The sequence below is a fragment of the Gastrolobium bilobum genome, unplaced genomic scaffold (genome assembly GCF_033153095.1).
Source record: "Gastrolobium bilobum isolate Gb01-03AN ecotype WA unplaced genomic scaffold, APGP_CSIRO_Gbil_v1 utg3161, whole genome shotgun sequence".
NCBI classification, from domain to species: Eukaryota; Viridiplantae; Streptophyta; class Magnoliopsida; order Fabales; family Fabaceae; genus Gastrolobium; species Gastrolobium bilobum.
Genome location: NW_026899561.1, coordinates 248,808 through 320,047, shown reverse-complemented (window position 1 = coordinate 320,047; position 71,240 = coordinate 248,808). Strand labels below are relative to the sequence as shown.

Sequence of the window (71,240 nt, the reverse complement as noted above, 5' to 3'; positions counted from 1 at the left end):
TACTTTCCCTTGTAAAAAATGGAATTGATGTTGTTGATTTGCTCATGGTCGTTGTCCGAGAGCCTTGGTTTTATACAGATGTGCTAATGACTTTCCCCTGCCCATGTTTTCATGCAATATATGTTCTTTTGGGATGTATGGTCATGGTCGTTTGTGGTTTTTGACTTGCTTAAAAAGAGGACAAAACAGTTTTTACTGAAGCAGCTCCAACATTTCGATTTTAAAATGGTGGTTAACAACATACACCCTACACTTTAGTGCTGCATGCTTTCATAGCCAATTTTTTTTTATATTGTGTTCTTAATTTCACTTTTTTTTTATTGTTTGTCTTAAATTTGTTTTGCCATTGACGCATTCAGCCATTTTTTTGCAGTACGTTATATATATTTGGGTTACTCAGATTTAAACCATTTCTTGGTTTGAGCCTCATCTTGTCTAAAAGAGCTAAATCAGTGGTTTGGTAAGCAACTGGTTTGAGTATGTAGGCAATTTAATATTTTATATAATTTCATCTTACTCTGTTCTTCCTTATTTCTGCATTTCATCAAAGGCATGCAGAAATTTGGTTTGATATATGTTGTTATTTTTGTTTAAGCTGAATTGTTCTGTCCTTCTTTGTGTTAGATCGTTGCAATGAACAATGGAATGGAGGTTAGTGTCATTGTCATACTCATCACTCATTTGCAGTGTATGAATCAAATGACAATGTTGTTAATGAGTATGTGTGCTTTGTTATTACGCGATATTCTAAAAAAGAGAAGTAAAAGGAGGACAGTAACATGGCAGTTTTGTAACAGGGTTAGTGTAAGGGAAGTAAATTTCCATAGAATAATTTACTTAAGTGACACTGCTTGTATAGAGAATACAAGGATGGACAGAAGGTGCTTCTTTAAATTGTGTGAGTTAGTAAAAACTGTTGGGGGGCTTGAACCAACGAAGCATATGGGTGTAGAAGAGATGCTTGCAATATTTCTTCACATTTTGGCACACGATGTGAAGAACAGGATAATTAAAAGACAATTCATGCGGTCCGGTGAAACAATTAGCCGACAGTTCACGAATGTGTTGTTGGCCGTCGTTCGTTGTCATACAGTTTTACTGAAGAAACCTGTACCAGTACTTGAGAACTCCACTGATGAAAAGTGGAGGTGGTTCAAGGTAAATTTAAACCATTTTGGACTGTTACAATATGTACTTGTCGAATTTATGTTCTATGCAACGCTAACATGGTATGAAAAATATTTTGTCTGAATTTTTAGAATTGTTTGGGAGCTCTTGATGGGACACACATCAAGGTAAATCCTTTACAAGCTGATAAGGCTAGATATCGCACTCGGAAGGGAGACATAGCAACCAACGTGCTAGGGGTTTGTTCGCAAGATGCTCAGTTTATTTACGTATTGCCTGGATGGGAAGGATCAGCTGCAGATTCGAGGGTCCTCAGAGATGCCATAGCTCGTAATAATGGTTTAAAGGTTCCAAAAGGTTCGGCAAACTTGACAGCTTTAACTTCCATATTTCGTAAACTGTTCACTTGCTTAATATATGCAATTTTAGTCTAATTTTTGGCATCAATATTTTTTCAGGTTACTATTATTTGTGTGATGCTGGTTACATGAATGGTGAAGGTTTCCTTACACCTTATAGAGGGCAAAGATATCATCTCAGTGAGTGGAGACACGGGGCACAACCAACAACAGCGAAGGAGTTTTTTAACATGAAACATTCTTCTGCAAGGAATGTCATAGAACGCTGTTTTGGGATGTTGAAGGGGCGTTGGGCGATTGTTAGGTCGAAGTCATTCTATCCGGTTAAGACACAAATCAGGATTATAACTGCATGTTGCTTGCTGCATAACCATATCAGAAGAGAAATGGCCTTTGACCCATTAGAGGAGCATGAGGTGGACCTTCAACCGGTTCAAGACGAGATGGGAGGAAATGATATGATCACTCACGTGGAGTCATCCAATGCATGGTCACAACTGAGGGACGATATGGCGCAACAAATGTTTAACAACTGGAGGAGACGTGTTTGATTTGGACTATGTAACAATTCATAGTCCAAAAGTTATGTTTGTTTACATGATGCCTTAGATTTGACTACGAAACTCGATCAGTAAACTAATGTCTTGTAATAATGTTCAATGGTGGCTTATGAATCTTTATAATATTTGTCATAATAGTTTCCTGTTCATGTGTATTACAGCTATCATGGTTTAGGTTTATTCATGTTCGATTTGCTTATGTTGGGTTGATATAACATTGTTTTCACATATTATTTGGTTGTTACAATTTTTCTCATATTACACTTTTTTTAGCTCATCGTTGAACATCATGACTGAAGACAACCAACATTCAACCAAACGAAGTAATCATACGTGGACTGCCGAGGAGGATAAAGTCCTGGTGGAATGTCTCATTGACATAGGGTCTATTTGGAAAGGGGAAAATGGTTTTAAATCTGGATTTTCGGGTGCTATAGAGAAGCTCATGCATCAAAGGATACCTTTTTGTACCCTCAGAGGTATCCCTCATATCACATCCCGGGTTAAGTTGTTAAAAAAACAATACAATGCTCTCGCTGAAATGATCGGCCCTAACGGTGGGAGTGGGTTTGGATGGAGTGATACAAAAAAAATGATAGAGGTGGAAAGAGAGATATTCGATGACTGGGTGAAGGTAAGTTAGTTTTCTAATTTCCATGTACTTGTATAATTTATATTTGCTCCAGTTACAATAAATCTTAATTGCATTATCATTAACCTTTTGTCAATTATGTTGCTGCAGAGCCACCCTAGTGCTAAGGGTTTGTACAATAAATCATTCCCACACTATGACAGCTTAGGAGCAGTCTTCGGAAAAGATGTAGCTCGTGGTCTTAATGCAGAGGAGCCAACAGATACGGTTAACCAAATGCAGCAACAGGCTGCTATGAATGCAGACAATGGGATTGGGTTTGATGAGTACATTGACATGACTGGAGACTACATCCCCACACCTATCAATGTTGATACTACAATGCCCGATCTCCCACAAGAGGAGGTCATGCCACCATCTCCTGTATCGACTGCTGCTACAACGAGGGGTAAGAAACGTCAGCGAAGTGAAGATCCATTGCTTGTGGAAGTTGTAGATGTTATGAAGGATCTCAGTCAAAATTACAGGAAGTCAAAAGATAGTATTGATAAGTTGGTAGGGTGCTTTCAATACAATGCTGAAGGTAGCCATAGGCGAATGTCAATAATGACAGAACTAGAGAAGTTTGAAGAATTGACAGAGGAACAACAGGTTCATGTTGCTGTGCAATTGGGTAGGGATAGCAATCTCACAGATGTCTTCATGCAATGCAGTCACAGTAAGCGAGCTGTTTTGGTGGCTGGATTGTTGGCCCTTCATCAGTGACTATCACACGTCACTCTTTTTTGGTTGTGCTATGGATAGATAGCCATATTTTTTGTATCTCATTTTACGTGTCATGGATGGTTACCTTTTTGCCTGAACCTGTTACCACAAATGCTAGTAGTATTACAATGCTTAGTTGGCTGCCAATGGAAAAGTTTATATAATGCTTCAAAAGTTGGCTCATTGCCTTTTTGTGGTCACCAGTATATTGAGTATTCACAGTAGAATATTTCCTGAATGTGAGGGTAAGTTGTGCTTTCACAGATGTAAGTTAGGTTTCGTGGTTTAATGGTAAAGTTGATTTCTCTGATGTTTAAATCATTACCTATTTCCGCAGGATGATTGTCCACAGTCATTGTCCAAGAGTTACAAATATAAGTGCAATGTTCGCATACATCAACAATTCTTGGAGTGTGTACCTGTTTTGTTTATGACTGTCTTCATGGGTTTTTGGTCATTGAGTTGTTGTCTGTGATATACATTCCAAAAGGATACTAAGTCACATCTTAATTTTCTTCCCGTATATAAAGAATAGCTGATAAATGGTACTTTCATGTGTTAGTTCATATCATTTCTGTTGACTATTTCTCACTGTATTTCACTGCAGGTTATCCTAAAGAATTAATGGCATGAATTCTGACCGATGCCCTTGATGTTGAGACTCATTTCTGCTTATAGGACAGCCTCTTGTTGGTTTATCATCAATCTTTTGGAAGCAACTACAACATTCTGCATGTGTTTATATTCCAATGGACTATATTCAAGGAGCCTGCCAAGCTAGATGGAGAGAAAGTCAAATTTGTAAACCATGACACAAAGTCAATTTGTAACCCAATCTGAGCTGTGCTCATATACTTCATGTATGATACATCTGTTATGGAATGATTTCTGTCATACTGTACTTTAAGTGTTATAAAGTTTGCTGTATGTGTAAAGTTGTTGCTATTTAATGAATACAAGTATTGTCTACCATTGAGGTGATTCAATAATTTATTTGGATATGAAAGTCATCATTGCAATTCCAGCACAAATTTAAATACAATGAAGGTATTGCATAACTCTCATGTCATTGAAACTGTTACATATTGTCATTGGCATGCCTTTGAAGGGCTGTCAAAAAATTTGTAATTACAAACAACATCAAATTGAGAACATGAAACTCCTATTTACAAACTGATAGTCTATGTTCGATTTATACAATATATACAAGTTACAAGTACTTGTCCACTCCCATCATGAAACAACCCAACTAGAAGATAACTGAGCTATTTTTTACACCATTCCTTGGGCCCTTGACAAACCATTCGAACATGTACACAGATTTGTCAGTCATTCCAATTGCATCAAAGGACTTCATGCTGTTTATATCCTTCCAGAAGAACCCCATCATTGATCATAGCAGCTCCTTTGTATGCCATGAAAATCATGAAAGACTTGTTACCTGCAAACCTGAACCTTTGCCAGGTAACCCTTAGCTGCATTACCCTTTAGTGCAGAGAAGCCAAAATCAATGTTGAGAAGCTTGTAGGGGGCTGTTACAATGCTGGAAGCAATGGCTATTACAAGAGGGCTCTGTTACAATCTATTCCCTTTTCCTTTCAGTCTTTTTAACTGTTACATCAATTCAAATTTTTTTGGAAAAATACAATTTATCCTGGACTATGAGTGTATGAAAGATTTGACAATGAAAAATAAAAATTAAAATAACCCTCTTGGTCAACTACGACAACAGCTGCTTTCAATAAACTTGAAATCAGGTGCATAACTATATTCTTCATCGCAACAAATGATCTGTTAGAAGTGAAACAAGTTTCCCAAATAAACAAGGTACCACGACTAGCAGGAAGAACTGGCTGCCCGAGATACTCCTTCCAGCCAAACTTGATGGCTTCCAGTAGAAAGCTTGTTGGCTAAACAAGTGAAAACAATCTGCAAATTGAGAATGGGGAATGAAAACGAAAACATCTTCCAACTTATAGAAAAAATGGAACAAGAAGAAAGGCAGGAAATTATTGTAACAGGAAGACACCCCATTATTAAGCCAGAAGCGAATTTCAAACGGGTTACAAGATGAAATGTAGAAAGAAGGACTCCAAACATCAACGCCCCAACTAACTACAAATGAGCAACTCGTAAGTTTCCTAAACATGGCTTATGGGATTCAACCATTTCATACATATTTAACATATAAAATAAACCAATTAACTGAGACCTCACACCATGGAAAATATAATAAACACAAATAGAAATTGACGAACCCCTCTTCACAATGAAAAAAGGTTCACTCTTTTCATGAAAGCATAACAAAAATTACTCACTGTTGATGGCAGCTTGGAAGTAGTGTTTGATGTTCTACCTTGTAAGTTGGTGTAGATTGCAAGTTCAGACCTTGACCTAACCGTGACGAAGTGATGGAGGTTGTCTTCCAAAACGACTTGAACGATTAATGGACTGATAGAGGTTTTCTTCCAAACCACCGACACACAGAAACACATAAATGAACAACACAAGTCTCCAACGTCTCTTTGCCACCGTGTCTATAATAATTATATTCAGGGGTATTTTTGACATTTTGTCATATTTCCCCATCAATCTTTTACTTTCAACCAAACATTGTCACAGTAAATTTTATACAATTTCCCTGGTAATATTTTGGTCTACCAAACAACATTTTTAAAATTTCCCCACTTATTTTCATTTTCAACAATTTCCCCACTAATCATATTTACCTGGTTAAAAAATTTTTCTCCTCTACCAAACGCCCCCCAAAGGAATTCCGTGGAATTCGACTTAATGAAAACACGACAGATGTCACGATGGTTGGATGGTACCAGGCTAAACAACTAAGTTCAGACTTCGGAAAGAAGGAAAAAAGCCGTTCAAAGTAATCAACTGAAAATACAATTTTTTTTATAAAGTACATGTGAATCGAATTGCAACACACACACTAAACACTGCACAAGTGGGTCAGTGAAAATACAATTGTGTATGTAATAACTTACGTAAAAATATTTATCCTAATTTTAGTTTTTAACGATTGATTTTTATCTATCAACAGTTATAATTTATTAAATCAAAATTATTAAATAATTAATAATAAGTTTGGCCCATTAAATTTGTCCCCTTAGAAGAAAAAAACTATAATTTTAAAGGATATATTCATATGTCATTTTAGTTCTTAACTGTTGATTTTCGTCCATCAACGATTACAATTTATTAGATCAAAATTATTAATTAATTCATAATAAGTTTGGATCAAATTTAATGGGCCAAACTTATTATTAATTAATTAATAATTTTGATCCAATAAATTATAAACGTTGATAGACGAAAATCAACGTTTAAGAACTAAAATGACATATGGTTATATCTTTTATAAGGATAGATGTTTTTCTCAATCAACAGTTATCATTTATTCGGAATCAAATATATTAATTAATAGGGTTTAAGGTTTGATTATTGTTTAATTTCCAATAAATGATAATCATTGATTGGCGGAAATCAAAGGTTAGGATTTGGTGTCATATTTCAAAGTTTGACACGGTATCAAAAAATCCTATATATATAAAATTATATATATAAAATTTTATATATATATATATATATATATATATATATATATATATATCGATAAGATCCTTTGAAAGTCAAAGAAAAAGTTTGACATCTCATCTAAGAGTCGTTATTCTTGCCTTAATCTAACGGCCCTAATATGAAGTGTCAAACTTTTGTTTGACACCAGTTTATATATATATATATAAACCGACAAGATCCTTTGAGTGTCAAAGAAAAAGTTTGACATCTCAACTAAGAGTTGTTCATATTGCCTTAATCTAACGACTCTGATTTGTAAGCTATTAATTTGCCATGATCTAACCAGTGTTTTAAAATCCCTCCCCACCCCGGGGTCGACCCCTCTGGTTCACTGATCCCCTCTTTGAGGGCTCGAGTTAGTATTTAGACCATATTTGCGCGTTGACCCTCTAACCCCCGAAATCCCCTGGTTGAACCCTTGACTCCCGGGTCAGAGAGGTCAAAGGGGTCATTGCATTTTTTTTAAAAAAAATTATACACAAAATGACGTCATTTGATGTGTAAAATAAAAATAAAAATCGTTGTTGCCTAGATTTAAAACTATATCTAAAATCTAAATCGTTCTTCTGATTTTCTCTCCCTGACTCAAACTCAGTCTTCCTGTTCCGATAATCTCCTCCACCGTGCTGGTTCTTTTTCCCCCCACCGTTAGTTTGTCGTGTCGCCGCCTTTTCTCCACTATTATCTATTAGGTAAGGGATCTCCTTTTACATACTATTGTAGGTGCATTAAAAGAATGAGAAGGGTCTGAGTTTGATGATATAACTTTTTATTAACTCCATTGGAATATGTGTTTTATACTTTGACAGTTTAATTAACTTGTGAATATTGATTTGTAGATGTAATTGGTTGAATTATGTTAAGTATATTTTGAATCTTTAATTATTGTTGCTTTGATTTTATTGAATTTTTCATATACCGAGTCAGCGAAGTGACCCCATGACCTCCGATTGAACCCGGGACCCCGTGAACCCTGTCCTCGACCGAGTCAATGGCCGGGCTGGGTTTTTAATACTGGATTTAACGACCCTCGTATGAAGTGCCAAACTTTTGTTTGACACCAGTTTTAAAGAATCATACCTTATATATATATATATATATATATATATATATATATATATATATATATATATATAGGGTTTCTCATTTCTCAAGTTGTTTGAGATAATTTTATCTCCGGCTACTAAATTATAACTTGTTCATACCAAGAGAGAAAACAACAAATGTGCTCATTGGTTAGCTAAAGCTGGGCAGACTAATAATCTCCATTTCAAGATTTTTAAAGATCCTCCTCCTCAGTTGATGGAACTTATAGTTGCTGATGCTAGAAATATGTCTAGCTTGTTAGTTTCTGATTTGTAATTTCTTTCTGTTTCTGGGGCTTAGCCCCTCTTTATTTACAAAAAAAAAAAAAAAGATAAATCAATGATGATAAAGGAAGAGAGAGAAAAAGAAAATAATAATCATTCAAAGGTGAATCAATTAATATAAGGAAATAAATAAACAAAATGATGTAATTTTTGAGTGGAAGGAGATCAATATATCTCAAGCTGCTTGAGAAATATTTTTCTTATATATATACATAGGGGGACAAAAATTTCATTTTAAATGACATAATGTTATGTCATTTTAAGAGAGAGATAAATACAAAATATTATTTTTTATTAAAAATTTAAATTAAAAAACCACACATTTTCTCCCTCATGATTTCCATTCCTTATGTCTATTACTCTCTTAAAATGACATAACTTATGTCATTTAAAATGACAAACATTAAACCCATAGATATATATTTATATAGGAGAGAGATCTTTTGACTCCGATGTAAGACTTAAAAGTCTTACTCGCCATCTCAGCCATTGTTTTTCGTTCAAACGATTATCATTTACTTAAAATTAATATTATTTTACCAAAAAAATTATTTACAATTAATTAATGGGTTTTCATTCTATCATTTAACATGACCACACAAACTTTCCTACACACACAACATTTTGTGGAACTCGCATGTTAAAAAAAAAAACTACTGGCATGCAAAACGAATCTCTATGACATAACACAATCATTTCTCCTACAACATAACTCTTACAAAATCCTTAATTAATTGGTATAACTGAATAAACTATAACTATCAAATGGACGAAAATGATTGGTTTGTTAAGATAGGGAGTAACACTTCTACGTCTTACACCAGAGTCAAAAGATCTCTCCTCATATATATATATATATATATATATATATATATATATATATATATATATATATGAGATTAATGTTTCTCATGCTGTAGGAGATATCTCCTACAAATACATAAAAGATATTTCCCTATATATACATATATATAGGATTAATATTTCTCATGTTGTTGGAGATAAAATTATCTTATATACATACATAAAAGATCTCTCCCCATACCCACACAAAAAGTGTATGGGTCCATGAGACCATATAAAAGAAGAGAGAGAAAAAAGAAAATATGAGCCCACACATTTTTATGTTGCAAGAGATAATTTTTATCTTTTATACACACATAAAATAATTTTAGGTCCATATTTTCTCTTTCTCTATTTTCTCCTTATAATCTATATGGGTTCAACATACTTTTATTTATGTATAGGAGTTAAATTTATCTTCTACAACATAAAAATTATTAAACCATATATATATATATATATATATATTATAGGAAAAAACATATCTACATTCACTTTAGATAAGGTTATCTACAGCTACCCCAAAAACAACGTCGTTTTTATTAATGAATGGTGTTTCTATAATTTTAGGTAAATTAATTAAGGGTGTTTCAGTAAAATGTATATAATAAAAAATAAACAAAATTACGAAAAACACCCTTTATTAATTCACCTAAAATTATATATATATATATATATGTGTGTGTGTGTGTGTGTGTGTGTGTGTGTGTGATTTGCATTTATCATTTAACATGACACAACAAACTTTGCTACACACACAACATTTTATGGGGTCTACACTTTTTTAATAAAAAAGAAAAAAAAATTATGGCACGCAAAACGAAACCCTATAACATTACACAATCATTTTTCCTACAACATAACTCTTATAAAACCCTATATTTATATATTTATTATATATATATATATATATATATATATATATATATATTTTTTTTTTTTTTTTTATATTGTAACCGTATCTTGAATGTTTACTTTTAGGGGAGGGGGTGTTTGGTATGGAGAATCTGCTGAAAATTCCTTGGAAAGTGATATAGGTAAAATATGCTTGCCATGTTTGGTAAGTGTTGATGATCCAAAAAATCGGTATAATATTAAGACCGTGAAAATTGTTTTGTACTAGAGGATGGCAAAAATAAATGCCATTTGAACCGCGGTATTAATTTAATTCACGAATGGAGATACCCCTATTGCTATTTTTAAGACCAAAATGCCTTGAAAAATGCAACTTTGAAGTACAACTTGTCTGAAAAGGTGAAAGACGACAACATGAAATTGACGCATTGAATAACAACATGCTTACCCCATTTGCTATTTGTCAATGAATATTTTAACATAATGGGTAATTTCGTAATTTCATTATGCATTCCCATCAATATTTCATTATCAACCAAATATCGCATTAGTAAAAAAAAACCAACTTTCCAGAAAAAATTAGTGCCTACCAAACATCTTTTTGTAACTTACTCGGGTCAAAAAAATTTCCACTATATTCTGACCAATTTTTTGTTACCGTTGATAAAAAATTGCTCTCATACCAAACGCCCCCTTAGAAGATGTATATGTTAAACTCGATTTTCACCTTCTTGTGTGTGTAGCTTTATAGGTTCTAAAACTTCTAAAACTATTCTTCATCTGGAGAGAAACATCATTAGTGCAACGAAAAACTATTAACAAGCAAGTGAAATTGTAGTCCACAATACTCACGAACTTCTTACAAATCCACTGCAATTAAACCTGCAAGCTGCTTGTCAGAAGTAGAAGTATTTTTTGTTTAACAGTTGAGTTTTATATCAACATGCAAGGGATGAAAAATCCGAATGCAGGGGCAACTGTAACAGATAAGACATGTATACGCTGTCGCGCTCATATTTAAGGAAAGGTGGGTCGATATTGGCGAAGGATCTGGTAAGTGCTTTGGGGGAACTACCATCGACCATAAATATCTTCGTTTCTATGAAGTATGCAGGAGCCATACCACTAGAAGATAAAAAAAAAAAATGATTGTGCGATAGGCATACACGATGGCTAAAGAACCACGTAGCTTCGGTTTAGCACTGACGCTAATTGATGCTGCTAACTGCAAGACTCAGCAGTCAGCACAATCAGAACCTGCTTCTGGAAGGAAACCGCAATGTTTCTTTTGCTCCATAATTTAAAAAACTGACTAATATGCAGAGGGGTTAAGAAATGGTCACTTCCACTCCCTCACAATCGTCCTTTTGTCAGTCAGTTTTGAAGCTACTTGGTTCATAAAGAACCTAGCTTGTGCCTTGGCTAGATGAAATAGACTACTGATCAGAAAACCAAGATAACCCATAAGATTATTAAGTGAATCCATAAAAAACCAGAAAATCCTAACAATGCTGCTTATACTTATTTTTCCTGCAGACTGCATGAAAATTGATATAATGGGATTGTTATGAGCAATAGGAGAAGCGGGGAACCCTTAACAGAATTTTAGTTTTACAAGATTGCTCATAACCCTCAAAATGCTGCCCTAGGGATACCATCTCCAATAGACAGTTTTAAGTAAATCATCGAAACTCATATCTCGAATTTGATGTCGCATTTCATTGATTTCAAGGCCACTAACTGTCACTCTCTTATCTCTTTCAGAAACTGGAATTACTTCACAGGCAACCCCAGCAGGAAGACTACCATTCATTAAATTGAAATTAAGATGCATTTTCACACTCTATATCACTAATCTCCATCTTCAGCTAACAAAACAACTCTGCATCAAAGCCTGCCATTCCCCCACGCTAGTTAATGATAAAAACTAAAGTTAAAAATTCAATAAGCCATCAAATGAGCATAAGCATATCAGCCACCAAACAGAAAACATCAAGTATTAACAGACTACAAAACACCAGTCTTGCAGAACTAAACACATAGCTATTCAACAATTGGAATGCTTTTTGATATAGACCTAATTTTGTTATCAGCCTAAACTTTTCCTCTCATTCAAACCTTGCCGAAGTAACTCCATGATGCAAAATGAGTTTTATTGAAATTCTGCAAACTGAATTTACATATAAGCAAATATAGTGGCTTGTTGGGAAAAAGATGCCAGTAATCATGCAAAACAAACATAAATTTAGCCTGATCGACCTTCATGGAGACTTTCTAAAGGGGGGAAATGATGCATAATTCTCTAGAATAATTTTCACTGTTTTTGCAGATTAATGTGTTTTTCTTCGTTCTTGTAGATGATGTCCAATTCATGCCATATATTGTCCATATAGAATCGAATATAACATCAAATAAACAGAAAGGCCATGTGGATTAATTTGGTCATCACAACATAGCTCCATGTTGCATTGGAAAAAAATATTACCATTCTTCATTTCTCAAACCTTGTAATTTGTGACTATCATCACCAACACAAATTGCGTGAACTAATTCAATGATTCCATGAGTAATGTACAGATGAAGTATCCTCATTCGGAATATACACAAGAAGTATATTGGCCTTCTGGTGAAGTACATTCAACACATTGTTGGTGACAAAACTATATAATGGCGGTGATGGACATAGACTTGTGAAACACTGCTGCTACTTGTGCGTAATCACAACAAACTGTCACCTAATCACCACCAAGTATCATCTATGACCTTCAACCAAGCCCTGCAATTCTCTCTGCCCAAACCTCCTACCCTGTAGATTGGCATCCCTACACCTGGCAGCAAAGTAAAATATAAGCCAAGCAACCATGAAGTAAACCTCCATCGTGGACTGAAACATCTTGGCCAAAGATCTCCCACAAACTCGTCCCAAACCCCATCTCACAAACGACCCGCAAAGTACAGCTTCCAAGCATTTTATCTGTATAGCTTGGTTCAACATGGTAGATATCAAATAACAACCTTCCTTCACAATCTCCCTGCCACTCCTCCTGGAGTCCACAATGGCAACCCAGGCATCAACAGAAAATATAAAAGCCACAAAGGTATCCACCAGAAACCAAGTGAACAAGAACCCAGAAATCTCCTTCTCAAACCCTCGAACCCAGGGCGACGTAACCGAGAAAGGCATCAATTTCAACCTAACAAAGAGCTTGAAGAACGAGTACTGATCCTCAATTTCACCAAAATACCACAGTCCCAGAAGCTGAGTCAATGCATCCCTCACAGCCCATCTCATAAGAATAAACCCTGAAAGCCTCTTAAGACCTAATCTGGAACCATCCCAAACCACACCAGTAACCGAACTAAACCTTCCTACAAGATCATTAACAACAGCAACGAAAACAACACCTAGCACCCACGAATACGTAACCAGAAAAACCAGGATCACCCATCCATAAGCCGCGGACAAGAAACTCACCAGAAAGAACAACGCCGCCGCATCACGACGACCGACCTCCAATCCCTTCACGAAGAATTGCAAATCAACGCCTTTCTCCATCTCTTGTCCGTTTCCCAAATCGGTCTTCTCGTTTTTCCCGTTCTCCTCGTCGTTCTCCTCGTCTTTATCTTCGTCGTCGAACGATAACCCTTCAGCCTTGAAATTGACCCCGGAGCGAACCACCTCCGAAACCCTAACTCCGTTATCGGCGACGAGATCCGAGAAGCCTGAGTCAAGACCGAACGGCCCGAACGCAACGAAGCTTCCGTTAACGGGGGCTTTGGAATTGGAGCCGAACAAGGTGCGGCCATCGTCATCATCTCCGGAGAAAAAGTCGTCATCTAGGGTTCCGACGCGGGTGAGGTGGAGAAAAGGACGGCGACGGTGGAGGCGGCGAAGGGCGGCGGGGGAAGGATCCTGATTGGACCGGAGACGGTGATGGTTGGCGTTTCCGGCGAGGTCGAGGCGTAAGAGGAGGGCCTTAAGGGAAGGATCGCGGTCGATGAAGGATGTGACATGGGCGGTTCCGTTTTCAACGACGGTTCGAAAGGAGAGGATGAGGAGAGAGAGGAAGAGGAATGTGAGAAGGTTGGAGGAGAAAGTAGAAGTTGTTTCTCTGAGAAGTTTTCCAGTGGAACGCAGGTTCTGCAACCTTGGAAGGTCGCTCATGGCGGTTCCGAGATTTCGGGTTTTCTGTTTTGCTGCGATTCCCTTTTCTGAGTGGGCTTCGTCGGTTGGGTGCGAACGACAAAGCGAGGAGGAGGAGGAGGAGGTGGAGGTGGCTATGCTCTCTGCCTCTCAACAAACTGTTTCACGCGCTCAAGTTTTGCCGTGAATTCAACGCTCTTGGTAAGAAAATGAGATTGGCGTGATGTGAGTCATCGACATTAGATTTGGACTTGGAGTGGAGGAGCCTTTACCAAGATAAGTTAAATTTGTCATTTTCTAAATAAATCTTTAAAATCAATTTAATAGGAGTAAAATAGTAACTCAAGCTCTCAACTGTCTGTTGTTTCTTACATAGCTAAGAAACTTTCATAGTTTAACTCATATAGTTTTATTTCGAGTATTTATGGTTATTAATTGAACGACCCTTTTTACTTGAAAATGTGACGACGACAAAGGCATTGCTGGCAAAGGAAAAGTAACACAAATATATAATTAATTAATTTATTATCCGTGCGATGTAAAAAAAAAATCAATTTATTTGTCTCGTAAAAATTAATTAAAATTTAAATAAATTTTTTTATTTGAATTTTATAGTGCATAATTATTAAAGAAATAATTAAAAAATAAAATAAGTAAGAGATTTGTAACTTAATATTTTAATTAATCAGTCCTAATCTTCCACAATGGTTTCAAAATTTGATGACATATTTTTAAACCCCACTGTTTCTTTTAATTAAATATTTATTAAAACTAGAGTTAAATGTTTATTTAAAAATTTGCAAATATAGCTACTAATTTTTCTAGTTAACACTTTTTTTTTTTCTTTTTTGATTGATTATTTTGATAGATATAATTGTGAGAATAATCCCTCACGTTGGAAGTAATAATTAAGTAAAAATTTCTTAGACTGACGAGTCCATATTTTAAACCATTTACATTGCAAATAAAATTCGTCTTAAATCGCAGTACACTTTCAAAATAACAGGCCTACATTACATTCACTGAAAATACAGTTCAATGACTGATTAAATAGTTTCTATGTTAAATGCTCAACTTAACCGGCGAAAATAGGAAGATTAGCATCAAAATAATGGCATTTTCCAACTAAAGGGAAATTCCCTTATCAATTTCAGATTTCAAGTACGTAAGCAATGCCTTTTACAGCCAATCAATTGGTAATCTTGAATAGGCAGAGGCATAATATCTTGTTACTCTTTAATCAAATACTTTGGGAGTTTTTGTCTTATAATTGCCCAATAGATGAGGTCTAATACTAAAGCACGAGATCAACTAAATAGACAAAATATAATTTAAAAATAAATATTATTGACTCTTTCTTTATTTACACTCTTCATTAATTACTTTGAATTATAAATTATAAATTATAAATTATTTTCAACTAAATATAACTAATAGAAACTATATCATTAAAACTATATCATTAAATAAAATATAAATTGAATGAAAATTAATTAAATATAACAGTCGAAAAACATGCCAGAATGCTTGAGAGAATGTGAATGGTTGAGAAAAAACCAACAAAATATTCTGGAATACATTTTGGGGAGGAACAATGAACATTAACTATAATTAAGTCCTAATTAGGGATTAATTCTATAACTAACTCAGTTAAAACTTTTGAGGATTACAAGTGGCCGACTCGCCTCATAAAAAGATAGGGTGGGTTAAGCAAAAATATAATAACAATGTATGACTAAATCAAACACGAAGTGACTAGAGTTAGACAAAAGTAAGCACATTCTTGAACATATCCAATATAAAAGACTTCATACCAAACAACAAAAATAAGAAACGATGCCCAAATAGGAATACAACACAACTTATTTTATTTTATTTTTTCGTTTCACACCAATTGAAACAGTTTTGTCGTTTTCCCTAGCCGGGGGATTGAAAAATCCCAAACCAAGCAGAGTTCAACTATCAAAATACAACAAAAGGCTTCATGATAATAAAAATTTCATAACGGCACAGAACCGAGAGAAATCACTCAATGAAAATCAGGCTTCTCTGGGTACGTGCAGCTAGACCTTTGGATGATAACGTTTGCTGCATAACAGCCAGCTCTCACACATTCTTCAATGGGCTTCTCCTGAACCAATTGTGAAAGAAATCCTCCAACAAATGCATCTCCTACAAACCCAAAAAAAAAGTGATATAACCATGTTCACACAAACATTCTGGATGGATAAAATTGGCATCTTGCTTGCCACTCCCAACATCTATTCCTGAAATACTGGCAGTGCCTCAGTAATCATAGATAACATCATGGCTTTTCCATGTTGATTGCAATATTGTAGGACTATGATAAAGTTTACAATGCAGTTAATAGGGGTCAAAGCGGAATTAAGTGTTTGTGTGTATATGCATGAGTGACAGAGTAAGTTATAACTTGCATGAATTTTTTAGCATATATCACCATTGAAGACCAAGAACAACAACCAAACCCTTTTCCCATTATGTGGAGTCAGCTACATGGACGAAACGACCCCACTGCGTACTGTCAAAAACTAAATCCTCAGAAAGTACATTTAGATCTTAGTCCTTTTTAAAGGTTTCACCTAGAGTTTTTCTTGGTCTCCCTCTACCTCTAACTATATGGTTGTCCACTCTAGCATAGCAAGTTTCCCTCCTTCACCATTGAAGACATGAAGGGAAAATTTTATACTCATGAACATAATTGCATATGCAACTAAGCTCCACATTTGAACTTCTAAAAGCAAAAGCACAGTACCTGCTCCGTTTGTATCAATTAGTTTCTCTTTAGGAAACAGTATCACAGGGAACTTTTTCACCTTCCCATCCTCAGCAACACAAACAGGATCCGCACCCTGTGTGATAACAGTTATCCTTTTGTGTGTTCCCGATGCCTTTTGCCACTGCGAAATCTTTAGAGCTATCTTCTCAACATTATCAGTCTAGAGAATGGGGGGGAAAGGTCAAATGAAGTAAAAGGTTAAATTCAATACCAAAACTGCAAGCCAACAGATCTGCTAAGTAATTCTTACCTCCCAGCCATGAACTTTAGAAAATGTTCTTGCTTCTGTCTCATTTCCAAAAACAAAGTCCATATACCTGAATCCCAGAATTGGCATCCTTAAGAACAAATATGCAAAATTTCATTCATTTGAATTTATCAGGGAAGGATTCTTACGACATAGCTTTCTCCTGTACATCCCTGAAGAACTCACAGATAAATGGGGCAGAAAGGTTCATCATAAAGATCTACGTACAGGAATAAAACAAAAAAGAGTATCAGAAACTGCTATTGAACAGGGAACACCAATTTTTCAATCATATCTTACTTTGTTGTTTGCAGCAGCATGTTCAGCAACTAATTGGATGGACTCAGGTGATACAGTGAGGAAAAAGCCAGCAATATAGAAATACTTGGCCTTTTCCACTGTGTAAGGAAAAAATGCATAATAACGAATGTCAGTCATCTATAATTACTTGAAAATGAAGAGTGAAAGAAATAAATGAAAGCCTACATAGACCAACAACAGGGTACCTAATGCCCAATTTTCTGGTCTCTTCAAATGCTCAGACTTGTAGCAATTTGCCGCTGATAAATTGGCAACAAGAGACCTATATTTAGATGCAATCAAATGCAAGGCTTCAAAAAATTTGCTTTGCAATCAAGTAAATATCAAGTGAAAGATGTAAACTTTCTTTAAAAATAGCATAAATAATAATTTTAGTTATTAAAAAAAATGGAAAGCTTGATCATCTGACCTTTCACCACCAACTACACAAACAGCACAAGTTCCGGTAGGTGTAGTTTCATCTTCATAATAATGAACCTGATGGATGAATGAATTAGTTAATTTCAAAAACAGTCAGTATACAGAGAAGCAGATGGCAAGGAAAGGAGAAGGTATCACAAAATTAAACCTACATTTACACCAGCAAGTTTTGAGTTCTTGTTCATCTCTTCCCCAAACTTATCCTTTCCTATAGAACCGATGTAACTCGTTGCACCAGGCACTTGAAGCATCCACTATAAGAGGCAAAGGTAAATGGTAAATTACTTTTCAGTAAAGCTACACCAGATTCAGAATACTACCAACAAGGTCAGTACATACCTGTGCAACCCTGATTGAATTCTGAGTAGCACCTGCCCCAATACAAAAGTTGTAGAAACTGTCATTATAAATTGTGCACTTCCATTCCCACTTGTTTTTTGTTTTTTGTTTTTTTGTTTATTTTGCTTATGATATTAAATAGTAAAGCAATTATCTGAAATCCAATATTTCCGATCTAGTGCATTCATTACCTCCAGCAATGTACTCCACATTATATTTTGCAGCCATTTCTTCATACCTGAGACGATTGTGCTGATCATATCGAATGAACTCAAAAAATATATTTTCTAACCATAAATGACCCAATAATTAATACAATAAAAGGAAATTTGGTGGGGGAGAGATATGTAAAATCTTATCCAAAGAGGAGGTTGAAAATCCTATTCACTATTGCATCAAGTCTTTACTTTACAATAATGCAAAAATATAGACACTGGGTATTCAGTGACAGACATACCCAAAACTTGGGAGTTCCCTTAATAGTTAGGATTGGTGCAGAGCATAATAGTGATAAGTGGGTAAAATAATAATTAATAACTCCAAGAAACCCAATAAGCATATCAAACCAGCACGTTTATGACATTAAATACACTTCGCAAAGAACATGGGAGAGAACCAGAACCAGATTACGGAGCGTTCCAAGGTGTAAAATAATCAAAACATTTGAAACTCCAGTGGTTGAAGTGAAATGATACCTGATCAAAATCTAAACCGCCAAAGAAAATCAACAAATATTCATAATTGATATGAATGAAACTCAACTATACATGAAGGATAGCCATGCATGACTCGGATAAGACAACTAGCCATATGAACAACACAAAAAAGTAAACCACTGTCGTGTAGGGGTTACGAGAGATATCTTACATGGATTTGTGCTTGTCCTCCGCGAGAATTGCATTGTTCAAGGTGATGTCATATCTGTCACACAAAAAATAAAAAAATAAAAATCATGCAGAACCAGAACTATGAGATCTGATCGGTGCCATAACGAAATAAGATTTCATTTAAACATCGAATAAAATCTTTCGAAAGGTGTTCTCTAATATCACAGCCACGCCATCAGACAAATTTAGAAAACATAATCCAATAGGTTACTCAGAATCTAAAAACGAGAGGAGGAGATTATATACTTACTTTTGCAAGAAGTCATCGTCGACGACGGCGGAGATGTCAAGGAGTGGGTTACCCATGCCGAGGAGAATGCCTTCAGACGCCATTGTCGATCAGATTTCAGTCCAATGCCACTCACTGCCACTCGTCAAATGAAACAAAACAAGTGTGAGCTAGGTCGCTGATATACAGAGCCAACCCATGCTATTACACGTGGCTCGGTTTTATGCGTTCTTAATATTTTTATTTATTTTTTTGGAAGTGTATCTCTGTTGCTCACCAACCCAGTTGGGCCCCACCTTCAAAGTATATGGCACAACCTCCGCACTTTTTGGTCGCATTTTCTCGCCTTTGTTTTTTTCTTACTTTTTTTTTAAAAAAAAAATTTTAAATGCGGTGAAACATCTGTATCCCACCAAGATCACGGAATACCCCAAACCTAGAATTTTGGAAAAGAATTACATATTACCTATCAATTAAATTTTCATATTGGCTAGCAAGATTTGAACTCACCCCATGTGGGGTGTGGATCAAAAACAAAAATATATTTTATTCATAATGGGTTCTTACATAATTAAAATTATGTTTTTTTTATTCTCTAATAATATTATATTTTATTATTCAAGAGCATGAAAATATTCAAATCGCTTTATTATTGAAAAGAGTTTAAATTTAAGATATTGGAAAAAAATTAACAATAGTATCTATTTGTTTTTAAGAAAAAAATGAAATTATCCTAGTAAATATGTCCTAATTTAATACACTCATAAATTTAATTACATTCAATATGCATTTAATTACGAGGTTAACATTTAACATATATGGATTGAAGAAGACAAAAAGAACATTGTACGCAACTTTTAATTTTTAATTTTTTATAATACATCAAGATCCGATGACTTGGCAGAACTGTAGAAGGAAAAAAAATTATAATACATTTTTTTTTATATTTTTATTATTGAATATAGTTTTTGTTATGGCCAACCCAATTGGTTGATCCATTAAACAAGTCCCAATATTGTTGTCCCTTATCTATAATACATCAGAAGATATTCCAAAGTAAGACATGTTACGTCTTACTCGAGATCTCCCCCTCATTTTCCTCCTGCACAATGAGAGTGAATTCTCTTATGTGGAGTTTTCACATGACCTAGTCATGTTAAATTATCACAAGCCATTTATTTTTTTAACAATAAATCTACGGTCATTATTTTTTTACCACTTCTCTCTCCTCAACCACTATCTTAATTTTCTCTCTTCCACTTTTGCTTTTTGGTACACGGCTAAGACACCATGACCCATTTCTCTGAGTTCACTAGACCCATTTCTCTCCGGCGAAGTTGCATCTTGTCCGGTGGAAGTTTGAAGACCACCACCCTTCTACATTTTTTCATCACTATTCCTTGAGAGCACCATCGTTCAAATAGCACAAGGTAAAAATGCCTTATCCTCTGCAGATCTCTAATCTTTGACCATGATTGTATCTCCTTGAAAAAATCATCTCGTGTTCTTTGGAAAAAACATTTCGTTCTTGGATGAAAAATGTGTGCTTCTTCTGTTTTTTTTTTCCAGAAATTTCCATTGAAGAAAAAAATGCATAACAAAATTTTTGTGGCACTTGAATGAATCTCATAATGAATTATATGTAAAAGTAGGACTGATGCACACATACTGCTTGATTATTAGTAATTTTTTTTTTGGTAAACGATTATTAGTCTTTACTTTGTAATTTTCCTCTTTATTACTAAGTAATACCAAGTCTATTTCATCAAAGTTGCTAATAGAAATTACAAATGAAACTAACATAAGGCACCATCCTAATGTTAAAGGAAAATGAAATAAGGGAAATATTAGAACACTATACGATTTGGGACTTATGTTATGCCTGGTTATTTGGGCTAAGTGATTGTTACAATTCCACAAAAACACAAATACAGCTCCTATGTTATGTCTTTCTCTCCGGTTATTTGGTTTAGGAATAAGGTTGTATGCTATTGAATAAGAGACAACATTTCCTCTACTATCTAATCCAAATCACGGCGTATTTTCTGATATTTTATAGTCATTGCTCAAGAAGTTTAGTATTCTAATATTTCTTTACTTAGTTTTATTTTCCTTTGATGTGGTATGTTTTTTGTTATTTATCATCTGAGTTTTTTATTTTTTAATTTCGTCATATGTCCATACAGATTATGTTGTTACTTTGGCTTGTTCCCACTACATGCTGGCTTCCTGCAATTACAACTGTGAATTCTAAGAAGAATCCCTAGAAACATATGTGAACCTGCAATGCATGGTGGTTTGCTTGCATCTCTTCCCTGACTATTTGTCAAGAATATTCAAGTGAGATTCCAAAGGTGCCGGAAGGTTGACAGATTGCACAGCTCCTATTTTTAGGCCATTTAGTGTTGCTTCTTTCCTGAGTTGACTACAAATGACTGTGTGATATAAAATATAGGCTCCTCTATTGTACATAAATGTTAAATGTGGCAACGACAATCTTGTGTATTCATGTTTTCATATAACATTAATGTGTGAAGTAGTCCAGTCCCTACTATGTTACTTGATGAGAATCATTGTTGTACACACCATTTGGTTTAAATTTTTGATTAACAATATTATGAGTTGCAATGGTTTAAAATTTTTGATTGACAATATTATGAGTTGCAAATGTATTTTTAATTCCCGTTTGTTTCTCAATTATTTTTACTTGGTTCCAATTGCTGTCTAAATATGAAACAGTACACTTGCACTTTTATTGCCTATGTATCATGTTATCAAGCATCTATAAATGAAATCTATTAACTAGGATGTGAAAAGTAAAAATTACATATCTCGCTTTAAGATCTCCCAGTACAATACAAATTCAGAAATAATTCCAAAACTAATTGCATGATAGCACAACTTTCATGCAGTACAATATTAATTCCATACAACATAACAAATCTCAAATAAGTGTGTTGAAACTGTCTGCATCACATTGCATGATAGCACAACTTTCATGCAGTACAATATCAACATACAACACAACAAATCTCAAATAAGTGTGTTAAATTTGTCTGCATCACTTGACATGCAAAAAACAACAAAACCAACACTTTGTGTTGAAACTGTCTCCATCACTTCACATGCAAAAAATTCTGGTTGCTCATTAAGCTTGATACATCACTCAAAGAAACCGATACATGGTTGAACTTGGTGTTTGATGATTGTAATCATGAAGTGGCTCCTGCTAAATAACACAATACAAATTTATTATAAATACAATATAGAGAATATTTAAATAAATTAAAAAAATTGGTTTTGCTTCAAAAATTATATTTAAAGGTGTCAAAGCTCTTACCATTAAAAGTCTATTAAAACCATGGTCACTTTCATGAGAACTTGTAATGTCAGGTATGCCACAAAAAATAGTGTTTTCCTATGCAAAAGCAACAAAGCAAAGAATATGGAAGAAGATATCAAATTTGGCAAAGCTAAAAAGTTAAATAAAACAATACTAAATAAAGTACTAAATCAAATAGAAATATCTTCAATTGTTTATTTGTGTAGAATTGATTCTTTGAACCTTTTTTGTCTTTTTGGGTTGGTTCTCAACCCAACTCTTTGGACGCTTTCTACAATTTTTTATACCATCTTTCTTTTTCAAACCTTTACTTGAAGGGAATGAGGGTTTTCATTTGGGAAAGAGATGAAAGAATTGACATCATTATTTTCTAGTCCCAAATTTTTCTTGCAAATATCATCAACTTGCTTTCTGAACTCTTCTATAGCCTTTTCCATAAAGATGTATGCTTCTTTACAGTCAGATGCTTGTGTGGCTATTCTCACCAATTTAGGACAAATTTGCCTATATTGTTGTGTGCTATCAAGATTAACATCTTCTTGAACATTTCTGTCATGTGTATCATTCACAAGTCCATTCTTTGCTTCCCTTGTCCAAGTGTTTAAAAAACTGTATTACATCCAAGTCTGGTTTCATGCAAGTTTTCAAATCTGCATTCAAGCTCTCACTAAGCTGTGTACTTTGCATGCCAATAGTGAAAACATTTTTCATGTAACATTTTGCTCATTTCTCCTTTACTTTGTACACACCTGTTAACCATCTATTATCTTGAAGATTATAATCACACAACAATTTATCCCAAGCTGTTTGAAAATCAACTTCCTCTAAGCATTGGTACATGCAAAATTTAAAATCTTTCAAAAAATGAGACCCATTCTTCATCAAATTACCAAGGTGTTTTATGCCATTTTGCATCAAATGCCAAGAATATAGACCATGATATGTTTCAGGCATTACCTCAAGTAAAGCTTTAGCCATTGCATGGTCTTGATCAGTGAAAAGAGTTTGAGGCTTCTTGCTTTTGTGCGCCTTTAAGAATTCTCTAAAAAGCCACTCAAATGATTCTGTAGTTTCATCATAAAGAAGTGCAGCTCCAAAAACTACCACCCCTCTAAAGTGGTTAAATCTTGCAAACACAGCTAGAGGTCTATATACATTATTGGTACTATATGTAGTGTCAAGACCACATCACCAAAAAATTCGTAATCCATTAACACTCTTGCATCAGCCCAAAAAATATTTGTGATTTGTTCTTCAACATCTAATTAGACTGAATGATAGAATGATGGGTTTTCAATTGATTCTTGTTGAAAATATCGTAATAAGTTGTCTGCCTCCCCATAAGTCATATTTCTCAATCTTTTACTACGAAGATAATTTTTTTAATCCAAACATGTGTAACCAAGGTTCTCTCTTCCACCAACTTGCCTGCTCATTAATTCAAATGAAGTTCTTGGCTTAATTCCTGAATCATTAGCTAAATCAATCTCATGAGCTTGAACTTGAGACAATTTCCCTTGACATATTAGCATGTGAGTTGTCTTTGGAAGATGCAAAGGATGGTTGTGCTCATCAATAAAATCATAAATTTTATACTTCTCAATTTCATGCATGTACTTCAATCCTAATCTTACAGGATAATTAGTTCTTGTTTCCGGTCGAGGATTAACAGTTAAATAATCTCTTTTGTCTGCTTTACGAACACCTTCTTTGCTACATACATATCTAATATTTAAAATCTTTACATCTTTGTTTTTATTAAAATACTGCTTTCGGACATTAAATCCAATCTTCCCACCGTAGTCAATCCAAAATTTCCATGCCTCTTTTAAAGTATTGAATGTCTTGTCTATTCTAGATATCCAATCTAGTTCTGTATCTATACATGGTGCATTTGGTGGCAGAATTGAATCATTTGACATCCTAAAATAGGAAAATAATAATTAAAAAATATTAAAAAATCTAATTAAAAAAATCAACTTCATCATCAATTAACTTCCAAAATACCTACGATATAAGAAATGTACTCAAATTTACCTAATAGCATTTGATTCCTGTTTCAACCATGGACGATGAACGTCATTCTATGCAACCTGTATTTTAATTATATATCAATATATAATATTTCAATTTCCACATTGAATAAAGAAAAATAATCAAATAGGAAAAATGTGAAACATTACAATTAAAAAAAAAAACAATGCATTCACAGGAAATAAATACAAAATATTTTGTGCAAGTTACATGTGAAAACTTGTAGATAAATATTTTTGTCAAATGCCATTTCGTGCGCCGATGAGACTCAACATGCAGTCATGCATCTATATTGACAACAACAATGTCATTCCCTTAACAACAATGAGAATCGACATGCAGTCATGCAAGTTAGTCTTCCAAAAAAAAAAAAGACAGAGCAGTGTTTGATGTTACTTTTCTTAGAGAGGATAAGGCATTTTTACCTTGTGCTATTTGAACGATGGTGCTCTCTAGGAATAGTGATGAGAAAATGTAGAAGGGTGGTGGTCTTCAAACTTCCACCAGACAAGATGCAACTTCGCCGGAGAGAAATGGGTTTAGGTGAACTCAGAGAAATGGGTCATGATGTCTTAGCTGTGTACCAAAAAGCAAAAGTGGGAGAGAGAAAATTAAGATAATGGTTGAGGAGAGAGAGAAGTGGTAAAAAAATAATGGCCATAAATTTATTGTTAAAAAAAATAAATGATTGTGATAGTTTAACATGACATAAAAACTCCACATGAGAGGATCCACTGCCTGCACAATAGTTATTATATACTGGCTGCAAAATACTTTGTTACAACAAGGTCATACTACAGTGGCATATTTGTCCCTATTGATTTGGCTCTTTCTCCCACACTTACGAGTTACGAAGCTCAACCTTACATATAAATATCTCATTTCACTGTTAAAGAAAGGATATTATTCACTCACTATTATGAGCTATTATCGTGCTAGTATAAAGAGCCCGTGTAATAGTTAAACACTCTCTCCTTCTCTTATAACATCTAGGAAACAAGTCTTAATTCATACTAAAAGTACCCAAGTGACATACTTTACCCGTTGAAAGATACATATATAGTCTCAATACTCTAAACAATTCAGTTTTATATTAATTCTTCTAATAAAAAATAAGGTGAGCTTGATTAGCATGATATATTCTATATAAAAAAAAATTGCTAACCTTGCTCGAAAGAGTCCAAAGTGAGTTGTTATTATTATTCAATACAAAGTTTTTTTTGTATTGACCATTAGGGAATAGAGAAAGGTTGAGGTGAAGAATAATTTTGTTGGTTTCGGATAATAATTAACTCAATAATACGAATCAATCAAAATCAGATAATTAGAGAGAAAAAATAAAAAATTCTTTTTTATCCAAATATTACTCCCTAAATAGAAGAATCAAATGAGGTCTGGAGTACAAAAAAAAAATTCAGTTGAGGTGTGTAGATGATGGGACTCAAACTTGATTCCTATGCACAAAAGCACCGTGATGTACCAAAGCTGTCAAGAGGCGTGATGGTGCAAAGTGAGCATTCGAAGTCCATGTCCAATGTATTATGTGAACACCCATTCTTAGTAAATAAAATGATGGAAATAATTATTTCATATATCTTATACAACAGAGACAAGATAGTGGGGTCTATTATTATTATTTTAAAAAAAAAATAATAGATCCCACTATCTACTATGTTGTCTCTGTTACATGATATAAATAGATCCCTAAAATGATTCCATTACATTTCTCATTTATTATTAGGATACTTTCAATTAACTTATTTTATATTTAAAATATTTTATATTTATTAACCGAAATTTAAAAATTAAACAAGATTTAAAAAAACTAACTAACTCAAACATACTATTAATAGTAAAGCATTAAATTTATTTCAATTTTGAACGAATGGATTAGAGTTTTTAAATTTCTTTTCATAACACACATTCAATTTTATATTAACAATTACTTTTATTAAAGTTGTACCCAGATAAATAATTTCTCGTAAACAAAGCATTATATCTTTTTAATTTTAGCAACAAAATTTGTTATAATTAACTTATAAAAATTTATGGGTCCAGAAAAATTATAAAAAAATAAGCTTGAACATTATTCCCAATAATGTAGGATCATAGTACATGCAAAACACAGCCGAGGAAAACCTTTATGGCAGCAGTTTGCAGGGAAGAAAGATCGCAAGAGTTATACATTGTTGCAAAATAAAAAAATATTTTCACGAATCAATTTATAAGGGATTATTGTAGCTTAATTAATAATTTTGAGTTCAAATCACTATTTAAATCTAACAAAGCGAGTAATCGATTAATCGATAAAAAAAAATTAATAAAAAATCATTAAAAGTGAAACAAAACGCCTTTTGAACAATTTGAACTTTGAAGTAAACAGTATTGATGGGATGGTTCAACTAATTGTCTTAGGCCCAGTTTTTTATGGTATTATAAAGTTTTTTAAAAAAATAAGAAAAACAATAGCCAGCACAAGTCCCTCGAGCAAGAGTGATGAACACATACACGGTGCTAATATGTAGCTGGATTATTGACAAACACTGTCTTGCCTATGTTAGCCAACCAAAATCGCCGACCAAAACACACAAAGATTGGTACTGTTCAAGAAACTCAAATTTTCAAGAGAAATGTTAAATTTATTGCATAGCTAGAGGATTACTAGAAAGATAAAAATGCTAAACAAATGACTGGATCCCTGTATACCTGGCTTAATCAATACACGTATAAGATTTTGGCACATCTTCAACTCTTGTAATTTGATTTTTTTCCAAACGTCTTATCAGCCCCAACATTTTAGAAGAAGAAAAAATTCCTAAATATTTTTGTGACATGCAACATTTTATATAAGTTTGAAGATATTGTGTATATCCATAATATCTATTAACTAAAACTGCCTTGATATTAAACCTTAGATATGCAAAGGAAAAATTACCCATTTCAAGCAGCTACAGTAAACTCTCTCTCTCTCTTTCTTTGATAAAAGAAGCTGTAATAGAAATAGAAAGAGATAACAGTACAAAAAAGATGGAGGATAAAGAATCCTCAGCCTATATAAGCAGCCACAGTAATTGTGTAAAAGTGCTTCAACTCTCTCAATTAATCCTGTAGCTCCATTCCTGATCAAGACACTGTCAAATGCTTGCGCTATTAGCCATATTGAATGCCTTGCAAAAAGCTTTAGAGGGCACAAGAATGAAACAAGCACTCGGATCAATTCATATTCCATGATAACAAAAGGTAAAACAGTTGAGGAGAGATTATAAAAGGTTGAAAAATAGTTTCCACAGCTCATCTTTCTGAACCTTGTTGCAGCTTCAAAAGATATAAAATGTTGTTAGATGATATGGTTTTGACATTGTACATTTGTTTGACTAAAATAAAATAAAAATGCATAGGTGTCAACTCCAATCCCCCAATCAAGCCGGCACAAAGGTCACCGATAATATTGCAACAGAGGTTAGGCATCACTAATACATCAAATTTGAAGGATTCTTCAGAAGCTACAAACAAATAAAAATTAATTGGAAATAAAAGGTTAATATTAGGATTCATAATAAAATTCGAGACCAAATATTTATACACATTTGCAAATGCTGATAATCCTTGAGGAAAAGACCGTCAGTTTTTTTGCATAATGTTAGCTTTGTGAATAGCAAACACCCTCTCTCTTCCATGTGCCTTGGCATAGTGAAAAGCATACTCAGCCACCCCTGCTTGACCCTTTTAAATTTCTTGATCTCTGTAATGGTGTTGAGACTTTCTACCACACCCCTCAAAACCTGTCGCCCGAATTTTTCAAAATTATATGAACCAGAAGTTCAATGATAGCTTTAGTATGTAACATAAATTGCTAAGTTACCTGATGTTCAAGTCAACTGTACTCCCCTTCTGTATTTTCACGGATAGGATTAGATTAACATTATCATACCGAGTTTTGTAGCTAGGAAGGATGTAGCAAGGTGGAACATTGGCATACAAGTTAAGTTGTTTTCTGAGAGTAAGATTGCCTATGCACCAAGGTATTGAACCTTCTAATTTGTTCCGGGAAAGGTCCAAAATTTTCAGTTACATGAGTTGGCATAGTTGTGAAGGAATGCCACTATATGTTTTGCCGCATTCTATGAATTTATAGTGAAGAAAAGGTGTTAGTAGTCCATGATAGTATGCTTCCATAAAGATCCAAAATCAATAATTGTTTCAAATTTCTCAAAGATACAAATCTCCCCTTGAAGGCGGTTATAGATTAAATGCAACCACAACAACGACGAAAGATTCCCGAAATCACCCGATAGTTTATTGTGACAAACTAGGATTTGGGAAGCAGAATATTCAATTTTCCCATCACAAGTACTCGGAGTTAGGAAAGGATTTTCAAGAAGAAAAAAATTACAAATAAAGCATGTATTATATAATGGCAATGGCAAACAACGGAAATTCTATTACAATATGAAGTTACAAGCTCACCATATTAATTTGCTAAAGGTTTGGCAAACCAAATGATTATCGTTGCACTTGCATAAATACAAAGAAAACATTTTCAAGAGAGAGTGGTAAAATTAACAAATTGGAAGAGGAGTACCGTTCCACTCCCCAAGGCATTCCAGAAGTGGATCAATAATTTTACCCTGGCATATTGCTGTGAACAGTTTGTCACACTCCTCACCTGGTGAAATTACCTTTTCTCCAGTTAGCAACGCAGCCCCCAACTCCTCTCTCACAAACTTGTATAGTGGGTATGATCTGCATTCATTGATCTTGTTTGGAATTGCTGGATTCCCACTCTCATATGCAGCCCTTGCACTTTCAACCTCCTTTGGCAACAGATTCTTCAACTCTTCCTCAAAAGTTGTAATCTTTTGAAAGATTGACGTGTTCAAGTTACTCTCGTTTTCAGCATTTACTAATGCATGATCCACAAGCACTTGCCTGAGCTTTTGCAACAGTGGGTATGTAGCACTGCAGGGGTCATCAATATATGTAAATACATCCTCCCTATCAACCACCTTCAGCAAATCCTTTTCACAAAATCTTGAAGGATGAAGTTCTCCATTGACACCGGTGGTAAGAGTCCTCTTGGAAACTTGGCTCACAGTGTTCTTGACCGAGTTTTTCAAATTCTCCTCCAAATGCCTCAAGTCAATTGCTTGGCAAAGTGCAATCAAGAACGTGGAAGACATGAGCTTGAGGATGTCAATAGCTTCGTTTGTTTTTCTAGACGAAATCAAACCCAAAGAGTTCACGTCTTGGTTGTGCTGCTCAGCACTTTGGACATGGCTTGTTACTGGATTTGCAAGATACTGGAGTTCAGAGCAATAAGAAGCCATGGCAATTTCAGCTCCCTTGAAACCATAATCCAAGCTGGGATTTCTACCAGCAGAGAGATTTGAAGGCAACCCATTGTTGTAAAAATCATTGACAAGCTCAGAGAATTGAGCAAACATGAGTTTGCCAATTGATGCAAGAGCCAAACGAGTGTTGTCCATGGAGACTCCAATAGGGGTTCCTTGGAAGTTACCACCATGCAAGGCCTTATTCCTGGAAACATCAATCAAAGGGTTGTCATTCACAGAGTTAATCTCTCTCTCAATTGACTTGGTTGAGAAACGAATCACTTCAATAAGAGGACCAAGCCATTGTGGAGAAGTTCTAAGGGCATATCGATCATGTTTTGGCTTTTGCAAAGGATCCATCTCATGCAACTTCTTAGCAGCTTTCATGTAGGAACTTCCATCCAAAATATGCTCCATAATAGCAGCAGCTTCAATTTGACCAGGGTGGTGCTTTAGCTTATGAGTCAAGTTGTCAGTGAATTCAGGTTTACCATTCATCACTTCGGCAAAAATAGCGGAAAGAACTTCAGACAAGACAGCGAGAATGTTTGCCTCAAAGAGAACCACAGAAGCTAAGCCAGAACCAACGGCGGTGCCATTAACAAGAGCAAGACCTTCCTTGGGCTGTAATTCAAAGAAGTCAGAATTGATGCCAGCCAATTGGAAAGCTTCCTTGGCATTAAGTACCTCTCCAGAGGGTCCAACAGCTTTGGAGTTAGGTCGGCCAGTTAGCAAACCAGCTATGTAAGAAAGAGGAACTAAATCTCCAGAAGCTGTGATTGTACCACGAAGTGGTAAACATGGGGTAACGTTGTTGTTGAGGAACTTGGTGATGGCTTCTAAAATTTCAAATCTAATGCCTGAGTACCCTTGGAGAAGTGTGTTTATTCTCACTAGCATGGCTGCTCTTGTTGCAGAGTGTGGCAGTGTGTGGCATGACTCTGTTCCATTGCCAAATATTCCAGCGTTCAAAAACCTGTAAGAATATAAACAAGAATTAGAAAAAATTTGTTTTAAATGTTAATCATAAACTAAATTTATCTTGGAGAAAGCATGCTGGATATGCTTAAAAAGTTTTAATAATTTTTGAAAAACACGAAAATACAAATGAATCCTGATTGATAGGAAAAGTAAATGGGGAATTCATAAATAAATAAAGATAATAGTTTGTAAGTTTATTATTCTTAAATCATTTTTGTGGTATATAAAAAGGATTTAATTTTGAGATGTCGAGGACAAAATCTTTTTTTTTTTTAAATTATAACTCAATTATATATTATTATTATTATGTGAAAAAAAATTCACTTAAATAGTTTTACTTTTAAAAAGAAGAAAAAAATAAAACTTGTTTAATAATCGCTTTTTTCTTTATGATTTTAGTTAGGTAAGGAGTTTTGTAATAGCCGTCAGACTTGAAATAAAGTAAAAAAAACCACGGGACAAAACAGAAAACTAAATTTAATATGATTAAAAAAAAATGGCAAGGTAAATGGTTCTGACTTCTGAGGGAAATAAATAAAAAAGGAGCTTTCGAAATTTGGCCTAAAATATTAGATATTTTAGGTTGTAATTAAATTCAAGAAATGCAAAACACAATATTGTACGTAGGCATGCATGTGTTGAGTTGAGTTACCTGATGAGCTCGTTCTGCAAAGCACCACCTTGTTTAGTTCGGCGGTGTGAGGTGGCACCGAACCCTGTGGTGACGCCATTGCTGTCAGTGCTGTTTTTCATGCTATCAATCACCCACTCACTGCTGGCCTTAACTCCAGCTCTGGCCAACTCCGACAGCTCCACCCGTACGCGTTGGTCGTCGGCGGCGATTGCAGCCACCTGTGAGATCGTGAGTGTCTGGCCTCCCAGCCGGATCACCGGCTTCCGGTACTCGGCCACCATGCGCTTCACCTCGTCGAGGTGGCTCCCCTTGAGTGACTCAGCGGTCACATCCCAATTGAGTGGGTCGGTGGCTTCAGTCAAGCAGAGGTGTTGGCCACTGGTGGTGAGGGTGGTTGGTTCCATGTTAATGAAATATATAGTGTTGTGAGTTGAAATGTGAGAATGTTTGGGGAGTTGTGGATTTTTCCTGAGAGATGAATGAAGAGTGATTGAGCATTATATATAGAATGTTTGTGTTTGTGGATTTATAATATAGGGTTATGTTTATCTTATTTTACATGAGATAAACATCTCTCCTACACACAAAAAGAGTTTGGGTCCCACCACTTTTTTTTTCTCTCTCCTCTTACATGTGGGTCCCACTTATACTTTTATTTCTACAACATGAGGTAATTCTTTTCCTACAACATAAGAAAAATATATCCCTATAATATATTATTCTTATTTTGCGTTTGGGTTGAGTCGTGCTTTCGTATTAATTTGGTAGGTGAAAATGGAACGAATGCCACTCATGATCACGGTTACTATGTAACAGAATCGAACCAGGTTTGGGTAGGTACGTGAGATGCAGACCTACCACAATTGTACACGTGGCTCCTTTAAGTGTATATGTTCCTTGAATGTGTTCTCTTAATTACGTGTCAGGTGAAAAAACTAAGCCATTTTTTCATAAACCAACGTTAGCAATTAAAATAATTTTTTCATAATCAGTTGACTCAGTGCACTATACCGTTTCAACCCAATAACCCAGCGACGGAAAACCTACTCTGTACTCATATTACTTTTTCAATTTGATTTTTTATCTATCATTAATGTAAAAAATAGGGAGGAGTTCAAACCAGCTACGATGTTTCTCTTAGAATAATTTATTCGTGTGATTTTTTTCCTTTCTAATCACTTACTTTTCCCAATTGAGTGGGTCGCTGGCTTTAGTCAAGCACAGGTGGTTGGTTCCATGTTAATTAAATTATGACAAGATCAGTAATATATAGCAATGTTATTAAAATCGATCCGATCATCTGATTAAGATATGGGGTCACTAAATTATTGGTTCAATCAATGGATCACTGGTTGAATCGCATGACTCGGTGATTATATATAAATCTATAATTTATATTAAAAAAATTATAAGCATACTTAAATTACTGAAAAAAATAATATAAATTCTAAATATTTTAATATAAAAAATAATAAATTAAACATTATTGTCTAATAAAGAATCAAACAAACATATAATGTTTGTGATATTAGCGTTTCAGGTTCAGTAAATGACATTTCTAATTATAAATCAAATCAAAATTTCTTGCATAGTGCACAACTAAGATAATATTAGTATTATAAGTACATAATTTATGTAAGTCAATAAATAACAGATTACTCGAATATATCAGTTATGATTTTTTTTGGAAATTTAAAAAAAAAAAAAAAAACACATGTCACTCACTTGTTAACTGGCTGGGTCGTACCGAATTTGATACTTGGCTAATCCAATGTGATAATCAAACTGATCAAATGACCAATTCATCAGATTCGGGATCGACCTAACCGATCGGATTTTTACAATATTGATTGATATATAGTGTGGTGGGTGAAAAATGTGAGAATGTTTAGGGAGCTGTGGATTTTACCTGAGAGATGAAGGAATAGTGATAGGGCATTATATTCAACTTTGTGTTTGTGGGCTTACTATTCTAATTTTGCGTTTGGGTTGGGTCGTGCATTTTGGTATTTGGTAGGTGAAAATGGAACAAGTAAAAGAAACGAACCAGGGTTGGTTCGGCATGAAATCTAAGCCATTTTTTTTCATAAACCAGCGTTAGTATCGTTTTATGAATTTCGTCTTTTAAATTGTGATCATTGATTTTTTATTAAATGATTTTGATTTTTGATATAATTCATTCTCCCCATAACTTTTTTCTAATGGATACTTTCATATATTTTTTAACATAATTATCTTATGTGAAAAATACCAAGTATTCATTAATAAATCAAAGTTCATAAAATTAAAAACAGAAAATAATTATTTTGATCATTTATGGTTCATCTATTAATATATGAATAAAATTTTCAAATGACAGTATATTTAAGAAAGAAAAAAAAATATTTATACTTTTTCACAATTTTTTTCCACATTCATATAAATGGGAAGAAATCATCTTATGTTAAAGTTTCACATGATCTGGTGATATAAATTTTTTATATCTATCTCTTATTCTATTGTTGATAATTGAACTCCATTTATTTAAGACTCCGGTGAAAAAAATAAAAATAAAAATTAGTATTGATTACGACTCATGAAAGTTGAAACCAACGAAGATAAAATTAGTGCGTAATAATTTATTACACGCTGCATTACAAATTTTTATAAAAAAAATAATTAAAATTATAAAAATATATAATTACGGATTTTTTTTTAAACATACTAAGATATGATTCAATTGGAGAAAGAAAAATATAATCTTTTTTTTTTTAATATCTCTTATAGATTAAGAAAAACATTTTGAAAGATAAAATATAAAATTATAATCTTTGATTGAAAAATCAAAAGAGTACATTTATACAACTTAATAAGTCAGTATATATGAACATATTTTCACAATCTCAAGCAATCGATATTTCAGTCAAACATTATGATTCCGTGTTTTACCCTCTAAAAAGGGTATTCTTCATCTTACGAGAGTGAAACTCTTCTTTTTAATATAAATAATGTACGTACCCTATAATCAATCATAATGGGTCTTTACATAATAAAAATTGCATATTTCTCTCTCTAATAAAATAAATTTTATTATTCAAGAATATTACAAAAATATAAGTCTCATTATCAATTTAATATTTAAAAAATATTTAATAATGTATATTTTTTTTAGAAAAAAAATTTAAGAAATTAAATTATCCCTATAAATATGTCCTTATTTAATAAAAAGACAAATTTATAAACATTCATTATTCATCTAGGAGGTTAACGTGGGTTGAGCTAGACAGAAATAACACGGTACATAGAACATGTTCCAATTCTGTTCTGAAAAATAATTTTTTAATTTTTTTAAAAAAAATATGTTTGATAATATCTGTTTTCTAAAAATTATAACTGTTTTTTTTTTTTAAAATCAAATTTAAAGAATATATAGTTGTTTTTGTTTTGTATTTTGACCTTCAAGTTTTAAAACAAAACACAAAATACTTATTTTGTTAATCATTCTACAAAACAGTTGTAAGAAGAAGAAAAAATCAGAACACAATAAAATAGCTCATAACTCTTTCTTTTCTTTTCTAATTTAAACACAACTACACCCAATGACTTGTAGAAGGGAAAAAAACTAAAACATATTTTTATATTTTTATTATTAAATGAATTTTATATTAAGTATGATAATAAAAAGATCAAATTATTTAACAAATTTAATATGAAATATTATTTGAAATAAAAATTTCCCAAAAAAATAGTCCAAAGTGGAAAGTTCTTGTTATTATTATTCATCAGGCGATATAGAGGGGTGGAGTGTGTAGATGATGGGCTGGAACTTCATTCCTCTGCACAAAGTAGCAATGCTGCAAGAGGCTTCAATTCCTCGCCCAAATTGAAAATTATCATTGAATAGAAACACTAAAAGAAATAATGAATACAAAATTTAAGGGGATAAAAAAATAAAAGAAATTGTTGTGTGTATGGCCGGTGCACATAAGTTGTGTGCACTAAGTTAATTAATAAGAGGGCTTTATTAATCTTATGTTAAAAGAGATAAGTTATCTCATGTCATATTTATAAATACAAATTTGTGAGTTCTATCATCTGAAAAAAAAAAAATGTGACATAATTATCGAAGAATGTGTAGCAGAAAAAGTTATCACATGTAGTATAAGAGTAGTTTTTCTCTTAATAAAGTGAGTGATTATGCTTTAATTGTTGATTTGCTTAGTACATCTAACTGTGAATATAAGAATCTCTCCCAAAATTATTTTACCCATTTATTAAAGGAAAAATATTTTTTCAATAAATAGAGATAAAATTATATTCAATCAATTCAAAACCACGTCGTTTATTCCATGATAACAAGGTGAAACAGTTGAGGAGAGATTATACAAAATTTTAAAAAAAATACTTTCCACAGCTCACATTTCCAGTAATATATCAGGTGCTGAATCATTTACAGTCTCAGCAAGTGCAGTAACTCCCTTACCAATGAGCGCATCTTTTGTATTACAGGTGCACTGATGACTGTATGCGACAGTGTATTTACATTATGTACTGATAGTATATAGTATAAGGGTTTCTTTTTAGTTGATATTACTTTAAATAACTTTATTTAATGTTCATTAAAATAATGTTGTTTTGGGATGGAAATCATGGTATTTTTGTAATTTTAATTTATTTCAGGGTTATAATAGTCTTTATGACTCTAATTTTTTAATTTTTCAAACTCAAAACGACGTCGTTTCGATGAACATTAGATAAAGTTATCTAAAGTAACATCAGAAACTTTTTTCCCAATAGTATAAAATATAAAAATTATTTTTTCTCTTTTAAGTACAATAACATCTGACATGACGCAATTCTATTGGTCCGTACCCAAGATTTTTTCCTCAACAATGTTGAGGCTGCAAAAGATATACTACACTTTCAAATAATATGGTTTTAACACTGTATATTAGTTTGACTAATTTTTTTGTTTTGAAAAGAAAAAAAAAATACCTTGGTGTCTAGCTAGTCCATTCCCCCAATCAAGCCAACACCAAGGTCACTGATACATCAAAAAGTGCAGGATTCTTCACAAGCTGAAAACAGGCAAAAAAAATTAACCACTATCATACTATAATTCCTTTTCCTGATACTAAGAGAATTTTTGAGATGCATTTGAATCACACATTTAAAATAGGTCGAACCTAAAACAGTAATAAAAGCTACTCCTTTGTGACCCAAATTCATGAGATCAAATACAAGAAAGAGCATCTTGGCGAAAATGCAGAAGAACAAGGCTCTGTATAAGAATTTTTTCGCCTTTACCCACTCAAGTCAGGGTTTCATGAAGAGCTCTACAGCTCTATCACACATTCAATTCACCAAAATTCATATAAGGAAACCCAATACCGTCAAGAAGCAATTGTCAATTACAAATTCCTCGTATTTTATCTGAGGATACTTTTCTGCAACCTCACGAGAACACTAAAATTAATTCAAAATAGAAGTTAATATTAGGATTCCCGAATAAAATTCAAGGTCCAATATTGAGCTCTTCCCATTATATTAGAACTTTAACCTCTCTGAATACCCAATTATTAATTCACATTTCAAAGTCAATTATTATGAACATAGATAGAAAGATTCATTTGATGAAACAGAGAATTCAGAAAGGCCAACCTCTTTTACAGAATCGGCGATCTCGAGACCAATACAGTGGCCGGTGAAAAGAGTCGCACGGATTAAAGTGGAAGAGAAACGTCCCCCCAAGCTTAGTCTCTAAACCTCACAAGCCATATCCCTCTCACGCATCAAAATTATTTCTCTTATTTATTTTTTTATTATTGTACATTGATTCGCTGAAAATATCAAACTTTTTTTAATTGATATTAATAGAAAGTCTTTCTTCTTTCTTTTTTTAAATGATGTATTGTTGTAAATAATATTGATTTAGTTATTATTTAGTTTTTATGTAGTCATTTATTGTTGTATTGGGCCAAGCCCTTTGTTGTATTGGGCCAAGCCCATTAGGTTAAAAGTAGGTCAAATATTCTCTATAAATAGAGAACCCTTTTGTACAGATTATTTACAATTCTATAATATATTAGAATACCATTTTTCAAGTTGGTATCAGAGCTCTCGATCTGAGAGCTTTGCTTCCGCACATATTATCTTCTTTTTTAACAAAACCCTAATTTCTTTGCCTCTTGCCACCATTAGCCGCCACCGGAAAATTTTTTCGGGGACCTTTTGGACCAAGGGGACCATTGTTGACCTTATTTTTCCTCCGATCTATCATTCTACGCAGTGTTCCTCCGCCACAAACGACCGAAACACCTCCGATCGCCTCCAATCAGATCTGTCTTCACCGTTTGGACCACTTTCCGGCGACTTTTCAACCGCGACCACCCACAGACAGGTGTGCGCTCACCGGACGACCACACCAGAAAAATCTCAGCCGGCGAAGCCCATCCACGCGCTCTCACGCGCCGCCCCTTTCCCGGCGAGTGAATCCCACGCGCAGCTCCTTTCTCCGGCGCGTGGAGGCGCGTGCGGCCGTGTTTTTGGACCGGACCACCACCATTCTTCTCGTCTTCTTGTCTTCTGTCTGGATCTATAATTATTTTTCTGATCAGAGGTCATTTGATATTCTGTTTGGTTGATTTTATCGCTGGTTGTTAACTTTTTTTGTTAAAGAATGGCTGAGCATGATAGTTCTTCGATCTTATCTGGTAAGAGCACACGTTCTATATCTCTTCTTGCTTCTTGCACTGATTTTAAAACCTCATGGATTTTGGATTCTGGTGCAACTGATCATATGGCTTGTCGTACTGAGTTATTTTGTTCTTATCATCCTACTGTTGGTAGTCATACTATATCTGTAGCTGATGGATCCCATAAATCAGTTATTGGTTCTGGTAACATTCAAATTCAACCTTCCTTGTTTCTTAAAAATGTTCTTTATGTTCCTCAGCTTTCTACTAATCTTATCTCCACTCAAAAACTTACAACTAATTTGAATTGTTCTATCACATTTTTTCCTTCTCATTGTCTTATTCAGGATCTTACCACGAAGAAGACAATTGGAGTTGCTAATGAACAGGATGGGTTGTATCATCTCCTTCCAGACCATGCTAGCAAAAATCAGTTATTAATGACACGTCATCCTTCTACTGCAGAGTCTATGATTTGGCTCCATCACAAGCGTCTCGGGCATCCACCATTTAGTCTTTTGAAGTCTATGTTCCCCTCTCTGTTTCTCAATAAGTCGGTTGAGACCTTTCATTGTGATGTTTGTGAATTTGCAAAACACCATCGAGTGTCATTTCCTTCTAGCACTATTAAAAGCAGAGAACCTTTTTCTCTTATCCATTCTGATGTTTGGGGCCCTTCTAAAGTGCACAGTGTTTCAGGTGCTAGGTGGTTTGTTTCTTTTATTGACGATTGTACTCGGATAACATGGATATACTTGATGAAAGACAAGTCTGAAGTACCAGAGATATTTATTCGGTTTAATCACATGGTTGAGACTCAGTTTGGTAAGGGTATTAAAAGACTCAGATCTGATAATGGTACTGAGTACGTCAATCAACGCCTGTCACAATTCATTTTAGACAGAGGTATGATTCATGAGCTCACATGTGTTGATACCCCTCAACAAAACGGGGTTGCTGAAAGGAAAAATCGTCACCTTCTTGAAGTTGCTAGAGCACTACTTTTTCAGACATCTGTTCCTAGTTCTTATTGGGGAGAAGCAGTATTAGCTGCAACTTTTTTGATCAACCGTTTACCTTCACGGGTCCTTAACAATATCAGTCCTATTCATTCCATGACTTCCTTCTTTCCTTCTGTTCCCATATTGCAGAGCCTTCCACCAAGAGTGTTTGGATGTGTTGCCTTTGTCCATGTTCATAAACAACATCGGAGTAAGTTGGATCCTAGGGCTCTTAAGTGTGTCTTCCTTGGTTATAACCCTTATAAAAAAGGGTACAAGTGTTATCATCCACCAAGTCGGAAATTTTTTGTTTCTATGGATGTCACCTTTCAAGAATCTGAATCTTATTTCCTGGGTCCTCATCGTCAGGGAGAGAATAGTTCTTCAGAAGACTCGTCCCCTTCCTTCTTTGAGTCTGGATCAATCTTCTCTCTTCCTAGTGTGTCTGCTCCTGGTGTGTCAGAACCTTCAAATACACCTGAGATACAACCCATACTGTCTCACCAGCAACCTCAATCGTCTGAACCACTGGTAAGTCCTGAATCTCCTATTTCTTCTGAATCTCCTGTTTCTGATTCTAATATTATTTCCTCTCATGATTTGTCTATTTCTTCTGATATCTCTAACGACTTACCCATTGCTTCTACTTCTGATGACTTACCTATTGCTCTTAGAAAAGGAAAAAGATCTTGTCACAAGAAAACTTGTTCCTCCTGTCCCTCTTGTACTCAATACCCTATCTCCCACTTTGTTTCCTCTGCTAATCTTTCTGTGCAGCACAAAAGCTTTGTTTCAGCACTAGATTCTATTGCAATCCCAAAATCAGTACATGAAGCCTTGAAAGATAGGAATTGGGCTCAAGCCATGCAAGAGGAGATGAATGCTTTGGAGAAAAATAAAACATGGGAGGTTATTGATAGACCCAACGGAAAGAAAGCAGTAGGGTGCAGATGGGTTTATACCCTGAAATATAATTTTGATGGCACTCTTGAGAGATATAAGGCTCGATTAGTGGCCAAAGGTTACACTCAAACCTATGGCATTGATTATGAAGAAACCTTTGCTCCAGTTGCAAAGATGAATACAGTGAGAATCTTGTTATCCCTTGCTGCCCATTACAATTGGGATATAAATCAATTTGATGTGAAAAATGCTTTCCTCAATGGTGAGTTAGAAGAAGAAGTCTACATGGAAATCCCGCCTGGTTTTGATTCTGTGAAGGGGGAAAATAAAGTTTGTAGATTAAAAAAGGCCTTGTATGGATTGAAGCAGTCACCTCGTGCTTGGTTTGGAAGATTTACTAAGGTTATGATGACCTTAGGATACAGACAGAGCCAAGGAGATCACACTCTTTTCTTTAAGCACTCCCAAAATGGGAAGCTTACTGTGCTCCTTATATATGTTGATGATATTATTATCACAGGTGATGATTTTGTGGAGAGACAGATTCTGCAAACACGGCTTGCCTCTGAGTTTGAAATCAAAGACCTTGGGAAACTGAGATATTTCCTAGGGATAGAAGTAGCTCATTCAAGCAAAGGAATTTTTATCAGCCAGAGGAAATATGTTCTTGATCTTCTCAAAGAAGCAGGAAAGCTCGGGTGTAAACCCTCTAATACTCCTATTGAGCAGAATCACAAGATGGGCTATGAAGAAGAGAGTCCTCCAGTTGATAAAGGACAATATCAACGGCTAGTTGGGAAATTGATATATCTGGCCCATACTAGACCAGACCTAGCTTATGCTGTTAGTGTTAGTCAGTTTATGCACGATCCAAAAGAAAAACACATGCAGGCAGTAGAGAGAATTCTTCAGTATCTTAAAGGTACTCCTGGTAAAGGATTGTTATTCCGACGTGATGGCAATCTATCTTTAGAAGTCTACACAGATGCTGATTATGCTGGATCCGTGACTGACCGTCGTTCTACCACTGGTTATTGCATGTTTCTTTGCGGTAACTTGGTGACATGGAGAAGTAAGAAACAAGATGTGGTTGCCAGATCAAGTGCAGAAGCTGAATTTCGAGCTATGGCTCAAGGCATTTGTGAGTTACTGTGGCTGAAAATTGTTCTTGATGATCTCAAAATAAAATGTGAGGGACCTATGAAGCTGCTATGTGATAATAAGTCCGCTATTTGTATAGCTCATAATCCAGTTCAACTTGATCGGACTAAACATATTGAGGTTGACCGCCATTTCATCAAAGAGAAACTTGATAGCGGGTTGATTACCACTCCATACATTCCCACTGGGCGTCAATTGGCTGATCTATTAACAAAGGGGCTTCCTTCAGACAGATTTCAAGAACTTACTAGCAAGCTGGGAATGATAAATATTTATTCCTCAGCTTGAGGGGGAGTGTTGTAAATAATATTGATTTAGTTATTATTTAGTTTTTATTTAGTCATTTATTGTTGTATTGGGCCAAGCCCTTTGTTGTATTGGGCCAAACCCATTAGGTTAAAAGTAGGTCAAATATTCTCTATAAATAGAGAACCCTTTGTACAGATTATTTACAATTCTATAATATATTAGAATACCCTTTTTCAAGTTGTATCATAGCTATTAAAGTAACCACAAGAAAAGTAATTATCTCAATTTTTGAAAAGCGTATTAATATATCATGTTTATTGTAAAAAAAACTAGCATTTGGGTAGTAGAATAATCAATTTTACTATCGCCTACTTACTCGGAAATCGGGAAGGAATTTCAAGAATTTTTAATTTTTTTTTTTACAAATAGGGCATGTATTATATGATGGAAATGACAAACAACTGAAATTCTATTACAATATTAAATTACAAGCTCACCATATTAATTTGCTAAAGCTTGGCAAATCAAATGATTATCGCAGCACTTGCATAAATACAAAGAAAACATTTTCAAGAGAAAGTGGTAAAATTAACAAATTGGAAGAGGAGCACCGTTCCACTCCCCAAGGCATTCCAGAAGTGGATCAATGATTTTACCCTGGCATATTGCTGTGAACAGTTTGTCACACTCCTCACCTGGTGAAATTACCTTTTCTCCAGTTAGCAACGCAGCCCCCAACTCCTCTCTCACAAACTTGTATAGTGGGTATGATCTGCATTCATTGATCTTGTTTGGAATTGCTGGATTCCCACTCTCATATGCAGCCCTTGCACTTTCAACCTCCTTTGGCAACAGATTCTTCAACTCTTCCTCAAAAGTTGTAATCTTTTGAAAGATTGACGTGTTCAAGTTACTCTCGTTTTCAGCATTTACTAATGCATGATCCACAAGCACTTGCCTGAGCTTTTGCAACAGTGGGTATGTAGCACTGCAGGTGTCATCAATATATGTAAATACATCCTCCCTATCAACCACCTTCAGCAAATCCTTTTCACAAAATCTTGAAGGATGAAGTTCTCCATTGACACCGGTGGTGAGAGTCCTCTTGGAAACTTGGCTCACAGTGTTCTTGACCGAGTTTTTCAAATTCTCCTCCAAATGCCTCAAGTCAATTGCTTGGCAAAGTGCAATCAAGAACGTGGAAGACATGAGCTTGAGAATGTCAATAGCTTCGTTTGTTTTTCTAGACGAAATCAAACCCAAAGAGTTAACGTCTTGGTTGTGCTGCTCAGCACTTTGGACATGGCTTGTTACTGGATTTGCAAGATATTGGAGTTCAGAGCAATAAGAAGCCATGGCAATTTCAGCTCCCTTGAAACCATAATCCAAGCTGGGATTTCTACCAGCAGAGAGATTTGAAGGCAACCCATTGTTGTAAAAATCATTGACAAGCTCAGAGAATTGAGCAAACATGAGTTTGCCAATTGATGCAAGAGCCAAACGAGTGTTGTCCATGGAGACTCCAATAGGGGTTCCTTGGAAGTTACCACCATGCAAGGCCTTATTCCTGGAAACATCAATCAAAGGGTTGTCATTCACAGAGTTAATCTCTCTCTCAATTGACTTGGTTGAGAAACGAATCACTTCAATAAGAGGACCAAGCCATTGTGGGGAAGTTCTAAGGGCATATCGATCTTGTTTTGGCTTTTGCAAAGGATCCATCTCATGCAACTTCTTAGCAGCTTTCATGTAGGAACTTCCATCCAAAATGTGCTCCATAATAGCAGCAGCTTCAATTTGACCAGGGTGGTGCTTTAGCTTGTGAGTCAAATGGTCAGTGAATTCAGGTTTGCCATTCATCACTTCGGCAAAAATAGCAGAAAGAACTTCAGACAAGACAGCGAGAATGTTTGCCTCAAAGAGAACCACAGAAGCTAAGCCAGAACCAACGGCGGTGCCATTAACAAGAGCAAGACCTTCCTTGGGCTGTAATTCAAAGAACTCAGAATTGATGCCAGCCAATTGGAAAGCTTCCTTGGCATTAAGTACCTCTCCAGAGGGTCCAACAGCTTTGGAGTTAGGTCGGCCAGTTAGCAAACCAGCTATGTAAGAAAGAGGAACTAAATCTCCAGAAGCTGTGATTGTACCACGAAGTGGTAAACATGGGGTAACGTTGTTGTTGAGGAACTTGGTGATGGCTTCTAAGATTTCAAATCTAATGCCTGAGTACCCTTGGAGAAGTGTGTTTATTCTCACTAGCATGGCTGCTTTAGTTGCAGAGTGTGGCAGTGTGTGGCATGACTCTGTTCCGTTGCCAAATATTCCAGCGTTCAAAAACCTGAAAGAATATGAACAAGAATTAGGAATTTTTCGTTTTAAATGTTAATCATAAACTAAATTTATCTTGGAGAAAGCAAGTTGCATATGTTTATAATAATTATTTTAAAACACTAAAATAGAAATGAATTATGATAAATCGGAAGAGTAAACGAGGTGTTCATAAATAAAAACATAAAATTTTGTATCTTAAATAAACTTTGTGGTGTAAAAAGGATTTAATTTTTTCATATTGTAAACATTAAAAAATTTAAATTATCACTGAATTATATATTATTATTGTATAAAAAAAATTCACCGTCGTAATAACTATTTAAAAAGTTATACTTTTTAAATTCTAAAAAATTAAATAAATACTTGTGTAATAATTGCTATTCTGTTTTCGGTATTAGGTAGGTAAGGAATTTCTAAGAGCAGTCAAACTTGAAATATAATAAAACAAAATTAGAAAATGACCTAACATATTTAGTAGTTAGCATGGTATATGACGGAAGTGACCAGTCACCAAGCCCTCGTAAAGTTCAACCCACTAACTTGTTGACTCAGTCCACTCAGTACCCTTCCTCTGGAAAACCTAACATGTTATTATCTTTACTAATGTAAAAAATTCGATACTCTTGTGTCAAAACAAAAAAATGTTTTATTACTGAATTATAAGAAAGAACAATTTTTATTTTAGAAAAAATAAGAATGATATAACACTTCTTATTTACTGACAATGTATATAAATTTATATCAAGTACGTGTTAATTTAAGTATATCACTTATTTAAAGAAACCAATACTTTGTGTGTTGATTTTTTTAATATTTTAATTATTAAAAAATTCCTTTTATAAAATATCTTAATATGCTATAATATAAATTAATATATTTTATCAATTAATAAAATAAATGAATGATTAATATATTTAAAGTTCTGTAAACCATGATTAGGTGGTAATCATATATGAATTAGTTAATTTAGGTAACCCAGCAGCATCCGACACATGAAAAGATGGGAAGGCATGTACGTAAATATGTCTCGTATTGTGTTGAGTTGCTTTACCTGATGAGCTCTTTCTGCAAAGCACCACCTTGTTTGGTTCGGCGGTGTGAGGTGGCACCGAACCCTGTGGTGACGCCATAGCTGTCAGTGCCGTTGTTCATGCTATCCATAACCCAGTCACTGCTGGCCTTAACGCCAGCCCTCGCCGATTCCGAAAGCTCCACCCTCACGCCGTGGTCGTGGGCGGCGATAGCAGCCACCTGGGAGATCGTGAGTGTCTCGCCGCCTAGCCGGACCACCGGCTTCCGATACTCCGCCACCATTCGCTTCACCTCATCGAGGTGGCTCCCCTTGAGTGACTCAGCAGCCAAACCCCAGTTAAGTGGGTCGCTGCCTTTAGTAGCAATAGAGCTAGTCAAGCAAAATGAACCATTTTGGCTTTGGTGGTTGCCATTGGTCACGGTGGTTTGTTCCATCTTAATAATAACAAAAACAACTATTACAATATTAATAATATATAATATCCCTGTGCTAATATATATGTATGTAGGAAATATAAGAAAAATGCAAAGTAAAATGGCGCTCAAGTTTTGAGAGAGAGAGATTATAAAAAAGAAAAGGAAATCTTTGGGGAATTGTGGATTTCCTGAGAGGTGAAGGAAGAGCTATTAGGCGTATTTATATAGAATTTTGTGTTTGGAAACTTAGAATTATTATTTAATTATTCTAAAGTTAAGCTTTGGTGTTTGGTAGGTGGGCTGGCAGCGGGCCACAAGGAGCACAAGGGGGTTGGTTGAAAATTAATTAGGGCCGTGTGATTATTACTCTTCATCGAGCGGCTACGATCATGCAACGTGGAATTCTAGGAACGCCGTATTGGAGTTCCCTGGTAGCTGGGTGCTGTGTCGCGGAATTGACCAAACAAAAAAGAGGTAGTTGGTGAGAAAGTGGAAGGATGAAGCCCCAACGTGATTTAACTACAAGCCTCCCTCATGCTTATCTATTTAAAATTTTAAGTCCACTTGCTTTTTTAACTCTATCATTGTCATTTGTCACTCACTCATCTTTCAACTTCTACTTGGCAGGCACACCAAACAAAATTTAATCACGTATACTTATTCAACAGGTTGTTTTTTTATTCACTATTTATATCAAACAATAGTAGTATCCGGTCTAAACATGTGATAACACCGAAATAAAATGTTTCAAATATTTCTACTTCTCCCCTAATCTTAACTCTTTGGTGGGTGATAAATAATAGAATGAATAACTATCTATCAATTTAATCTCTTCAAAATTAAGTTTATCAATTTAATTTTTAAAATTTTAAATTCATTATATTTTATTCTCTTCTTGAAGTCTAATTTACACGTAATTTATTTTTATTATTTAGTTGGAAGAATATGGAATTTAAGAAAGATCAAATTAATGACGAGTATATTTTTTAGACATTAAATTATAATATTATTTTAAAAGTAAATATTTATCTATGTGAACATGTATCCATAAAGTCAAGCATTAAACAACGGTATGGATAGTTATTAATTTCTTATTTTAAGTATATTATATCCAATCATTTTATAGGTATATACCACAATAGCAGACAAGCTCTTTGCTCTGGACAGATTGAATAGTCGATGGATCGTATTACTGATCAACATATGTATATTATTAACTCAACATTACATTAAATTAACTACTAATTTCTTACAGTTTAGTTATAAATTTATTAATAATTCATTTAATTAATTTGATCACTTAAAACACAATGTAAATTTTTTTGGGTTTGATGTTTGTCATTTTAGGAGAGAGATAGACACAAGAAATGAAAATCATGAGAAAGAAAGTGAGTGTTTTTTTAATTTAATTTTTAAATAAAAATATTATGTTGTGTCTATCTCTCTTAAAATGACATAACTTTAAATCATTTAAAATGACAAATACTTTTCTTTTTTTTTAATTACGTTAATCATATTTTATATAAAATAATGTGAAAGTATCAAAACACCTTAATAATATTATATTTTTTTAATTTATGTACATTTTAGAATAATACTTTTTTATTTTGCTTTAAACTAATAATATTCGCATAAGATATTTTTTTTTTTTACAAATACATATAAAATAACATATAAATTAAAAGTTGGTTTGAACAATATGCCTTTAAATAAAAAATATCAAAATATAATTAAAATTTAGTTAAAATTTTTTTATAAAATAAAGAAGATAAAAAGTGACAACTATAAATATTTTTTAAAGTCATAACAAATTAAATAACATGTTAAAAATTATAATTTCATTTTTGTTCAAATAATATATATAAAGTTAGAAAGTGCATCTAAATATTGTAATAAAAGAATATCATCATATAATTGTTGAATTTTTAAATTGATTGTCTTTATTATATTTTATGAGATCATAAGTATATGTATAACACACTTAACTAAACAATTGTTTTTGAAATATTTTAACTATAATTTTTATTAAAGCAGAATAAATTAATTCAAACATAGATTAGATATTTATCTATTAAATAAAAAAATCATAATTACAAATATTCAATTTAAACAGTTACTGCAATACACAGTTAAAATAACTAGTTTTTTTTTTAAAAAATAATTAACAATCTTCTTGTTTTGTTTTTATAAAAACGGTGCAGATTTTGCTTTTAGGTGTAGGACTAGCTCCAAAATGTCAACTGATAAAAAATGCATATCCTTATATAATGGTTATTTTTTCCAGTTTAAATAATTTTTACATTTTATGCTAGTTTAAATTTATGGTATTTCACTTTATGATATTACACCAACTATATTTTTTTAAAAAATAAAATAAAATAAAAATAACTAATGTCACATAAAGATCATATCATGTGACATGCATGTTTTAAAATCAAGTGATATATATATCTACTCTCTTTTTTAAGAAGAATCCTCGAAATTATGGGTTATGTGTCATGACAAAATGAGTAAATAAAAGCCCAAACGTGAAGCTTGTTTTGGAAAAAAAAAGGAGTGTGAAATTAAGAATAAAGGGTGTGAATATCGAAAAGCAGTGTTAATCACGGACGGAGCTGTCGGAGCAGCGGGTACGTACACGCTGCTTTGGCCTGGTGTGGTGTGGCTTGCCATTTTAAGTATCAGCCACCCGCTTTGAACGCTGACCACCAATTCAATAATATAACAAGATAGAAACACCAATTTTATAATTATGCAAGGAAATAAACGACTCTGTACTCTGTAGCAAGTGAGATTCCATGTTCCGCTTAGCCTACGACACAGTTGATTTTCGAGGTAGTTGCCAGTTGCCACCTATACCACGTGCAAATGCAATTAATACTGATTATATATGCTCGTAAAGGTCGTATTCTTCACTCAATGCAATGAAATATCCGCAGCTAATTAATGTTATGAAATTAATTAAAAGTTCATCAATATCATGATATTTTTTTCGTAACGAATCATATATAAATAATCGGAGTTAATTAATTAATAAATTAGATATCAGCGTGCCAAGAGCTTCAACCGTATTTAAAAAAAAAAACTTCAACCGTTAATTTAAGAATAAAAATGAGAGTAGGCGAAGTTTCTTAAAAAATGGATCAAGTAAGAAAATGTAATGTTTGAAGTTCTTGAGTTAAGATATGATATTATATGACTGTTATTCTTCGCTTAAGGAAAAAGCGTATGCCATTTAAAAGGATGTAAAGTTGTGTTATTTTAAGTGAGAGAAAGAGATAAATAAAAGAGAAAAGAGAGTGGACAAAAAAAAAAGGTGTGGGTCTCACTCTTTGTGAGAGTAAAATTATATAAATTATATCATTTTAAAAGACAAACATTTTTTCCTTAGTCTAATACTTAAAAGAATGAGAAGCTGCTGCATAGATTTTCAAAATATTGGTTGCTAAGTTTTTACGTGCATGTGTCTCGATCGACTCTTGAATATGATTACATAGATGTAATATATAATATATTGAAGATCTCTTATGAGAATGGAAAACGATCTTGAATATAAGTCTCCGACGAACTATTCAAGCAATTGCACAATAAGTCATGGTCAATAAGTCACTTAATTAATATTTACTAAAAAAAAAATAAGTCACTTAATGAAATTCCTTACGAGTAACAGTTTTAATGGAAAAGCAGTTACACGTGAAAGTTGAGAAATATCTAACTCAACTCGTTATAAATTATAATAAACTTTTAGTCAATTCCAACATCAATTTATTATTTACAACAAAAACATCGATTTAGTATCTGATCATAATATATATATATATATATATATATATATATATATATATTGAATAATTTTTTTTTATCTAAAGCTATGATATTATTTATTTAGATTATTCTTTCATTATTTTACATAATTTTAATTACATAAATGTAAAATAATTCCAATCTTAAAACAAGTCCCCCATCGCACAAAGCCTTGGTTTCTTCCCTCTCTCTTTTTTGGTAAATTCTTCCCTTTCACGTAAAGCCTGTAATTGTTTCATGATTTAAATTTTTTTAAGTAATTAAATTAAACAAAAACAATTTATGATAAGTATCCTGAAAATGTTTTACGATAAAAAGGAGAAAATAATAATTTGAGAGATAAAATAAAAAACATTTATTTTTTAAATTTTAAATTGACCATTTATTCCCCTGATGAATGATGATACTTCTTAGTCTTACTATAAATCTTGTTTATCCATTATCCACTGGCCAATATTTTCCGTCCACAGCTTTCTATAAAGCTCAACTTTGACTCCCTCTTATTCCACAAAAACCTAAAGTTACCTAAAATAAGAAAGTTTGCGCGAGTGACTTGGAGTAGATACTATGCTATCTATTGTGTTTATTTTGTATATTCTGCGAAAGAAACGCGCTGAACTTTGTTGACCCAAAAGCAAGACTCCCTCTTGTTTTTTAAGTTTCACCAAATTTAATAGGATTTAGTAATATTTTATTTTATTTTAAATTTAGTTATATAAATTAACCATTTCACCCTTATTAACCATTTTTTTTATAATCAACCCTTATTAACCATTTTAATTCTATTTTCAATGAGAAAAACACGTAATATTCAATTTTTTGTAATAATTCTCATAAAATTTAATCTTTAAATCAAAATATTTTTAATTTTTAAACATTCCAAACACGAGAGCAATTTGCACATATAGTGGTTTTTTGCTGAATCACCCTCCAAGTTGTGGTTGTTGGATTTTGCTAAACATAGTGCTGTACTTGCTATGATGTTCGTCATCATGAGTTAATAAAGAATACATGGAAAATAAGGGAAATATCCAATAAAAGCATGGTTTACACTTAATTATCAAAATATATGGTTTAAGTCATATATTGGGAAATAATTAATTTATACCCGTGTAAATTTTCATTCAATCTTAATTGCTGATTTACTTTTATTTAATTGCTCTAATTTAATAGTCACATGAATAATTAAATGCAAGTGAAATCAGATTAAAATTAGGTACTAACATTAATATAAGATGATTGCCCATATATTTATAATTTAGTAATTATTTTTTATATGATGATGGCGGAATTATAAAAATCTTCTTTTTTTCATTTTCTTTTATCCAAGTCCCAAATTCGTTTAATTCCGTATGAACGTTGTTATATTTAATTTGGAACAGTAGTTCTTCCAAAATCATTTTTTCATTTTTAAAATTTGAATTTAAAATTTTTAATTAAAGAAAAATAAATTTATTATTACTTGGTTGTATAAAAATTAAAATTTCTAAAGACGAGTCCAGTGAAAAATGAAGGCTGCTTTATTATATATATGGAAGTGATCCGTTTACAAATTTTTTTTATAAATTACAATAAGTATAACTGGTCATACTTAATATAATTTGTAAGAGTTTGTAAACAAAAAGTTTATAAAAATAACATTCCTCATATATATATATAGGGAAATGTTATGTTTACAAACTTTTTTTACAAATTACACTAAGTATAACCGATCATACTTAGTATAGTTTGTAAATAAAAAATTTATAAATATAACATTCCTCATATATATATATATATATGAGTGAGTTAAATCATTTTATACAAATGTGAGTTATATTTTCAATTTTGATTGTCCATCTCACTTGTATATCTAACGACTTTAATTTTGTAATACTTGAATCAATAAAACGAAATGAGAGAAAAAAAATTTATTCTTATAAAATATAGAATTAATTTATATATTGTTAATTAATTATTAACTCTTAATAAATAATAACCGTTGATTGACAGAAATCAACGGTTAGGATTTGTTGTCAAATTTTAAAATTTGACACTGGTATCAAAGGATCATATCTCATATATATATATATATATATATATATATATATATATATATATATATTAAAAATAGTATACGCACATTTATAAAACTAAAAAAATAAAATAACTCAACTTCAAAAGTAATTTAAAAATTAAAAAAGTCTCTAAACAATTATATTATATGTAGAACCTTAAAAAGTTAGGCCAATGGCATTTCTTATTTTGGCCATGCGAATGGCAATTGCATTTAATACAGTTCAGGTTTACTCGACATAACACGAATACGAAACGCTCAATCTGTATATGACATGTTTTCGTTGACGAATCAAAAACTTGAACCCGAACATGACCCACTGTAGGTCGCGAGTCGACACGACACCAAAAATTTAAGAATTTAATTTTTTTAGAAAAAAATGCCAAAAAAAAAATTAAAATTGACACGCATTCCCATGAATTGACACGACACAACATGGGTTGACATGACACGACAAGAATATGATTTTATAATATTACTTACTAAAAATATCTCCAATATGAGTAGACACGCGGGCCAACCTGTGACACAAGTAATATCGTGTCAAAATCTCAAACTCGTACACGACCCGTTTGATCTTTCAGGTCGACATGACACACATTTTGGCGTGTCGAGTTGCTGGTTGACCGCGACTCATGAGTTATTTTGCCACCTCTAGTTATTCCACTTATAACTTCTTTCATCCAAGTTCATACCACGATTAAATATTGAGTTAATTTGAACATTTTGCTTCTACAAACGATAAAAAAAAAAGATACCAAAGTTATAAAGCTTTGCATGCTAAGTGCTTGAGGCCTTCTCGGACAATTATCTAGAGGCTAGTTGGGGAAGGTCATTTGGCCGGTCTAAGATAGATATAATTATCATTTTTAAAATATATAATAACCCTTTACAAAATGAATGAAAACATTCACAGTTTCAAAATAAAAAATAAAATCTTCAATTTGTTTCCTTGTGATATTTCTTTTGGAACTTCTCATTCTTTTCTCTGTCGATATATCTATGTCTGAAATTTATCAGGCTTTTTGTTTGTGTTTCCTTAATTCTTAAATTGATAAAAATCTAACTTCATATTAACGTTTCCATAGAGATTACTTTTTATTGTTTGACTATTACATAATACAAGGCTTTTTGACCACTGTAGTCTTAATATAATAATTAATTATTAATTCGCCCTTCAATCAAAACATATCACCCATATGTCCCTGTTTACGTAAAATACCCGGGTAGACAGGGAGATACCCGGGTATAATTTGAAAATTTTACCCTACCCGGGTAGTCAAGGGGATACCTGAGTATTGTTCGTAATCTGAAAAAATTCTTGAATTATTTACGCGAGTAGAGAGGGGGATACCCGGATAAATGTCGCAAATAGGGTTTTTAAAAAACCCAACAACCCCCATTTGGAAAACCCACAAAGGGGTACCTGGGTAGAGACTTTGTTTGTTTGTTCTCCCTATGGATTCTTTAGGTTTGAGACATCCAACCAAAGGTTCTAAAGAAAATCGGAATTTATTCATTCTTGTCTCATCTAAAATCAACCTTTACTAGATTTGTACATGTAAATTAACTCTGTGTTTGGACTTTTGTTTTTGAAAAGAAAGGTGAATGCGCAGAACATAATCTCCTATCGAACTTTCTAAATTGTTAGCATGCTTGCAAATGAAGTAATAGTTTCTGGTGGCATAAGTTGATTAATTTATGGTGTGTTCGATGCAGGTTTAATCAACACTTGTGGAACTCCAACACAAAACTCTGATAAAATCCTCAAATGGGTAATGGGAGTCATCTTCTTGTTTTTATTTTGCTCTCTCTCACAATAAGATGCGAGTCATCATGCGGTTGGTTTTCATCATCTAAAGAGACACCTTCTAGTGATAGATCTTATGCCAATGAGGGTACTTTTAGAGGTTCTAGTGCTGAATTCTCCATTGAGGGCTTCAACAACCAAATGGGGATAAAGTTAGTAGAGAATGCAAAAAAGAAAATGGTTGGCTCAAACACATGTTGGCAACTCGCTTATCAACATCTTTTTGCTGGGTGTTCTGAGACATTGGCTGCTGATGACAAAAGGTCTAGACTAGCTTGTCATCTAAGTGATTGCTTTCAGAGGAATTTTGGAAGGCTTTCCTTTCCCCATTGTGACCCCAAATCTTCAATGGCTACATGTCTTAGAACCTTAGATGACCTTGCCCATAAGGTTTACCTTGAATTATACCTTGAAACCAATTTCATTTGTTATCAGTTATAGTAAGTGCAATTTCCTTTCTCAAACCATATTTGATCCACTGTACTGGTGTACTCGGGTATCCTCATCCCTATCCAGGTAAATAATTGCATACCCAAGTATCCCCTTACTTACCCGAGTAAATATTCAACACGTGTAAATCAGATTTATTTCGCGAAATATACCCGGGTAGGGAGGTACCCGGGTATCTTAATGGTCAACGGTCAAACATGGACAAATTGGTGTTATGATTGTTGAAAAGGTTAAATTTTTGCAATAATTTATAAACAAGGTCAATTTGATAATTAATTATTAATTAAGGGATGCAGTGGTCAAAAACCCCATAATACAGTATTATATGTTATAATATTAAATATTCATATGTAACACATGTAATATCACAACTTTTTAGACATTGTCGGGGGACGTAAAGAGAAAAAAATAACTTTAACATTAAAACTATGTATTCCCGGGACCATGGTTGTTAAGATCGCGTTCAAAATCGTAACAACGTGCGATCTTACGATTTTTTTCAATCAAATGAGTTGGATCGCAACTGGGATTGTTTTCTTCTCAGATCGTTTCGAATCGACGTTCAAACACGTAAGATCGGTGGAATCGGACGATTCCACCATTTCAGCGATTAAAAAAAAAAGACCGAAGACGAAGCCCGAATGCGCAACTGGATCAATGGCTGGGCTCCATGGGAAGAAATCCTCTCGACAGAGGTAGATTTCGTGCACAAGAGTCTCAACGAAGGTGAAGAGGTTCCTTTGCTTACTCCGGAAGCCATTGAAGCTTTCAATATGCTAAACCATAAGTACCAGAAGAAGAAGATGTAGGAGATGAGATTGACCGAGGATGATTACTACCTCAAGTAGTTTGAGATCAAGGGCGAGATTCCTGAACCTTGGTGGTGTGGCTGATTCCGCGGCGGGTTTGGCCACCGCGGAGGTGGGAGGTGGATCAAAAGGTGACACTTTCATCTCTTCTTCTCTTGCATGTGCGCTTCTGGCAGTGGTGAACGGTGATGATAAAAAGACAAATTGGTAATCACGCCTCACACGTGTGAGTTGCAGCCTAATTTGTACTTTATTTGCAAGTTAGAACCTCATACACACCTAATACCATTTTACTATTATATCCTAATTTATAATTAATGTGCAAGTTGTCATGCGATGGACAAGTTTGTCCATCTCATGGAATAAAGAATGACAGTGTACGCAACATATAATTAAAAAGAAATTGATTTAAGTTTAACTACATAATAATAGTATATTAAAAGTAATAAAATTGTATAAATGGAAGAATATTATTATTATTTTTGCTTAACCAGTAAAACAAGAAATTATCAATTAAGGATTATGTGATAAATTATTTTTTGGTTTAAAGAAAAAAAAGTTTAATAATTTTTTGGTTTAAATAAAAAATCTTAATATAATGTCATTATATGATAAATATTTAATCATTTATGTAATTTTAATATTGTATATGCACAGTAACGATCTTACGATCCGTGTCGATATTACGATTTACGATTTTTTTACTCCCTTCCGATCTTAAGTAAGATCTCGATCTTAACAATATTGCCCGGGACTACATAGTTATAATTTTAAAGAGAGAAAAAAAAGAAAAACCTTAACATTAGAACTATATATTCCCGAAAATACATAATTATAAATTTTGTATTGCACCAAACCTTGTATACAGTCATTATACATCCGAAAAACCCATATATATATATAAGGAAAACATTCCTTGACATCGGTGTTGTAACATCCCGAGCGCTGACGAGGGCGGGGAGTGATCGCCGCTGCAAAGAGGCACGTACAAGGAGCGGCTTCTAACAGGCTTCTAGCGGGGGATATATGCATGAATGAATCGAATCAACACCCGAAAAAGAGGAATTCTAAAGACTGTGCAAGAATGAGACTACACAGCTTGGGATAACTTATAAGAATTAATTGGTACTACCTATACTAATAAGATGCATCTGCTTTTCGGTAGCCCGGAACGGAAGAACTCCATAGTTAAACGTGCTTGACTTGGAACAATTATGTGATGGGTGACCTCCTAGGAAGTTTTCTCGGGAAGTGTGCGAGTGAGGAAAAAACACACTGAAAAGTCTCGTGTTAATATGTGGGGATAGTCGTTAATTCTTGAAGCGGTCGGGCGTTACAGGTGTCAAACTAAAAAGTTTGATATTAAATCTTAACCATCAATTTTCGCCAATCTAGCAATTATATTTTATTCGATCACACTTATTAATTGATTATTATTTCACAATAAATTATAACCGTCATATTAACGAAAATCAACGATTAAAATACATGATATTTTAGTAATTTAACTTTCCTTTTGTATTATTTAATTTTATTAGAATACCCTGAATTTTTCCCATACCCCAAAATAATATCGTTTCGGAGTTGCAAAAAATAATTGTATCTCATAGGAGAATCATTAATAATTTTATCTACACATAACTTGAAGAGATTAGATTGAACCTTAGTCACAACTCACAAGGGAAGGCCCATGATGAGATATATGGGGTCATGTTGACCTTTGATGGTGCTTGTTTCGAACCCAAAAATATTGCTCACAACTAATAATTATATAAATTTTGAAAGGGAGTGACCGTCGGAGTCCTCCATAAACCCTCACTTACTCCTAAATTAGCTCAAATTCAGTAAGAGTTGCAAGAAAAAAATCATAAAATTATTATAACTTAATCAGTAATTTCAAATTCGAATTCTGATTGTGCAGTTATGTTAAAAATTTAGTAGAAAATTTTTTTTGCCCTTGTTGTCCTATCCGGCTCGACAAAAAATTTAATTGATAAATCAATAAAGAAATTAAAAAAATAGAGCTCACATTTTTTGATACGTGACAAAATCATAATCTAAATGTTTAAAAAAAACTGATTATAATCAAATCATAAAAATTGCGCAAGATTTAAAGTGATACGTGGGTACATAACTACGCTAAAATAAATAAATAGTGGACTTGATTGGTTAGCGCATTTTACAATCCACTTTAGCAGCAGCTGCAATAAAATTATCATCGGACTAAGTTAAACTTAATATTGCAAATAAAAGAGACGCCCATTGAGATCAGAATCAAATTGGAAAAAAAAAAAAAAAAGATGAATAAATAACTTGTGAATCTAATCCAGCCATAATGGTCGCTTTGGTTTAGGAGTGGCACGCCTTTCAGATTCTTATTATATTATTCATAGGCACCTTTGACCCATCCACAAGTTCACGATGACTGACTGATGAAGGTGTTCATAAGCACCTACCACAACAGATCCAATTTTTTTCAAAGCATCAATCACCTAACATACCCATTAAGGGGGAAATAAATTTCAATGCTTTAACATTTTATTCAATATTAGGTCATGAATAGAAATATTCCATCGTATTAGTTTTCTTACCAACTATATTGATTATTATAATTACACAGCATATTTTCAAACTCTAAAGTGCACAGGAGTTCGTTGCAACAAATGGGATAAAATTTCTAGGGTGTGTGGTTATTTGGGTTGGACATTCGGTGGAGGAACAGGTGGTCCATATTGCTGTGGGTATGCACTTGATTGTTGTCGAGCCTTGGACCTACCGAACAGGTAACATGCCAAAGCCAATATCAATATGAACAATATTAATGGCAACGATATCACCACCACGAAACCCATTCCTTTATTTACACCTACGCCATCGCATATTCATTCCTCAGAATCAGAACTCAAAACTCACAACAAATCAGATATAGATTACATACATATTCATAATACCATATAATATTGATATTTCTAAAAAAAAAATTCAAACTAAAAAAATTAATGAAGAGAAACAAGATTGTTTGACTGGCTCCGAATAAGTTAAGAATTTAAGAATTAAGGAATTGAAATATGATTATGGTTTATTGGCGATTAACACATATTGTTTGAGTTGAACGAATCCAATTACAAAACAGAGATAAATTGGTAAATTGAAATCTTGATGAATTGGAAGAAGGGAAATTGAATTAAGAGATAGTTAATTGCGTACCTGTTAGTGATTATAATAGTGAAGGAAGCACCGTCTGCAACACAAAATCTGGAGAGGGAATTGAGAAGATGCGATCTGATTACGCGATCATAGCTCTCGGAAATACATATGATATGAGCTGGCAACCCCGTTTCTAAGTGAAACGTATTACACGTGTCGCCACCTTGATTGGACACTCGGAAACGCGTAAACCCAATCTCCCTCCCTGTTTTAAAACGTTTGATGTTATTTTTGTTTTAAAAAAAGACTCAATCGACCAGAAGTATTGAAAATTAAATATAGGTGAGGTGGGATTTCAATACAGCATTATGTCTTTTTCTAAGAGGTGTGCCTGCCGGGCCTTTGAAAATATATTCAGTACTGTCGTGTTCCTGAACTCACCAGTAGAGTTGGAGGAAAACAACTTACCAGAATAATACACACGCAGAGCTTGTAACTGAATCATCGTGTATGATGATCAAAGTGAGACATATTTAAATTAAGCTATAATCATTATCGCATAATTTGTCCCTTCCCTCGAGTGTCATCAGTAACAAAGCTTGAGCCATTTGGCAACATTCACGCTTGCCAACATTAAACAACAAAAACCACCATCGTCGTATCATCCACTAACATCGTTGAAAAGTTTTACTCTTAAAACCATATTTACTTATTAATAAAAGGAAAATTATATTCTTATGTTACATAAGATTAATCTCTCATGTTACACTCACATAAAAAGATGTGCTTCACTTTTTTTTTCTTTTTTTAAAAATTAGTGAACCCCACATAATTTATCTCACAACATAAAATAATTTCTCTCCTATAATATGAGAGAAGTAAAACCCTTAATAAAAAACATTCTTTGAAAGGTAATATATTTCTAATATTGGATGAGACAATTTTATTTCATACTACACATAAAAAGTGAATGATAGCCATTAAAGAGAAAAAAGAGAGAAAAGTATGTGCATAAAATAATTTTATCTCTTACAACATGAATATCATATTTCCCTTCTTTGAATTACTTTATGTAGATAGTGAATTTTATCACTTAAACCATTTAATTACATAGTATTATCATAACTATTACACATACCAAATTTAGAAATAGTTAGGTTGTGCCAATTTTAAATAAAATATAAAAAAGGTTTTGGACTTGGACAAAACTTTAATCTATGTCCAGAAAACTTTCAATCCAACAAAATTTAGTGATATATATATATATATGGGCTTTACATTTCTGCAGCTATTGTACGTGCAACAATCAAATAGTTGTCATATATATTTGTGAAAGTATTAAATGCGGAAAATCATAACTACACAAAAGATGAAAGCATTAAATGTGGGAAATCATAACCATACACTTGTCATAGCTATATGTAAAGCGGCTGCAGAAATGATTTTACTATATATATATATATATATATATATATATATATATATATATGGGGTAAACATTTCTATAGCAACTTTAGATAAGCTTATCTACAGCTGTCATTTTTAACTATATTCTCCCGTGAGAATATAATTAAAAATGGCAGCTGTAAATAAGCTTATTTAAAGTTGCTGTAGAAATACTTTTTCCTATATATATATATATATATATATATATATATATATATATATATATGAAGGATCCATTTATAAATTACAATATATACTTCAAATTCTCGAGTTTCGGAAGTACATAGTATAATCTAGTGTACTTTCGAAAGTACATAGACTAGTTTGTAAAAATTTGTAAGCAAAAAATTTGAAAATATAATCATCTCTCTATATATATATATATGAGGCAAGATTATCTTACACCAATGTAAGAATAATAAATCTTGTATCAAATCTTAGCCATTAATTTCTGTTATTTAATAATTGTAATTTTTTTAGAATTAATAATTATTTAATTAATATAATCCAATAAATCATAACCATCAAATACACGAAAATCAATGGTTAAAATTTGATATAAGACTTATTATTCTTTTAGCTGTGCAATTTAATTTATATATATATATATATATATATATATATAATATATAATGAAAAATTTTGCGTCAAAATTTTCGTTTCCATGCCTTCCATATCCACTAGCTGGATAAGTAACAAATAAGTGGAACTAATTTTCGATCTAAACATTTTTCAACTTTGATTTTGCCGCAATTGCATATAGTAATTCTTGCCCTATGTGTATGTAACATACAAGGATAAATTCTACTGAAAAGATTTTGATACACGGAGTGACGGAGACACAGCACTCATTGACCTAGATAGAGCATGAGCTGCTTCACAATATGTAAATTGTAAAACAGCCCAAGCAACACTGATTTTGTTAATGCAAAATGCTACAAGTTGTATGGTGCTGACGTGGGGATCTTGCGTGAACCAGTCACTTCCTGGGTGCCAACGGGCTTGTTGGATAACCTACGCTTGTACCGTTTGAGAACAGAGGCTAAATTTTCCTTCCCCCTTGGGAAAGCAACATCACCTGCTGCAGTTCCTGTGCGTCCTTTCCTGCTAGAGATCGCAATCTCCACATCCTTGATCAGGTCAAGCAACGTTGATGCAGTTGTGCATTTTCCCCGGGCTGGTTTTGCAGTTGGGGGTAGCATCCCATTTGAAAGATGGGGGCTTGACTTTTGCTGATGAGTCATGGGAACTTCAAGGCAAAAGCATGCGGCCAAGGGACTACGAGGCTTAAAAAAGGCTGGATCAATGATGCCCTGCTCATAAAGCAAAACAAAAAATAATAAAAATAATAAAAATAAAAAAGGTCAGTGAACTGTATTGGACAAAACTATGTACAAGAGAAGATAAGACAGAAATGACAATGCTGTATCTGGTAGATAGTTAGAAGAGCATGCAACGAACAGCCATATTATATTGTCTGCTAATGGGCAGGTTCTACATTAATGTGTGATGAATGTATAAACACGTTGGAGCAATTTATCCAAGTGATGAATGCATAAAAAAATATATGTTTTCTTTTTTTGAGACATAAATGTAAATGAAGAGAACAGCTGAAATATAGACATCTGATTACTTAAGAAAAGATAGCAAACTCTTAAAGATAATTTACCTGTAGGCGATTGAGCACATAGGTGTATTTCCCCCAAAGCTCTGGCCGGCTTTCCATAAGTGAGAGATCAAGAATACGGTGGATACACCACACCCCGAAGCTTATTATTAAGTCTGATCTCCATATACATCCCTCCCCACAGTTAGGAACCGAGGACACCAAATAACTAGGGGAATTTGTGTCATTATTCTTCATTGGAGAATTAGATTTCCTATCAGAAGAAAAATAATGAGATTCACCCATATGAACGACCTGATTCATCTCCCTAGTTTCAATTTCATAAACAAATTTCTCCCTTGCAGCTACACGATCAATCAGATCCTCATCAGTTCCATCATTTTGTCTAAACAACCAATCAGAGCCCTCCAATTTTAAGAGCTTCACAATGCAAAGTCTAACAGACTGAAGAAGTTTCCGCTCTATATCCTGAAATGTATTAGTTTCTTGAACAATTGTATTAGGCCTACTTACAACACCTTCCCGTGTAACATTATGAATTTTATCAGCTACACCAAACTGCTCAAAAGGCTGTCTAGACCAGAGGGATCCAGTATCAAAACCAGAACTCGACTGTGAAGAGAGTCCGCCTCTGTAAACTTCTGATGGAGAGAGTTCATCAAAGGCCAAATGAGCTCCTGTTCTTGATCCAGAATTTGAACATAATGATGGTTCATAACCTGTCCTACTAGCAAAATATCTATATCCAGCAGAACCTTCCCATGGAGCATTCTTATCAGACACATAACCAGCCCTGTGGGGGATTGAGTATCCTGAAATGTCAGGCAAGCTGTGGTACTTCTTAGTATTAACTGAACTGACTGTATTATCTGCAGGTCCAGAAGAACAAAAATCATAATAGGACCTCCCAGATTGCAATTGGGGATTTCTAGAGACAGCTGTGTTTTGGAACCCTGGGGGCTGGCTTAAACCTGAACCATTATGCAACTTTTTCCCCAAAGCAAATGCGAGTGAATCCCTGTAATTGGTATTACTTATGGAAGGGGATTTCAGTGATGATAATTCCATTGGACGATTTAAGTTATCGGAATTTCTGTCTTTACCAACCCGGCTAATATAGGATGCAGTCTGATAACCATGTACGGTAGCTGGCTGATAATCCAAAGCCTCAGATGAATGCAGACTGCGCACACTGGAACAGCGCCTCTCACCAGAATCAAGGAGGTTGCGGCTGGAGTTCTGTACATATGCATCTAAAAACTGGATGGGATTTGCCCGCATTGAGGAAGAACTCCTTTGAAGACCATATGAAGACTCTGGATTACTTTGCATCCGGGGCTGCCTGGAAGAGTCATATGGACCAGAATTCATTAAAGAGTCCACTTTCTGCAAGGAACTGGTGGGTCTTGAATCTACTCCCAGTCCCAGTAAAACATCAATTTTCTTAGCCTTTGCTTCTGGGATTGCTTGCCCATGGAAATCATAAAGTTGCCCCCAGAATTCATCAAGAACAACAGCTAGCTGACGCCTTGCCGCACGCCCTAAGCCTGCTATTCTCGAAAGACTTCCAATGCCACCTTCATCGCTTTTACCACTAAGACTCCTGAATGACGCAGGGCCATCTGATGTTGAAGGTGGGGTACTTGCCAAGACCACTCTAGATGATTCTTCAGTTTCCCACGAGTCTCCTTCATCATCGTCCCTTTCAGTATTTGAATCTCCTTCAACTTCTACAGTCTTCTCAACTGGGGCACTTGTTCCAATTTTTATAGTTTTGGCATCTCCCAATCTAGAATCAGAAATCTCATTAACTACAGTTGATACAACCTCTGACTCTGATGTGGAAGCTGATTCATTAGCATGAGATTTAGGGGAACTAGGAAAGGAGGTAATAGAATGACTCTCCCTAACATCAGTCACATGGGAATCATCAGGTTCCATTATAGTTTCAGGTAGATCAGGATTAAAACTTGCAAGTGATACATCTGAGTACTCCAAGATCATTGGTCGAGCTGGCGTTGGATCCTTCACCTGAACAGACGCATCTTCATGACACCTTGTTTCATTTAAATATGATTCCTCACCAACAACTGGCGGATTTGGAACAGTCCCTGGCATATCCCAGTTCCACGCCTGAGCATCTAGTTGGACACTGGCAGATCTTAAAGGTGTGGTAGCCAACCAAAGCATCAAACATAATGATGCAAAAGCAGCAGTAAGAAGAACTAAATATGAGACCGACACACCATTCCCCACATTCCATCTCAAATCACCCACCCAATCACTATTCCCAAATATCATTTCTACCACAAAGAAAATGTTCAAGCCAAGCATCCCAATAAATATGATCAATGCCAAAAGTTCCACAAACTGGGAGATCTTGTGTACACCCATTATTGACCTAGATGTAGCGACTCGAAAAAGGGGGATCACAGAAGATGGAAGTTGCAGAGCTACCAAAACCTGGGTGAATATGAGTAGCTGATACATCCCTTCAGCTCCTAAACTCCAGACACAATAAAGGGCAGGCAGAACAGCAATCACTCTAATTGTAGCATAATGAAGCCAACCTGGAATATCCAATTTTAAGAAACCACGCACTACTACTTCTCCCCCTAAATTCCAAGTTAATGCTGTGGTTTGATTTGCAAGAAACAAAATAAGCAGAAAACCAAGCAGAGCTAATGGGCTACGCAACACCTACAACAAGAAGCTTATTTTTAGAATGTGTATAACAGACATGATGCAGTAAGTCAATATTCTGACATAAATCAATTATGGAAGAAAAGGAGACCTGTACCATTGGTGATAATGCATCTGAAAAAGTAAGCAAAATTGGACCCGTACTATAGAACTCATTTACTGAGGCAGTCATCAGCATATTGTTTACCAAATAAAGACCACTGAAGACACAAAAGATGGCCAAAAAATGGTTATGACACATCGCATCCTTAGAAATGCTTGTTGGTCCCCGATGCCACTGCAAAAAGAAAATGAAATTTCAGATTGACAAAACTCAAAACTGCAACCAATATGACATAGAACATGATGAGCAATCTTTTTTCTCCTAGGAGCACAGACGAAGAAAAGCGTGTATGAGAAGTAAACGGATCAGACACCTAAACTCATAAATAACATTAAGAAGCTCTACTTTGATCAGGAGATTAGCATATTGCTTCCAACTTATAAGAAACCTGCTGGAGAACAACAACTAAATATTGTATGCATAAACAACATATATTAAGGACTTTCGCCTTGAGAATTTGTAACACACCTTTTTCTTCCCATTTTAAGGGTACCATTACCATGTAATAAGTTCATTTTATACCTTTCTCATCTACAACGTTACTAATGAACATCCTTATACTAAGATAATTGATAAATATGGATTAAAATGTTATATAAAAATATCTACTGAAAACCCGCTGTAAATGTACAGGCTCTTATAAAAGTAACATAGGTTGAATGAAGCATTTGTTAACATAACCATATTATCATAGAGGAACTATCAGTTAATGTGCCATCTGATAGAATTGGGCCTGCCTGTCTAGAATTAGAGAATGGGTACACAATCCAAAACAATCATTAGCCTATTAGTAAGTGTTACATTTCCCCCCAACAACAATATCTAGTATTAAAGAATGCTAATTTTATGTTTTGTATGAAATCCCATTTTAAAACAATTACTGCTTCATGCCAGTCAATGAGCCAACTTCCAAGCACATAACATCAAATTACTATTCAAAGAACTAGTATAATTGCCCTTATTTTCCTTCATAACGGCACTTGCAAGAATAACTTCAAACTGCAGGATCTTAGGACAAAATATGCAATTAGTGAAACCATACATGAGATGAGACAACCAAAAGGACACCACAATTTAGTTGTGTAGCTTTTGAGGCAAGAGAACTCAAAGCAAGTTTTGGTTTGGACAGTTCAAATTAGCAAATGTTCAAAAATTGACTATATAATATTCATGACTTCATTATATAAAGCAATGACGTGATAACATTACAGTAGTGAGATGAAGTAAAAAAAAAAAACAGGTTTTTAACGCAGGCATACAAAATCAAGTCAGAATAATGAATGATTAAAAAGTTTAGTTTTCTAGAAAAAAGAGGATATCAATGGCCAGGACTGCACAAAGTCCTTGACTCCTTGTCCAAATAAGATTTAATAAAGATAATAAACCTCCAGTGGCAAGGCAACTGTGCATGCAAGTTTACCACCATATTGCAAGAGGCAGACATTTCATATACTAGCAAGCAAAACATGAGGTGCAAATATATACACACAAGCACATAAAAGATATTTTCTTGGCAGCATGCCATGGATACAGACATTTCACAACATAAGCAAAGAAGAAAATTGAGAATGAGAGGAAATAATACCTGTACAATAGAGGAATGAAGGTAAAAGTTGTGAGGCACAAGAGTTGCTCCTAGAAGACTCATTAGCACAAATGCACTCTCCCCACTCAACTTCGTTAGCATTCCATTCATGGAAAACGGAATTTCCGGTTGATTGATGAGTAGTACTCCAAGTATAAAAGAAAGTAATACAAAACCTGCCACAAAATGGCCTAGGATTTTTGCCTTCTCAATGTCCTAGATAAAGGCAATATGATAAGTAAAGCGTTGATCAACAGATGTTGATGAATTAGCGAAAAATGATACTTACAAGGAGAACAGCAAGAAGTACATGAAAAATGGCACCAGTAGCAGTTAAAAAGACACAAGTGAACAAGTCCCATCCAAAAATAAGATTTAATCCTTGTGCCATGCCCAAGATCTTGCAAAACAGGTAAAACCATGGCTTCATGTCAAAACAAGTTTGGTAATGAATATAACAGATGAACATGCATAAATTAAATTCATTGCCGAAGAGCCGGTCATATTTTTAAGGTTAATCACGTGTAAAGTATTACCATGTTAAGGTCTAGCATAATCACTGAAAGTTCTGCTTGAATGCCAAGGAGTATGCATGTCCATGTATCATACTCATCACTGCAAATCTATGGAGAAAGTGAGTGAAGTTAGTCTATAAGCAAAACACACTAATTAAGTATAAGCAAGAAGTTTTATCTGAGTTTGCTCATGTAAGCAGCATGTGTGAGCCTGTATCTGCATTTGAGGCAGAAATACAAGAAAAACGGAAACCAACTACAAACTAAGTAATCAATTCAACAAACAGATTAAAGAGAACATCATTCAACTAGCTCACAACCGCCACAATTGGACTATTGTCAACAGGGTAAGAAAAATACTATGCATCTCCAGGTTTATTTTTTACAGAAAGTGGAAGCTAAAAGAAAAAGTAGAGGAAACACAAAAAAAAGTAACTTTTTCTGGGTTCATTTCTTCTTGATAAGTAACTTCTTCTCAACAGCCTTCCATCTTTTACTTTCCCAATGTTCAACTACTTGTTTGACTGGGGTAAACGGCAAGGTGCCATACAAAAAAACACAAAACAAAACTAATAAACTGTTCGAAAATCAAATAGAACTTCTTTTTGGGAGACGGGGGTTGGGGTGGATAAAAAGCAGTTCAGAGTGCAGAATATTTCCAAATATAACAATTGACAGTAGTATAATTGTATAAATCCCTAAAGTAGAAAACAAAATACCTGAGCAAGATCTCTTCCTGTGACAACACCAATCCTTGCAGATATGCACTGGCAGAAGATAGCAGCAAAATTGAAAATGAGCGTGAAGGCCATCAGATCAAACCCAAACCGGGCACCACCTTCAACAGTTGCTACCCACTTTCCAGGGTCAACATATCCTATTGATATCAAAAGCATAGGTACAACAGCAGTAAGTGACCGCTGAAGAAAGCCAGGCAGGCGGTTAGTACTCAATATCTCTGCTTCCATTTTACTCTTCAACACCATACCACCAACAATAAGGCTACCCGGAAAATATGATACTCATACAAGCACTTTGAAGTAGCTAAAACTCTCAATGACCCATAGACAATTTTATTACTGCAACTCAACTATTTTCCTATCAAAAGATTACATCTATTACATGTTAATCGTAGATAAATTAGCAGCTTCAAATATAAACTATAATTAGCCAGCTGATAAAAGGACTTGAAACTTGTAAGAAATTTAACAAATAGCATATCCGTGTATGCCAGCAGCCAGTCTAGAACAACCAACCATCAACTATGATCATCGGATATAAATCCGATGTTCTCAATCGCGTCAACCTGAATACCATCACAGAATCTTTCTATAAAACCCCTACAAAAGATTCCATTCACCTCCTCAACATGACTGAAAATCAATCCAATTTATGCCAAACTTCACAAAGAGCTATGGCGTTTTTCAATTGTAATCCAACGAAGTTATTCCCTGACAAATACACTCACTTCCTCCTCGGACTTCTACAATCCTGCATCAAATTGATCAATATAGCAACATTAGTACCATAACCAAAACAGAACAAGAAAAGAGATTCATACTTTCATCATTGAAGAACTCATTGCTAACGCGATCAGATTACACTTAAAGCTAAAAAACGGAAATAAAAGACGAACATCAATGCGTTTTGAGTTTGACCCAAGCAAGTGGTTACAAAAAGGGCGCAACTAAATCTATACGAAAATTCTACCCCGTCCCTTAAAAAAAAAAAAGCATATAATATACCACCTTTAACAATCCTGAAAATAAAAGCAACAAATTTAACAGCTTCCGATAAAGAAAAAAAAATCAGCTAAAACAAAAATTAAATGAAAACAAAGGAACCCTAATCCTACAGTGTAAAAGCTCAAGTGACAGAAAACAGAGGAAATGAAAATTTCGGTTGGCATGGATCTGATGGAGGCGAAGAAAAAAGGAACATTCGCACGAATTTCAAGGACGATGATGATAAGGGTTTCATCTCGGTACAGTTAGGGTTCCGAAATCTTTACCTTCTCTGTTTCTCTTTTCTTCATCTGCCACTCCCTCTATCTGTTCTATTCACTCCAGCGAAGTAGATCTCACATACTCCAAATAACCAACCCCACATGACCATACATAGAGATAAATTTAATAACAATTATTATTTTTATTATTAATACAATATATTATTTATTTCTATATATGAGGAGTGAGAAAGAGGTAGGGACGATTTTCTGGACAGCAAAGAGAAAAAAGTTGAAAAGAAAATAATGGATGAAGGGAGAGAGAGAGAGAGAGAGTCTTCAAAAGCCAAAAAGGAGGCTAGAAAGCTCTAAAAAAAGACAGTTACCGTTTTCGATACTTTTTCTTTTTTAAAAAAAAATGAAAAAATAAGATGTATATATTTTCTCGTCATTGTTCCCCCCCTCTAGTGTGGGTCTCTCAATTGGTCATCTTCTTTTTGCTGAGATTGACGACAATTTAAGATATTGTCCAAGGAAAGCATAGAGATAGTATACGCATTTGTGTTAAGCAAATTTATTAATGTACCATAAGTAATAAATGACAATCTATTTATGATTATATTTATTACCTGAAAAACTACGTTATTAAGAATTGTTATTTCTCTATCTGTACTTTAATGAAATCCTAACTTAACCAATTAAAACAATCTAAATCTGATACGTTCTTTTTGTTGGGGTGTGTTTGTAAATACATTTTTGTAAGTTTGTGGCGTAAATGTATTTATACATTGTTGACTTAAACAGAGCATATGTAAATACTTTCACAGTTACAAATGATAGTAAAGTCAAAATGGTAGTTATGGTTTATGGTGCCAGGCCAATCAAACTAGTCAATTTCAATATCTTTATGTGTAATAAGGTTATGTAAAAAAAGTAAATAATAAACATAAAGATTTGAACAAAATTTCATCAAAACGTATGCGTTAAATAGTGTTAAAATGGTGCAGATAAATTCACATTATGAATATCATACATAGTTGATAAAATAAATTGAGGATTGGGATAAGATGTCATTGAATGCAATGCAATTCGGGCTTATCAAAAGGGCTCAAAAGAGAGTTGAAAAACAAAGGAAAAATGATTATGATTGTGATTGAACATGAAATAGTCGGGTGACTTTATCCTATTTATTCAAAATATTGACAACTGGGGCTCTTAGATAAAAGAGAAACAAGTATGGGCTTCTCTTTTCTCATGTCACATGAGATATCATCTCTCATGTCATAGACACAATAAGTGGTGGGGCCCACCACTTACTAAAAAAGAAGAAAAACTAAAAAGATAGCACGAATTTCGATGTCTCACAACATGAGAAAACTATCTCCTATTACATAAGAAAATGATTTCCCAACAAGTATCATCGGAATCCAATTAGGGTAAGCATGGGAAGGAATAGATGAGAACCGATACAGTGATTGACGATTTTGGGCATAAGACCAAAATGGCTGGCGCGCGTGGCACTTGTCAAAAGGCAGCTTTGTAAGAAAGGAGATAATTTATTGTGGTCCAGGATCACCATTTTTTAGTTGGTCCCTTAGTATAAATAGAAGGGTAAAATTGAAAAAGAAAAAAAATAGCAGAGGTAAAATGAGAAAGAAAAAATTAGTGTTGCAAGATAGAACACCAAATCATTAAGTGATCCTGAAGCATATTAAATATTTCGATAAGAAAGTATATTTAGGTGTGTCAGCATCAAAACTATCAAAAGGGATAACCCACACGATCGCTACTCACACCCTCACACGGGGGCTTTTTTTTTTAATGCTATTAGGTCTTCACCTCTATACACGGAAATTACTTTAATATAAGGGGGTATTCTCTTAATAAAAAGGAAAGTTTTCTTTTTATTTTAACTCATACTTTTTTAATTCCAAATTTTTTTCCTTTTAATATAAATATATTTATAGGAATGCATTTTCAGTGCATCGATTATATGTAGGATTTTCACTTAAAAAATGAGATATGGATTAAAAAAAAATTCCCTTTCTCATACAATTAACTTGGCTTTCTCTCCAACTTTAATTGATCCGTCACACCAATTAATGATGCGATGAGAGTACCTTAAAATTTTCGTATCTATAGCTTAAGTAGCGAAGGTTTTCTCTCTATCCACACGCCACTTCATATCAACTACTTCCACCGCTGAAAAACACATAACGAGACTCGAATTTTCGTGCTTGGCATATCAAAAAGATGAAAATGGGGGATTCCTGTTATTTTATTTTATTTTTATTGTGGTCAACAGACTCAACACTTAACCTGTTGGTTATTTATTACTTTTTTTCCTACTTACGCAATCATTATAAAACTTATCGTCAATAAATATTATAAAACTTATCGTCAATCAATATTTAATAATTCACGTTAAGCATGATATTCTTAACAAATTCCATATGAATTGTTTGTGCGGTTAGATTAAAATAAAAAAATCAATGGTATAGCAAGACTGCATGGAAAGTCACCGTGAGCAGTCACAGGTGAAGCTTGAGAGCAAAGAGGAATAATGTCTTAGGGCTGGGTGACTTTAGTGTAATTCATGCATAATAATAGTGTTTCAGATGGGTTAACCACTAAGCGGCCCAATGGCTCAAGCCCAACTTCAAGCTCCAAGTCACGTCAGCTCTAAGAGCTGACGTGGACCCTCTCATCCCTCAATGCTGCCACGCGCCCAAGGCGAAGCACCGAAATGTCTCATCTTGGAACCTTAACCCCCAAAGACGATCGTTACAGGCACCAAAAAGGGAAACTGTCGTCAGGTACAGAAGGCGCAGCGTTGCTACAATAGCAGCGCCTGCCACGCCAAACACTGCCACTAGAGAGTGAATTCCAAGGAGAGTTCTTCTTCCTCACCAACCAACACCGTATTCCCTATAAATAGTCCCTTTGGGCACACCATGAAGGTATCTTATGTATCGTTATTCTGCCCATTTACTTCAAGTCATTTTATCTCTTATTGATTGCTTGCTTATACTTGGCACAGTACCTCTTAGCCTGGTCAGTACCCGAGCTAAAGGTATTATCCATACAGTGACTCACCTCTGAAGGAAACATAGTGGACTTATAGATCCCAACTGTACAAATAGCTTTGTTGATAGTGTGTTGAAGGTCCCTCTTCAATTGTTTACAAAAATAAATTGATGTTGTTTACAAGAAAAAAAGTCCCCTATGAAGAGGGATATTTATTGGTGGAGAAATTCCCAAATGATAAATGTGAAAATGAGTCATAATAATTTTGTCATGAACTTCTATTGTGTGAAATAAACACACTCGCACATGTGAGATGTGAGTTGTGCTATTACAGGAAAATCAAATCATCTATAATGAAAATCTAAATGTCTCACTTTAAGAATATTAATTAGAAAATAACCCTGAATGAATTTTAATGATAGGTCCTTGGACCTGTGGCTAGTCCATAGCAACATGAATTAACTACTTATAGTTCTAGGATATAAAATTGAATATATTGTGATTAATGGCTAAACAAACATTTTAGTATTATTTTAATATTCGAGCTAATAAACCCAAATTAAATATATTGAATATTATAATTTAGTTTATTTTTTTATTAAAAAGCTTAATTATAATCAAAAAATTTCTAAAAAATCCTAAATAAAGAAGCAATTTTCGTTTTAAAAGA

At 34.0% G+C, this 71,240-nt stretch overlaps 7 protein-coding genes and 1 pseudogene across 12 annotated transcripts; 2 read left to right on the top strand and 6 right to left on the bottom strand.

Moving 5' to 3' along the window:
• Positions 1-870: 870 nt before the first annotated feature.
• On the top strand, positions 871-2,038 carry LOC133291480 (protein ALP1-like). The gene is made up of 3 exons (XM_061489747.1): positions 871-1,158; positions 1,260-1,485; positions 1,587-2,038. Exons 1-3 carry the CDS (start codon positions 871-873, stop codon positions 2,036-2,038), a joined length of 966 nt encoding a protein of 321 aa, XP_061345731.1.
• A 298-nt stretch (positions 2,039-2,336) lies between these two features.
• On the top strand, positions 2,337-3,404 carry LOC133291479 (uncharacterized). Its single transcript, XM_061489746.1, has 2 exons — positions 2,337-2,681; positions 2,790-3,404. The coding sequence occupies exons 1-2, from the start codon at positions 2,337-2,339 to the stop codon at positions 3,402-3,404; spliced, it is 960 nt and encodes a 319-aa protein (XP_061345730.1).
• Positions 3,405-12,267: 8,863 nt separating this feature from the next.
• LOC133291522 (uncharacterized) lies at positions 12,268-14,411 on the bottom strand. The gene is made up of 2 exons (XM_061489795.1): positions 13,082-14,411; positions 12,268-12,982 (listed from the first exon to the last, which is right to left on the bottom strand). Exons 1-2 carry the CDS (start codon positions 14,229-14,231, stop codon positions 12,819-12,821), a joined length of 1,314 nt encoding a protein of 437 aa, XP_061345779.1. The 5' UTR covers positions 14,232-14,411; the 3' UTR covers positions 12,268-12,818.
• Positions 14,412-16,239: 1,828 nt separating this feature from the next.
• On the bottom strand, positions 16,240-24,840 carry LOC133291525 (adenosine kinase 2-like). Of its 2 annotated transcripts, XM_061489799.1 has the most exons (12): positions 19,472-19,554; positions 19,202-19,255; positions 18,526-18,572; positions 18,335-18,366; positions 18,148-18,249; positions 17,985-18,052; positions 17,761-17,837; positions 17,555-17,652; positions 17,404-17,474; positions 17,258-17,324; positions 16,984-17,167; positions 16,240-16,382 (listed from the first exon to the last, which is right to left on the bottom strand). In XM_061489799.1, the coding sequence occupies exons 1-12, from the start codon at positions 19,552-19,554 to the stop codon at positions 16,240-16,242; spliced, it is 1,026 nt and encodes a 341-aa protein (XP_061345783.1). The 2 variants fall into 2 exon arrangements, with proteins under 2 accessions (XP_061345783.1, XP_061345784.1); XM_061489800.1 differs by lacking the exons at positions 19,202-19,255; positions 19,472-19,554 and adding an exon at positions 24,821-24,840.
• A 3,278-nt stretch (positions 24,841-28,118) lies between these two features.
• On the bottom strand, positions 28,119-29,003 carry LOC133291478 (3-isopropylmalate dehydrogenase, chloroplastic-like; annotated as a pseudogene).
• Positions 29,004-29,385: 382 nt separating this feature from the next.
• Positions 29,386-32,179, bottom strand: LOC133291470 (phenylalanine ammonia-lyase class 1-like). Its single transcript, XM_061489725.1, has 2 exons — positions 31,794-32,179; positions 29,386-31,136 (listed from the first exon to the last, which is right to left on the bottom strand). The coding sequence occupies exons 1-2, from the start codon at positions 32,177-32,179 to the stop codon at positions 29,387-29,389; spliced, it is 2,136 nt and encodes a 711-aa protein (XP_061345709.1). The 3' UTR covers position 29,386.
• A 10,018-nt stretch (positions 32,180-42,197) lies between these two features.
• Positions 42,198-52,096, bottom strand: LOC133291469 (phenylalanine ammonia-lyase 1). Of its 2 annotated transcripts, XM_061489724.1 has the most exons (3): positions 52,071-52,096; positions 45,146-45,475; positions 42,198-44,101 (listed from the first exon to the last, which is right to left on the bottom strand). In XM_061489724.1, the coding sequence occupies exons 1-3, from the start codon at positions 52,094-52,096 to the stop codon at positions 42,352-42,354; spliced, it is 2,106 nt and encodes a 701-aa protein (XP_061345708.1). In that variant the 3' UTR covers positions 42,198-42,351. The 2 variants fall into 2 exon arrangements, with proteins under 2 accessions (XP_061345708.1, XP_061345707.1); XM_061489723.1 differs by lacking the exon at positions 52,071-52,096 and having other exon boundaries at positions 45,146-45,691.
• A 7,655-nt stretch (positions 52,097-59,751) lies between these two features.
• LOC133291472 (ethylene-insensitive protein 2.2-like) lies at positions 59,752-67,776 on the bottom strand. 4 transcript variants are annotated; one of them, XM_061489726.1, is made up of 8 exons: positions 67,610-67,776; positions 66,318-67,089; positions 65,620-65,706; positions 65,373-65,483; positions 65,084-65,299; positions 63,487-63,672; positions 60,735-63,392; positions 59,752-60,378 (listed from the first exon to the last, which is right to left on the bottom strand). In XM_061489726.1, exons 2-8 carry the CDS (start codon positions 66,582-66,584, stop codon positions 60,001-60,003), a joined length of 3,903 nt encoding a protein of 1,300 aa, XP_061345710.1. In that variant the 5' UTR covers positions 66,585-67,089; positions 67,610-67,776; the 3' UTR covers positions 59,752-60,000. The 4 variants fall into 4 exon arrangements, with proteins under 4 accessions (XP_061345710.1, XP_061345711.1, XP_061345713.1 ...); XM_061489727.1 differs by lacking the exon at positions 67,610-67,776 and having other exon boundaries at positions 59,754-60,378; positions 65,620-65,698; positions 66,318-66,341; XM_061489729.1 differs by lacking the exons at positions 65,620-65,706; positions 66,318-67,089; positions 67,610-67,776 and having other exon boundaries at positions 59,755-60,378; positions 65,084-65,259.
• Between the last annotated feature and the right edge of the window lie 3,464 nt (positions 67,777-71,240).

What these genes read in the sequence shown, in the direction of transcription:
- LOC133291470 (XM_061489725.1), bottom strand. Translation starts at nt 32,179, where the DNA reads ATGGAACCAACCACCCTCACCACCAGTGGCCAACACCTCTGCTTGACT. An exon ending in TTGCAGAACGAGCTCATCAG is followed by an intron (nt 31,137 to 31,793) that starts GTAACTCAACTC and finishes ATATTCTTACAG; the next exon opens with GTTTTTGAACGCTGGAATAT.
- LOC133291480 (XM_061489747.1), top strand. Translation starts at nt 871, where the DNA reads ATGGACAGAAGGTGCTTCTTTAAATTGTGTGAGTTAGTAAAAACTGTT. An exon ending in AAAAGTGGAGGTGGTTCAAG is followed by an intron (nt 1,159 to 1,259) that starts GTAAATTTAAAC and finishes CTGAATTTTTAG; the next exon opens with AATTGTTTGGGAGCTCTTGA. An exon ending in TGGTTTAAAGGTTCCAAAAG is followed by an intron (nt 1,486 to 1,586) that starts GTTCGGCAAACT and finishes ATATTTTTTCAG; the next exon opens with GTTACTATTATTTGTGTGAT.
- LOC133291469 (XM_061489723.1), bottom strand. Translation starts at nt 45,561, where the DNA reads ATGGAACAAACCACCGTGACCAATGGCAACCACCAAAGCCAAAATGGT. An exon ending in TTGCAGAAAGAGCTCATCAG is followed by an intron (nt 44,102 to 45,145) that starts GTAAAGCAACTC and finishes ATATTCTTTCAG; the next exon opens with GTTTTTGAACGCTGGAATAT.
- LOC133291479 (XM_061489746.1), top strand. Translation starts at nt 2,337, where the DNA reads ATGACTGAAGACAACCAACATTCAACCAAACGAAGTAATCATACGTGG. An exon ending in TATTCGATGACTGGGTGAAG is followed by an intron (nt 2,682 to 2,789) that starts GTAAGTTAGTTT and finishes ATGTTGCTGCAG; the next exon opens with AGCCACCCTAGTGCTAAGGG.
- LOC133291525 (XM_061489799.1), bottom strand. Translation starts at nt 19,554, where the DNA reads ATGGCGTCTGAAGGCATTCTCCTCGGCATGGGTAACCCACTCCTTGAC. An exon ending in TGTGTAGTTGGTGGTGAAAG is followed by an intron (nt 17,838 to 17,984) that starts GTCAGATGATCA and finishes ATCTAAATATAG; the next exon opens with GTCTCTTGTTGCCAATTTAT. An exon ending in AATTGATACAAACGGAGCAG is followed by an intron (nt 16,383 to 16,983) that starts GTACTGTGCTTT and finishes TTGGGTTTGTAG; the next exon opens with GAGATGCATTTGTTGGAGGA.
- LOC133291472 (XM_061489726.1), bottom strand. Translation starts at nt 66,584, where the DNA reads ATGGTGTTGAAGAGTAAAATGGAAGCAGAGATATTGAGTACTAACCGC. An exon ending in TACTTCTTGCTGTTCTCCTT is followed by an intron (nt 65,300 to 65,372) that starts GTAAGTATCATT and finishes GCCTTTATCTAG; the next exon opens with GACATTGAGAAGGCAAAAAT. An exon ending in CATTATCACCAATGGTACAG is followed by an intron (nt 63,393 to 63,486) that starts GTCTCCTTTTCT and finishes TTCTTGTTGTAG; the next exon opens with GTGTTGCGTAGCCCATTAGC.
- LOC133291522 (XM_061489795.1), bottom strand. Translation starts at nt 14,231, where the DNA reads ATGAGCGACCTTCCAAGGTTGCAGAACCTGCGTTCCACTGGAAAACTT. An exon ending in CAGGGAGATTGTGAAGGAAG is followed by an intron (nt 12,983 to 13,081) that starts GTTGTTATTTGA and finishes GTTTGGGACGAG; the next exon opens with TTTGTGGGAGATCTTTGGCC.